Here is a 52957-nt window from a genome sequence, read left to right on the forward strand (position 1 = left end):
CCATTCCCAGCTAATGATCCCAGAACAGGCAGAGTCCTGAAACTGCACTACTGGAACGGAGATAAGAGCCCGAGCATGCCAGACCGAGAGCTGACCAAGGGAGGGAGACAGCCCTGGGAGAGGGACCACCTGGAGCGAGCTGACCCGGCAAGAGCTGACCCAGAGCCAGAAAAAGGGTCAAGCTTCTGGAGAGCCCTCACCTATGTACTGGGCATGACGTGCATGCTATGGAATAGACTGTTGGCCACTTTGGGTCTCAATCCTAAACCTAAGATCAAATCCTAGTCTAGTAATTGGAATATGATCCCTCCCAGCTTCTTCTGTACCCAGACACACTGTCACAGCAGAGAAGCTGAAAAGACCTTGACTGTCCTGGCAACAACTATAAACATCAGTATGTTATCAGCCTTCTTCTCAGCACAAATCCAAAACACAGCCTCTTGCTAGCAATTTGGAAGAAAGTTAACTCTGTCTCAGCTGAAAACAGAACACTTTGCAACCAGCAGAGAAAATTATCACACCAGCTGCAAAGTTCCTGGTAAGCTAGTGTTTCAACTATCAGGACACTGGGTTTGGCAATTTCAGTAAATTTCAGTATCTCTGTCTAATACATCACTGCCTTCTACCAAAGGATTTTGGTCAGAGTGAGTGATAAATGGTTGTAGACAGAAGAGAGATTTACATCCACTCTCCAATTAGTTTAAACCATTTTCAACAACTACAAACACAGTAACGAGGAGAGGATCACATTCATCAATATTGTGGGGATCTGCCCATGTATAAATTATTTCCCTGGGCTGAGAAAAAATGCCTCTCTTGCAGGAAACCATGCAGTTAAACCAGTTTAAGTGTACTGTAACTCGGCTAAAATGCTTTTTTTCCTCCTACTAAATGATTTGGAAACAAGTGCTGATATATTTTTTTCTTCTGACCTACTTCTTATTACATTGCATTAAACAAGATTAAGTATGCATTTGCATCAGCAACAACATTTCACAGTCAAATGCTGGATGACAGAAAGAGCTAGCTTACCTTCTCTCCAATTCCATGCCATGAATCAGTGAATTAATTTACCAGTGGATGTGGAGAGCAATGTCATCAAGCCTGTTTTATAACCAGCCATCAGTGGTGTGCAGTGAAATTCTTGTAATGAGCAAATCCATCAGACAAACAAACTGCTGTGAAATTCGAGCATTGTAGAAAGTAGAATTAAAAGTCCCAATCCCAATTCCTGAAGGACGGTACCTGCCAGGATTGACTTACATGATTTTATTTTTTTGGGACACTTCATGACCTATTATAAAAAGTTCTTTTATTCATGTGAATAGTTCTTGTGATACTCAGTAAAATAACTTACACAGATAAGAAGTACTTGCTTGAGTAAGAGCTACAGAATTGGATCCTGTGGGAATGACTTCCTCAGGGGCTCCTAAAGAGTCCATCATTCTTAGGGAAAATCTTAGACTTAGTTGATTAGAAATAGTGCAAAACCATGTACTATTTGTAAATATTTACTATCACTTAATATATATCTACCTATAGTAAGCATCATTCTCAGAGTTATTGCAATTGAGCCTGAAGCCAGAGAAAAGCTTACACCTTTCAGCTGACTGCCACAGAGGCCTTGAAGTGAATGGATAGCACAAGTCAGTCATTTAGCAAAGGCAGAGAAGTCACTGGTGCAGCTGCATGACAGAGAACGGAAAATCGGTACACACTAGAATCAAATTTTCTTTTGGAGCTGTCCAGCACCTGAGTGTGAACTAAAATACCTGATATCCAAAGTGGACTGTTGTATGGTAATACATTAAAACTAGGGGGAAAAAGAACCTCTTCACCTCAGTATTTTTTAATGTTTAAAAAAAAATTGTAATAGTATTTATCAGATAGAGCACTATAAAGAAAACCCTAAGCGTGAGCATTTGGTCAGTCTGGCAACACCAAGGGAAGGCTCACTGAGGAAGGTAACTGTGCTTAAAATAGAAATTGTCTCTGAAAAAAAAAAAAAAACTATAAACTATTTTACAAATGGATTGGGATGAACTTAATTCGTATGTGTTTATTAAACTCAAAGACCACGGCCTAGAAGTGTGAAAAGCACCTGTTGCTTGTCAAAAATCAAGACAATCTGACATCAGAACTGTTGGAGTGTGAAGCAACCTACAGGGATTGGCCCACAATAAAGATCTTCAGAAAAAGTAATGAATGCAAAGGGGCTCTGAGGGGCAGACAGGACTCTAAGATGTCATGATGGCTTAATTATCATGTCCCCACTGACTGAAATCAGTAAAAATGCTGCAAGATTTTTGCTTGTGTTTTGCAGTTTAATTGTAGTCTTTAAGCTCTGAAAGACCAATTCACAGTAGTTCCAACTATCAGAGCCAGGGAATTACCAAAACTGACAATCTGAGTACATTAGGCTGTGTACTTACCATTAGTAGCATTCATCCTTCTGTGCCTTCGTTGATGAACATATTCCTGGCTCCCAAAAGTCAGCTGCTGCTGTTACAGACAGAGCTGCAAGTGGCATTCTGTATTTCATAACCCCGAGCTCAATACCCATTATTGTTCCTTTTGGCAATTTTAAAGTTGTGCTTTATTTAAATAAGCTTTTCTTCATTGAAATAACTGTAACAGACGTTTTATGTTCTATTTGTTTTGCTATTTAATAACACTGAAGAGAGATACTAAATTAACTCCCCAAGTAGCATATTTCTAGGGTGAAACTAAACAAGAAGAAATCAAAGCATATGTCCAAGGGAAAGTCAAGCATGCATTCAAGGGACAGACAGATTGGCAGTGCTGCCTTTATTGATTCTTTACATGATGTCATTGCTTGCAACAAAATGTGTGCATCACATTCCCGAGCTTGGCAGGGCACCTGTATGCATTATCACATTGGTGATAATGGAGTTTGATTAATACTAAAAGGTATGGATAACTTATCTTCATTCTCCTGAACCACAATTCCCTGTATCCCTCTAATATTAATACATTTTTATGTATCACTGATCCTTGTCTGCTCTACAGATTAATATATATCACAATTAAAAGTGTTACTGGAGAAAGGTATTGGGTTGCAAGGCTACAATGAAATTTACTGTTCATTAGAGAACAGTAATAATTTGTTTGACAAAATGAAGAATATTTCTAAAAAATTCTTGTTAGCAATTCCTTGAAGTTGGGTCATGGAAACTTCATTACACTACACACACTTTGATAAGTATTGTTTTGATAAACAATGTTTCTTCAAAAAATAGTAATAATAAAAAGATTATATAGTTTAAAGCTTTCTGTATAGTGAGCAAATAAGCCCAAGCAGTGTACAAATTCAGTAGTGAAATATCTGTCATGATTTTTGCCTTGCTTGTCATCATTAACAGAATGATAGATCCACCCACGAGTCACTAACACCATGACAAACCGTGTTATGCCAGGATGACAATTTTTCTCATCTAAATGAAAAAAAAAAAGTCAAGAAAATATCACTGTTCCCAGACTGAAGTCTTCTGACAAAACAAAGCTAATGACACCACAACAGTCTTTCTCAACAGATACCTTTTACTGTAACTTTGATTTGGGAAGCATTTTTTGAGCACAGGAAATTCTCCAAATCATGAATAGCGTTCTCAGCACTGATTCTATTCTCTGCTTTCCAGGTCTGGATATGTGGAGTTTTTTTGATTGTATCTCCATTGGAGAACTGAACCATTTTGAACTGAACTAGTGGGGCAGAACATATTTGAGTGTGAACTTGAGAACTTGGGCTCTGTAACGATGTAGGATTCTTCTGTCTATACCACACATCTTTGTCCAGAGTACCTTGTGACCCACACATGAAAAAAAAAAAAAAAATGATGCTATTTGAACTGCTTTTAGCAAAGCTAAACACTACCTAGGTTGAATTATTTCAGCCTGGAGTAAGTTCTAACAGAGGGCTTGGTTTTTCAAACTGCTGAGATAGTGGAGTTAAAGGTGCTTGGTATCTCACACAGTTAAATTCAGAGATGTCAGAAGACAGGCTGACATGAGAAGATTGATGATGTCAGAAGATAGGCTGAATTATACCAAAAAGTGTTTGTTACGTGTATTGGGCTATTATCCTATACAAAGAGAATTTGTGTTAAAAAACCAAAAGTCAATAGAGATTGAGCCAGTGAGAAAAGGTAGGCTGAATGTTTACACTGATACCTCAGGCAGATAAAGCATGAGCTCACAGTTAGAAAAGTGGTCAGTTTGACATAGTTGACACTTCCATTCCTGCACCTTTAGGCTGAGCTGTTGCTCTGCACATAGCTGAGCCTGAGCTCCCTGTGAGGAGGATTGTGTCACTGGCACGACGAGGTCCTCTTGGTCTGCAGCGTGGTTATTCTCAGAGCTCTCAGCTCTCCATTTTGCAGAAAAGGAGCAAAAGCTCTGCAGCTTGTGCAAGGCAGTTCTGGAGATCTGTGGAAAAGATAGGATGTGCCAGGTTTCCTGCTTCCTTTCTGACCATTTGACTGTCCTTTCTCCCAGACCTGACTGGGAATGCTCATCGTATGTTGTCAAAGAAATAACTGGCAGTAGCTAGAAGATTACCAGCAATTACTGGCTAGCCTTACCAGCTGCTGTTGTTGCTTTTTGAAATCAACATAAAGCATTTTCAGATCCCTGCAGTGCACTTCCTTGGTTTCTTAGCTGTGCTAAGAGGATCCCTACAGTGTGCTTCCGTTGTTTCTTAGCTGTTCTATGAAACCCTGACAATCCATATCTCTTCTCTGCAGTGCCATCCTGCCAGTGCTGTCCTCCCAGTGCATGTATATATGCATCTCCTTCCGAGGCACAAATACACATGTGGTTCTGTTCTCTTTGCACATCTTTTTCATTCCTTCACTTAATTTATTCATGCCAGTTTGTCATCAAGTATCATATTTCTGTCCATTCATTATTTAGTGGACAGTAAGGAAATGGTATAACACAGAACAAACAGCACAGCACGAGGAAAAAGTACACCAGCAAGTTGGTGGACTGGGTGGTCATATGTGGAAGGCTAGAGGAGGTATTCCAGTTTAGGCCTTGCCTTGTCAGATACTACTGCTTATTAGGGGGCTGATTCTTCAAGCACTTTTGTGCCAAAATCCCACAGATACAGTCAGTTCGTATAATGAGGACTTGAAATTTTGGGTCTTTGGAGAACAAGGTTTCCTTTAGCTAACTGAAAAGGTGCCCCGGGCCTCTCTTCAGTCTCTGCAGATGCAGTTGTAGGTGACGGTTCTGTCAAGACACTGAATGACACTAGGCTGCAGGCCTGTAATTAGCACTGCTGATGTGAGTGAACCTGCTCACAGGTTTAAAATCAAGCATATGTACCATCATTGAGAGGATCAGGACCTGAACTGATATGCTCTGTGTATGTGTGTGTTGTGCACGCTCTCCCTCAGTGCCAAGGTAAGCACTTCTGCTTCCACCAGTGTTTTCTTTTGGCTGAAATAACACAACTGAAAAGTCCTAAATGTGTATGGGAATGTTAAAAGCTACAGTAACCTGTTAATAATTTAGAAAAGCAATATACCTCAAATTGAATTGTACCTTTAAAACATTGGAAGTTGTTTGCCACAACTTTAAAATGTCTATTTTTCATTTTTCTCCTATGTCTTACCTCCTGATGAATTGGAAAGGTGGACAAGATGGCCAGTCTCTACAACATACATGTCCGCACAGGTTGTTTCTGTAACACAGGAGCCTGCCAGATGCATTTGGATATAAGCAATGAGGACATCCAGAGGAACCTGCAGGTTAGTTTCTGAAAGAGATTACATGATATATTGCCCATGGAAAATAGCTAGATTCAATGACCCAGAAGATGTCTTTTGGCTATCAGTTCTGAATTTCCTAAGGATGGGAGGTTTGAAGGGGAAAAGAAAATCTGGCTCTGTGTCAAAAAAAAACCCTAAATAGTTAAAAGCTGAAGCAGGTGTATCATGTCCTGTGGTTTTGAGTCTTTGCCACTTTAAGAATGAAGGTAAATTTGATTTGCTTTCTCTGACTTTTCAACTCAATTGCCATGCTAAATAACTAAATGAACTGAAATTTAATTAATTGAAAATGGGGTGTTAAAACAAAATCATTTGTTGGACCCAAAGCAGTATGTGTTCCTTGTTTGTATTTCATCGGAAAATAAGAAATTTTGGCTTCTTGTTCTGATTTGGAATTGTATGAAATCCAGACTTCCTGCAGAACATAAGTTCCTGGACAATTCATCTCATGTTGTTCCTTAAGTATTCTTAATTGTACTTAATAATGTTCAAGTATTGTAAACTCATTGCTGTTGGGTGTTACAGTTTAAAAGGCATATACAAATTGGACAAGAAACAATAAATGAGACTACACAGGGAATCTCAAGAGTGTGAAGTACATTTAGATGACATCTGCCTAGATTACTGGTGTGTTAGATTATTAAAACATGAATGTAAAGACTGTTTTCTAGATGACTAATATTTTTCATAAATTGTCATTAAAAGATGTGCAGCAGCATGTATTACAATGAAGTGGGGGAGGCTTCATGTCTGCGTATTTGTCAGTTTGAAATTACAGTAAATACAGAACAATCTGAAATTTTCTTAATGGTATTATTCAATAGATAAAAAAGTATAACAGCTGTATTGATATTGTAGCTCCCTTATTTCACAGAGACATTTAGATTATTTTTACAAACACATTTATATGCAAGATTGATAGCACAACTTCTTAAAGGGGAAGACCTCTTTAATACCTACCTTGGCAAAATTTACCATGGAAAGCTCCACATCCATAGTCTCCTCATGCATAATCTGTCTAAGAGCAGGTGAATGATATTTGAATTTTCAAGGAGGGGCAGGTTCCCCAAGATACTCTGAGAAAGCAAAAAAAGGTCTACTCTTCTGCTGGAGTGCAAAATGCCAAATGACCAGCTGCAATGCTTTTGGATCTCTTTATATAAGCAGGATTTTGCTAAGGAGTGGGTGGACCCTTATAGGTCTGTATCATGTTAACAAAGCTGAACATTTAAATGGAGCTAGGCCAAATGAAAATTATAAAGAGACAATCTGCCGAAAGCTGTATGATGAGGTGGTGCAGTCAAGCAGTCATTATTGTGGGACGTTCTCATCAGCCCTTTGAGAAGGATCTGGATGAGTTATTGACATTACTGTGTAGAAGGCACCTTTTATCACATTGTTTGTACATATACTTTAGTTTCACCTTTTCCCAGAGTGCTGACTGTATTCTTCCTTCCCTGATGAAGATTCCCGTGTATAAAATGCCTGTGAGGGAGGACTTTCTGTCCTCAAGGGCCCCTGGAGAAGTGTGGTTAGTTTTCTTATGATGTTACATAGGAACTCATTTACTTATTTGAACCTCTCTCCTCAGTCAATCCATCAATACTTGACAGAAGGGTTGTATGTATATTAACAGATGCAACCTAATTTTGCAAATTTTGCTTCTGCTCTATTGTTAAGGATAAAAACTACATCACACTGCATTAAAATATTTACTGCTGTATTGCTTGCTTTGACAGAGGTTTTTTTTTTAAATTTCTCCTTGCATAAATGCCACCTATGTTCATTGAACTGTGACATTTCTTGCTTTAAAAAGCCCTCATGTAAATAATATATTCACATGTCCATTTTTATGTAGCAGAAGTGCGTAAATAAATGAAATTCTGAGGAAAAAAAAACAGCTGCTACACTTAGAGGAATAAAGATGCTGATTTAGGACTAAATCTTGTGTCCATTGGTGGGATAATGTTAGATGGATGAACAATGGGGGGACTCTACCTTATCTCACTGGAGGTGAGTGGCAGCATTCACTGATGCACTTACTGAAGGAAACTTCTGCTCTATAGGAGAGTTTTCCAGAGAGTGCTGTATGAAAGGCATATCAAATGTAGGTGTATATATGTGGTGGTCACTATTGGGGCATCTGAAGCATTTTTCAACAAAGATTTTTCATGAGTGGCAACCTGTGTTCTTCAAAGGAGGAAATGTTAGGGGGAAGGCTAGTTCCTTCCCTCCTGAAAGCAATGTGTTGACTGGATTACCAAGACAGATTTCCTGCATATCCCAGTGACAAGGGAAGTCACTTTGGATGTTGGAGGTCTAGATTCAAGTCTATTCTGTGCTAATATCCCAGACAAGTTCTTAGCTGTAGAGCTATCCATTGCACTATTGAACACAAGCCGTGAATAAGCCACTGATAGTATAAAATGGAACTGTTCTGACAGCAAATATCAATAAAACTGCCCCAGAAAAATCAGCAGTCTTGTCGTTTGTTCACTTATCGGAATGTAATATCCCAGTTTAAATCCCAGTGAGCTATGCAGATGAGACTGGAATATACCTGGAGACTACTCTAGCTAACAGGCCATCCTGGCATGTACAAACTTCTTCTGATTCATGACATGTTTTGGAGAAGTCTCTCTTGCTTTAGGGTACAATAGAACAAGCATCTCAGAATTGTCTTCCTTGCTTGTGTAAGTAATAAGACAGTTGGGATTTTTTTCTCTGTTTTCTCTATGTATTCATGAGTCAACTTTGTGTTTCTGAAAACAGTTTTTCAGGTTAGAATGAAAGGACTCATTAATAACTATGTAAAATTAGAGGGAAATAAAGCAAAGTTTGTCATTATAGCTCTTTGGTTTTCTTCCTATTTCAAACTAGGCTGGCCATGTCTGTGGAGATGATATAGACCTAGTTGATGGACGTCCTACTGGTTCTGTGAGAATATCCTTCGGCTACATGTCTTCTTTTGAAGATGCACAGACTTTTCTGAAATTCATCATAGCCACCAGGCTCTCCAAGTCAGACACTGAGATTCCCTTCCAGTCCTCTGTTACAAAGCTGATGACAGAGTCTGTCCCAGATGACCACCCTTCTTTTACCAATGCAGATAAATTGTATATGATACCACACATCTCAGACACACAACTCAGAAATAATTCATCTGTGACAAAGACAGCCGTCAACTGGCAGCCACCGGAGGCTGAGGCGGAAAGCGTAAGGGCAGCTCTTTCTGAGACTGCAGTACCAACATGTAGAAGAGGTGGCAAGCCCATCACTGTCACCAACATTTACATCTACCCAATCAAATCCTGCTCTGCATTTGAGGTATTTGCTTTGAAACATTCTTAAATATTCATCTCGACCTTCTTTTTTCCTTACCCCTCTTGGACATGTCAACCAGAAATAGCATAATCATGAGATATGAGGAAACAGTATGTGGGTACCCATTTTTCCTTTTCTTCAGTTTCTAGGATCAAGTCCTGCATGCTAAAGTACTTTGAAGGATTTTCAATTAGACTGAAATTGCAGGATGCTCTCCCCTCCCCCCCAACAGACAAATTTGCACATAATATGCAGTCTTGAAAAAAACAGTTGGATTTGCAAAACCTGACTAAAATATAATCAAGTAATTAGTATGCTTTTACAGAATGACATGTGATGGACTTGTAGGCATTGATGGGTAGGCAGCAACTGAGAAATAACTTGATTAAAATGTTATAATTGAGAGGAGGATGATTTACATTACAAAGAAATGTTATCGTTAAAAATACATTTGCAACAGAAATATGACATTTAAGTGTTGCTGCAGTATTTGAAAGTTCACTCTTTAAAGATTTTAATTGCTTTTTTACCAAGTTAATTGTATCGTCACCTTAGCTGTGACTTTTTTTTTTTAAATAATGCATGATGAAATAGGTGTATAGCCCACACATGATCTAGAATGTGACTCTGCTTAGTGCCATACTGGGAAGTGATTTAACGAATGTCAATATCGGCATAATTTTCCCTATGAAAACTAGCTGATGTAGATCACTGTCTCACATCTGAGTGAAAATTGGGGTCAAATCCAGTGACAAATCACCTGCATTTAAAATATGGCTTCTCAACTGATTTGATCATGTTTTGGTTTTGTTTTGTTTTATTTTGTTTTGTTTTTTTCATAATGCAAAAACAGGATGCAGAATTAAAGCAAAGACTGTAAATGTTAAATCATCTGTATTTTTAAATTTAGTTTGGCTTATGATGTCTTTAATTCAGGGGCGCAATTTTGAGCATTAAATGAGACCTGAACAAACAATTTCCATGCCTTATTAACCTCCCACTAAATCCAACTGTTTAGAAAATCAAAGTAATCCCACATTTCAAGTGAAAATGTTTTAACCTTTGTTCAAGTGTTGCCATTATTACAGCTGTATTACAGAAGCCCACTTCAGAAGCTGCTGACGTACGTTCTAGCAGTATTCGGACCCCTTTAGGGTTAAATTCTATTTTTAACATGCAGGCGGGTGTTGTGAGACACATACCACAACATTCAGTGCTAGAAAGGCTTTGAAGTGATTGTGCCTAGGAGCAGGTAAGACTTACCTCAGCATGAAAGACAGCTTATGTTTCCCCACAAGCTGAGACAGATTTCTTCTCTTCAAGCTCTGTGAGGGGAAACGACTCTAGGTGATAAATTCATACAAACCTGGTAGTCCCTGGCAGACAGAACTGCAATTTTGTATGAGATGGAAAATCCCTATTCCTCATGCATACTTCTTGTGCCAGGCATGTGTTAATGGGCCCAACATGAAAGCAGGGTTTGTCTTATTTCAATTTACCCCTCCAAAGTTAGATACTATTCTGTAAACAGTGAGAGTTGGATAACTGTTAATTCATCTTGTCGCAAAATAGGCAGCTGCAGTAGGAAAAATGAATTGTTCCTGGATATTTCTGTCTCTTTCCATTGATCACAGGAGGAATCCAAGGCAACTTGGATTACACAGCTAACACTAGCTGATTTGAATAGTTTAAAAATACAGATATTAAAACTGCAACTATATTATGAGGTTTAGTTTTGCGTGCTTATAATCAATTCTGAAGTCTAGTGTAATCTGGTTTGATATTTTTTGATAAGAAATTATCACCCTCATTAGAACTCAGTAAGCTAAGCACTGTCAGAGCCTGTATTGCCAAAGAGTAATACACAATTAAATATATACTGGCTTTCGTATATGGCATTGGAAGCAACTGGAAGTTCACTATCAGTAGCATTTAATTCTTCTCTACCTCTTCTCAAAGAGCGTTTTTTGTCCATTTCCACTTAGTTCATAGAAGCTACATGAGTACATGTGAAAGAACAGTAAAATCTGACCTAATAGATACGATGAAAAAGAAGCCAAAAGATTGATTGACTTTAATTATTTCCAGCATTGAAGTAAATCCCCAAAGAAAATATGTTTGCTTTCATTATCTTCTTCCTGTCCATCAGGCCTTCTTCAGGCTTTTGTACCCAAAGGTCTAAGTAACACTTCTGAGCTGTTGTACTTTTATAACCAGCCTGTGAAAGATCTGACAGACTCATTGTCTGCCTATAGAAGAGATGCAAATTGCAATTTACAGCCCACCATTTGTAATGAGCTTTAAAAATCAGTTAATTCCATTCTAAATCAACCACTGGCTTGGTCTCTTCCTGATGGCTAAAAGTAGAATAGAAAGCCAGTGCTGCCAAAACCCACATCATCACTAACTACGGAGTGCATCATTCTCCACAAATCTATCATGTAAGTATGCCATTACTGCAACTTGAGCCTCTATCATCTTGAAAGGGGAAAATAACCTATGCCACATGGCACTGTAGGTTGAAGCAAGACATTCTAGAGAAACCTTACCACAATGAAATGGAATCAAATCCTGAAAATAATTTTGCCTTTTAAAATATTGATTATAGCACCATTTCTAGGCTTTATGATGAAAAGATTGAATCCCATAGAAAAGTGTTCCTTTGCAAGTCTCTTGGCAGTCTTTGTCATACAGAGCTCACACTTAACATTACATTATCTCCTTACTTTAGTAAACTCATAAGCTTCTGAAGTAATACTTGTGTAGCTTGTAGTTTCCTTGGTCTTCAGTTAGAAGCCAAAAACTGAAATTCAGTTTCACATTTTAAATCTAAAATACCTTTAGATGCTTCATAGTTGTTGGAAAGTTAGAAACATATTTTCCCAACTAAAATTTTGGTCTCCTTTTTTATCAGTTATAAGATAGCTCTAAGCTTTTGATGTGGAAAGGTGAAAATGGTTTAGGTGTTGGACAACTATGAATTCACTCATCTTGTACTTGGATGCTTGAGATCAGAATCTCATAGATTTGTAATTTCAAGGCCTCCAGCTGGTATATGGTAGGTCAGACCTTTAGCATGTGTAGTAAATGGGCTTTATTGTAATTACATGATTGCTTGCATTTGCCTAAAATATTATGTGCAGTGGAAAATTCCAGATAACTGTGTGTGTAGGACCCAGCCCATCTGCTAGTGAAATCTGCCTCCTGCTGACTTACTGGTTGCAGGATAGATGACTTCATTAGAGAAGGGAGGGGGAGGACAAACTCAATGAGGGTATGAGTACAAACTCTCAGCTGTTTCATCTCCTCTTTAGAGTCACATAATCCCCTCCTCTCCTAAACTCTGATTTCTCTGCTTTATTCTAAGTGTTTTAGTATGGGAGATACTTGACCTCCAGAGAAAATGAGACTGCAGAGTGCTTTGGCAGCTGGGAGGATGAACCTTGGCATGAAGAGCATCAGCTCACTGCAGGTTGGGTAGTTCCTGCAGTGTGTGTGTTTTATAAAGTGTTCCTGGCCACGGGACATTTTCTGTTCAGTGTTGTTCCATAGGGTTTGTACACACGGCACAGGAAGCAGAAGGCAGAATATTCTAACTCAGCTTCTTAAATGCACTTTCTTTCCCCTACAATTATTTTATTAAATGGGTAGAAGCAGAGAAGAGGAGTAGCCTCTATCCCAGGTCACTTTTTTTCTTCTTTTCCAACATAAATATGTGTTTTAAACATTAACATCTATCATGTCGATGAATTTTGCATAATTACATAATGCAATGTGCCACTGAAAAAGGTTAGGATTTTAAATATTAATAACTTTATTATTCTTGCGGTAGATTTCAGAGTATAAAAATTGCATCTCAACACAGAAGACAAATTAGCTTTTAATTTAAAGTACAATGCAAATTCCTAGTGATCAGTGGATAAATTACATGTAGGATCACTAACATTTTTAAACTTGCATAATTTAAAACCTATTCAGTGAGTCCTTTAATGTGTTCAAAAATTGTGTTAGCCTTCATGATGACATTATTGTGAACTACAGAAAAATGCAGCCCAAAATGTTTTAAAGAAAATTCTGAAAAAAGCAAAAATGTGTTTTTGCAATGAATATTTTTACACTACAAGAAGGAAAATGGACTAAAGCAGATTGGGTAGTACTATGTACTGGCTGTGCTATGCAATGATCCTTTCTTAAGGATCATATCTAGAGAAAATGGTCAGAGGGCTGGAGCACCTCCCCTGTGAGGACAGGCTGAGAGAGTTGGGGTTGTTCAGCCTGGAGAAAAGAAGGCTCCAGGGGGACCTAATAGCAGCCTTCCAGTACCTGAAGGGGGCCTACAGGAGAGATGGGGAGGGACTCTTTATCAGGGAGTGTAGTGAGAGGACAAGGGGTATAAGCTGAAAGAGAGTAGATTTACACTAGACATTAGGAAGACATTTTTCACTGTGAGGGTGGTGAGGCACTGGAACAGGTTGCCCAGAGAAGCTGTGGATGCCCCATCCCTGGAGGTGTTCAAGGCCAGGCTGGATGAGGCTTTGAGCAACCTGGTCTAGTGGAGGGTGTCCCTGCCCAGGGCAGGGGGGTTGGAACTCGATGATCATTAAGGTCCTTTCCAACCCTAACCATTCTATGATGCTATGATTAGCCCACCTGCCATGCTGGGAATGAAGGTGTTTGATATCATCTATAAATAAAATCATGGTGTCCTTGATTTTTTTCTGTCCTCCCCCTTCTAATTTGTCTCAGTAGTCAGAGATGGCCAGACAACTTCAGGGGATCAAGTTAGAAGCTATGTAATACAGTATTGCTTACTGCAATGTACGCTAACCTGTTTTACTTCGCAGTAAGCTTCATTGGTTGCTTTGCTTCACTGTATTGGTTGCCTGAATATAGGGATTTAGTGACATTTGAGTGCCCTGACTGACCTGCTGCTGGTCTACCGGGATGTGGATCATCTTTGCAGCCTGTGTCATTTCTACTAGCTTTGGGCAGACTTCTGAGATGTAATCCAACCGAGCCAAATTGAACCACTCTTCTTGTATCTCAAATGAAAACAGAACAGGCAGAATTTGATTGAACTGCTCTAATTCAGTTGCTTGCAATCATTTAACAATTTCTTCAGTCTCTTTGAGATAACAGTGGGAGATGGTCTGCACAGGTTGCATGCTTAAGTACTAAGAATAGAAATGTTTGTGTTCTTCCATGCTCATTTCCAGTATCAGTATTAGCAACAAACCAACTCCGACTCTTTCACAGTCACCTGTGGCTATTTGTCCAAGGCAGGGTAGGCAGCGATTTTGTTGTTGCAACTTTATATTTATTGGAGTCCTAGCAACATATGCAGTACAATAAGTTGAAAATGGAGAGGAGGTAGGGCACTTGACAGTGCACGGGGGACTCACTGCTGGGCAGGTGTGTGTGTGATTCTTGTTACAATGGCAAATACCCAGAGGAAGGGGAAAAAATGAGCTGAGTCATGTGCTGCATCTCAGAGTGGAGCATTGAGTTACTTGCCATTATTTTGGACCTACCAGAGGTATTTTGAATTGAAGGTGTTGATTATTTCGAAATATCTGCTACCCAGTCAGCTGAGCTTTCTCCGCAATGTATATCAGCATGTAAAAATTAGCTGAAGCTCTGATTAAAGAGAGTATGTTTTGTTTTGCTCATAAAACCTCTTACCTTCAGTGAAGGGTAAGCAAACACTTAAGGTATTTCCTGAATGAGATTGCTGTCCTGAAGTGGAACCGAAACAACTGAATGCTACAATAGGGAGCTAGGAATCATTGTCTTCATGCTCTTTTTCTATTTTTCTGCTCTTTTAGTTTATTCTGCTCATTGTGTCTTGCAAATCCTGTTAAGATCTGTTGGATTCATAGGAGGATGTATTACCGATTAGTGATCTTCTGTTTTGGAAGGGAGATTTGTTAGCAGGAAATTCTCGCAGCTCTCAAATGATCACCAGCTGTTCAAATGCATTTTGTAATTTAATTATACAGGATTAAAAAAAAATACTGGCCTCTCCAAAGAATAATTTCCAGCAAGGACAAAAGTCTGTTCTTCAGCTGCTATTGTAGTCTTTGGGCTATGATTCCTCTTCTAAAATGACACAGCAAAGATTCACATCATTTAGGTGCTGACAGTTTGAGGCACTTGGACAATGTGGTTTCGGATGACATTGTCAGGCCTAAAGTTTCCATTTTTGACTGAATTTTTCATCCACACTCACTTAAAAAACTGCCAAAGAATATTATAAATCAAGTAAGTTGATAAAGTACGTTTCTTATCTTTGTATTTTCTGTATCCAGTACAGTTGATAGCACTGTGGCCAAATTATTTAGAGTTCAACTTTAATGCTTTAAGTTCTCAGTTTCACAATGCCTGCCCTCAGCTTCCACTAGTCAGGCTGTCAGTGTCAAGCGACTGCTGCAGGCTCCTATAAAACCTGGAGAAGTTCATAAGAATGCTATATTGTAGGGTTTTGGATAGAGCACATGCTAAAAAAAAAAAATGTGATTTTTAATTAATCTAACCAGTACTTCCAGCCATGCTTTTCTTCAGAGCATTAGGCTGTGCCTGGCATATCTTTTTCTCAGTACTTTTTGCTGAAGTCTTTTGCCGGTTAATTCATGTGAGCTGCGCTAAGCATCTCTACAAGAATCCAACAAAGTTCAGCTCTAGTTAACTTTTCTCTGTACTCTATTGTGACTTGAAATCTTACATGAGCTGAAGCAATATGTTTAAATGCCCTGCTTTATGTTAAAAGAATTGTATTAATATTTTAACATTCTGAAGGAGAAAGCAGTTATTAATATCACCCAAAGGCATTACTAAAATTGCTCTCTTTTTGGATTTCAAGATTACCATCTGTGTAGCATCAGTAACAGATGTTCTTTTCACCAGAAAAATGTACATGAAAGCAAGGACAATGTGCTTGTATAGGCTATTGAATGTGAAGAGTGTTATAGAAGTAATGGAAAACAGATAGCAAAGACGACAATATGTTTTGTTATAAGGGGATCTGGAGAAACTATTATGCTCCTAGCTAAACCAGAAACCTCAGTGGTGGAGGTTTTCTCAAGTGGATTCATTGATAAAGTGGTTCCAGTTTTATGAAAAATGTGGAAGTTTTTCCAGAATTTTGAATTTCACATTTTTCTTGCATTTTGTTTGCTTGGTTTTGCCTTAATTCATACAACTCCCATCAAATATCCATGTTTTGTAAATCAAAAGAAAATTGTTGGGGAAAAAGGCCCTGAAAATGGATGAGTATAAAACTGAAAGCAGTTTTCAGAGTTTCAGGGGTTGTTTATTCTCATAGCTCTCTTAAATCAAAGGGTATGATAATATGTAAAAAATTATAGTAGTGCCATTTTGTTTTGTCAGCTTTGTGCAGTGATATCTTTATCTTTGATTTGCAATTAAGGTTTCTCTTATTAAAGAGTGATACTGGCTTGCACAATTTTTCCTGATTTCAAAGTATTTCATTAATGGGTTTTTTTCCCTTTTCAGCATGAATATATTAATGCAGCTAACATTTTTGAAAACTTTGTATCCCCTCCTGATGCTTTTCCAGGTTACAGAATGGCCTGTGGGAAACCAGGGTCTGCTGTATGACCGTAACTGGATGGTTGTAAACCGGAATGGAGTCTGCATGACTCAGAAGCAGGAGCCAAGGTTGTGTCTTGTAAATCCCTCAATTGATCTGAAGAAAAAGGTTATGGTCATCCAGGCAGAAGGTTAGTAACCAATATCCTTTTCTCCCCTTTGTTATTCGTGTCGAACTTGTAGACAGAGACACCTGCATGCACCCACCAAACTGCTGGATGCTATGTATGCTTAGTGCTTCAGGGACAAATTCTGCTACCAGCTGTCAGCAAAGAAAGCCTAGACTGTAATATGTAGCGTTGGGTAGTTTCCCAGCTTGTTGTTGGGATGGGCAGAGAGCAGACAGTGACTCTCTTTGTGCAGTCATAAAGTGAATGTTCCAGGAAGGAGCAATGAATTGACAGATGTGGAAACTTACTGACTAGTCTGTCTGTCCACATCATGAAGTCCATCAGCCTGAAGGGACTGTTATTGCTGCAGAGGTAAAGGAATAGGAGTCTAACATGAAACACCCTGGCCAAAGACCTTCCCATTTTATAACTCTCCTCCACATTCCAGCTGTGGGACTAGAGGGGTAGAGTCTTCAGTGGAAATTAGTATGAATTAAAATAAGGACCAGACATTATTTAGGTCACTTAAATACTTGCATTAGCAGGCAAATATTTCATGATGTTTGGGCTTCTCTGGATTAATCAAAACCCTTTTTATTCTCTGCTGAGGAGAAAAAAAAAAAAAGAAAAAAAACCAAACCTTATGGAAGGTATTATGGAATGCCTATTGCTGCCTGGGGGTGCAAATGATTTATTTTGCTAACAGTGCTGTTAGCACTGAAGGCTGGAACAGGTTTGTATTCCACAAAAGTCATTCTTAATGACAAGTTTGCATGTTTCTGAATGTTGTTCATCGTTTCCCTGGAGTCTGATATTTACTCAGACTGTATGTCTTAACCATTAATAATATATATGTCCACATTTTCAGCAGCTAGATCAAAGCTAAGGAACCCGTATTGAGGTTTTTCACCATTTACTAGAAATCCGTATAATAGGATGTGTAACTACAGTCTTCTTTCTGTTTGTACATTACAGTTGTTGTCTTCTCCAGCTGTCTGAGCACTCTCTATAAAATTAAGTCTGACCAGTTCATTTCTTTTGTTTGGAATAGGTTTGTCAAATGTACATTTGGGTACTTCCACTAGTCTTGTGTGATTTTGTGTGTTTCAGACCCCAAACACAATCTAGTCTCTTCCCAGGTTTTCCAGACTGGCTCATTGGCACAAATGCTGCTATTTTGCACTCTGCCCTTTGTAAGCTTTCTTTGAAAAGGTAATGGCTAATTCATGTCAATTGTATGTGGAGCACCTTGCACCTCAAATTTTTGTAGTACAGTTGCCTAGACAGCCTTGTCTCACAACTTTTAAATTACTAAGTGCTTCAAAACTAATTATTTCTAGAAATTCAGTTCCTTTCCATCTCTCTTCCTTTCTACCAGTACCTCTTCACAATGTGAAGTCCTGTCCAAACCTTCTCCATTTATCCTTCACATCATCAGAGGTTCAGCTCTGTTGGGCCTTTGATTGCTTCATTCTGCTCTTCCAAGTATGTTCTTAATTTTTTCCCTTGCTAGTACCACATTGGTCAGGCAAGTGTATATCAATTAGTATGTAGGCCTGTCAATAATGTCTGCACTGCGTACTTCAGAGTCAGGAAGAAGTTTTCTCAGAAAAAAATGGCAGCAAAGGAACCAATTTCTCACTGAGATTTACAATCTTTTGCCATAGGTAGTGCCAGGGTGAAATTCACCTTTAAATCCTACATTTTACTTTGTGTAATTTTTGGAGTTTTCACTGACATCTGCCTTCCTTCCTATGAAAGTGAGAACCATTTCTATCCAGAAGTCATTGACCCAAGTCTTCAGATCGCTTTTCTGCCCCAAAGTGATGGATCAGATCTCCAGTGTGCTCTAACAGAAATATGGCTGACATTTATTTATAGCCTGCTTTGGTACAGCCAGTATGTAAGAGTGGAGTCATTTAGTTCTTTGTATAATTACTCTAATACCAATAATCTTAGCCCATAAGGTGCTCTGGGCCCTCTTTTTATAATAGTCCTGTTATTTTTCACTCTCGTAGTGTACTTGCAACCTGTGGTATTTTTTTAATGCTTGACAGTGGAGATAATGGCTCTCATTTTCTTGAGGAGACTATTCCAGTGGTTACTTGCTCATAAGATAGCACAGTGATGGGAACACATATGAATGGACAGGGTAAGACTGAGCAGATAAATCTGCAGGAAGTTGTTCCAATATTTATTCTGGTTTTTTTTCCTCTTACCTGCAGTCTAAATGCATTATTTGTTTGTTGATGTTTAATGTTTAATTTTTTCTTTTATCCCATCACATACATGGGTCATTGCTGTATCTCCCACATAACTAATTTCATGGCAGACAAATATAATTAAATAAGTTGACTTTTTCCTTGAAAATCCCACGTTAATCACTGTTGCTTTTGTCACCACTCTCTCCAGCCTGGCAGTAGTTTGTTGCTAATGTAAGACCTGAAGCTGACCGCCACGTGTGCAGCAGGAGCAGCAATCAGTGCAGTGAGGAGCAGCAGCCCTCTGATGAGCCAGGCTGGCTGTTGGGCAGTTCAGAGCCTTCACCGGCCTACGTCTGTGGCTAATGGTATTTCAGATTTGTAGCACTTAGCCTGCTGACTACAGCCGCCTCCAGGTCTCTTCCAGCTTTGTTGCTTTGCGAGTTTCTTTCTCCCACTGTATGCTTCCCACCCAAACTGCCTTTCCTCAGCTACAGTAGCATGCATCTTTCCAAGAGGAGTTTTGTTTCCTCCAAACCCCCTCTCCTCCCCCTGCCTTTACACTCCCCAGGCAGTTCCTCTTTTCTTCTCGGTGCGATGGGGACATTTCTGGTGGTGAGGAGTGGGTGAGGGAGGTGACACCAGTAAAAAAAAAGAAGAGGCAAAACCTTTGAGCTTCACTTTTTCTGTACGTCTTGCTCTGCTGAAAATGAAAACCCAGCAGCTCCCAGCTGACCAGTGACAACTGCAGTCACTAGCTGCCTTCCCCCGGCTCCTCTGCAAGGAGGCTGTAACCGCTCTGCTTTCTCTACCAGATTTTCTGCTGTTCTCTGTGCTTTTCTCATTGTGAGAGCAGGCTGTGGCAACGATCTCCATCTAGAGCTCACTTTGCTCTCTGGAGATGTCTCTCCAACAGAGAGAGCCTAAGGCAACCGTGCTGCTGGATTAGGTGCCTCTGGTAAGTGCCTAAAGCCCAGTGGGGCAAATCCCACATAGCTGAATTATGCGGCATTCTAAAAGAACATTTTGCTGTTACACTACTAGATTATGGTAGTAATGTAACTGTGCCATTTTTCAAACATAATCATTCTTTTCTCCCCCTCCAGGCATGTGCTTTCCTCTCCCTGTAGAACTTTTCATTAGTGGATAATTTGTTTATGGCTATTTTATTTCAATATGGTTTAATATTCTCTGTCGTCTCTGTCCAACAAAATAAAACTGTCAGCATGATTTAATGTGACAGTAACTACTTTGATACCTTTTGCTGAATCCTCCATGTGCTGAGGCATGGCTTCATGTTCTTTCTTTAACCCCTGCATGTAGCGTGTCTCCGTAGCCTGTCTAACAACCAGCCTTGGATGGGCAGACTCACTGTCTGACTGACTCAGCTGTGCGATCTTGCCGTCCCTGTGGGTAGCAAGGACATCAGACTGGGGCTCTAGACATGGCCAAAACTGCTTGAAGGCTTAGGAATGTTCCCTGGCATGGCTGCAAAATGAGTTGGCTTGCATGGCAGCTAGGGAGCTCCAAGTATTTCCCTGATTCCTGAGGAAGAGGGTAAGCGAGAGCAGAGGGAGAGTAAGGGCTTGTGCTTGGTCTCTCAATGGCTGTACTTTATGATAGAGGGAGTGAGATTTTAGTTTTGAGGAACTGAATTTCTGAATTTTGTCAGAATGATTTTTTTAGGCTATGTGATTGTTAATGGGCATTTCCTATTCTTTTTGACATGAAGAGTGTAACTAACCCTTGCTATCACAGGACTTGCTTTGACAAAATCAGTGTAACTTTAAATAAGCCCCTGTGGAGAAAGACAACTTCTTGTATCTCAACTGAAGCAGTTAGTAGTATGTCAACTGAAGCTGTTAGCAGTTAGGCTCCCAGTAACTTAAAGGTAGGCAGGAGCAAGTGCCTTTATTTCTAGAAGCCATATTACTTCAGTGGGAATCAAGGGAAATCTTGTTGTCCTGCTCCATCAAACACATGGGGGCACAGATTACACTGGTCTTGTTCCTGAACAACATAAAAGCTAGCCAAACAGAATTTAGCTGAGAATACATTTCTGTAGAAGCCTAATTTCTCTCTTTCCATTTTAGCTAATAAGCAGCATTACTCTGGCAAGTTGGGTATTAGTTTGCTACTGCACAGAGGGAGAAATTTTGAGTGTTGCAAAGACCCTTTAAAATATTGGAGAAGAAAGATGCTAGCAAAACTGAGCAAGTAATTACACTTTATGGAGTTTATTGTGCCTTCAAATAGTCATGTGTTACTGCCAGTAAAAATAATGGGAATTAAGTGCATACACTGATGAAAGAATATACATGAATAGTTTATATTTCAGTCTATTGAAATAACAGACCTCTAATTTTTCTCATTGACTGAAAATAGGACCTATAAAGACAAGAATATTTTTTATGTTAATACTGTGAGCACATCTGTGAATTTTATTATCAAGCAAATGACCATGGAGAATGACAGCTTTTACATTTTAGTAACTGGCAATATTCTGCTTTATTTTTTTGCCTTAAGATAGAATAAAATTGTAATTAACAATGTTTAACTGACCTAAACATCTCTGTGAAATGTGTATTGTTCAATGAAAATGTGATACACTTCCTGGTGTATAAAAGCAGGCTTTTTAAAGCCTTAAGACTCTATTTTAAGAAATTTTGTGAGTATGCCTTCCTTAGAAAGTATTTTTAAAAAATGTAAAAGCTAAGGATGCATACAGGACGAAACCTTTCAAACTATTTTTTTTCCAGAAGGAATTATGCTAATGTTCAATTTTTTCAAACTACAAGAGCATTAGTTCTATTTATAAGATTTTAACATTAGCTTCATTTTCACGTCGTTGCAGGCAAGTTTCATGCGTTTATTACTTATGTGTTTTATTTTCCTAAGTGAACCTAGCTTTTCCTCTTCTATCTTCACTTCTGAAGTGTGACATCAATAGCTAAAAAAGGAGTAGTTATCTTTCTTTATTGAAAACTTGCATGGAGCAGAGATGATAGTTGGGATATAGTGAACCTGAACTACATTCATTATTCTTCAGAAGAGAACAAAACAATTTGATTTCACCATATCACAGAGCTGGTAGAGCTTGATTCTTATTTGTACTGCAGTAATATAAACAGGAAGCAATGAGTGAAACTGAAACATGCTGATATAATGCTGAGGTACAGGAGATCAGTCTTTGCTGGTTTATGTTGCAGGATAATGGAAGAGTTGGATTCATTGCAGGCACACAGTAAAATGCTTCATTTGTCGTTTCAGATTATTGCTTTCAATTAACAGAAAGGATAATAGTACAGTTTTTCTTTTAGTTCTAGTAAGCCACAGTAGCCTTTCCATCTCTTTGGCTCATTCTGTTCAAGATAAGAAAACTATGGAATAAATTGTTAACATAGATCATTACCAAGGATTCTTCATCTAGTTTAAACTTAGGGATGGATAGATGGGAATGATTATCTCATTAGTGGTTTCCATACATTTTATCTTTAAATTATTGTAGTTTTATGACACATTCTATTTTTTTCCTTGAACAGCCTGTGCTTATTTTTTCTCCACCCCCCCACCTCCATCCTTCATCTTTCTGATCACTCCATCCCACCAGTTATGCCACTCCAAAAAAAGCACAAACCAACGGTGATTAACTTCATCTCCTAAATTGCTAAAGGGGGCACAACAGTGATAAACTCATCCTTTCGCCACAGACCATGACTGAGGCAATAATTCTGTGCCAGTTTTGTTGCCTGAGACACACTGAGAATTAAGTTACTCAAAGCTGAAATTGTATACTCCGTAATGTGGTTTGGGTAGCAAGGTCATCTGCAGCCTTTGCTCTTTGCATTATCATTTGGAGCCACCTGCAGGCAGAGAAAATATAATTCTAGCAAAAAGGAAGTTTTTTGTCACATGCTATTTGGGAGGCTGCTGTGATTGTGAACAGGTGCAAAAATAAGAACTTTTTTCGTGATCCTATGTTTCTGCATAAATGTTTTTTGAAATATGGTTTGCTCTCTGCTTATCTAGGCATGGACCCAATATCTGTGTCACTAGAAGAAAATATTGGAAAAGAGGCTGTGATCTGTGAGAGTAAGGTCTGTTCACACAGGTGAGTGAGAGCAGAGAGGAACTGAAGATGAAAATCACTGCAATAACACTCAGGACATGATGGGATGGGCACATAGGGGCAGAATTCCTTTAAAAAAAGAAAGCAAGGGTAGAAAGCAACGCATGACCTAGTGGACCAGGAGACGACAGATTTAGATAAGTAATTTTGCATGCCCAGCATATCTGGTAGAAAACACTAAAAAAATAGTAAAAATTAAAAATATGGGAAAGGACAGTACAAGAGACTGTGATGACTTGGCACTCACTTGAATAAGGGAGATCTTTGTGTTACTTGCTGCAAGGATGAGAGAAGGGAAAGTTGTCCCCAGTTACTTCCAAATGCCAACTGGGGGCCTCAGCAGGACTCTAAAATTCAGTTCCCTCATTTGACAGCAGTGATGTGGGCAAGTTTGCCCACTTCATGCTGTGTGGATTCAAAATTGCTAGAACCTGCTGAGGTTATAAACAGCTTTCTGTATTTACAATCCTTTTTAATGTTGTTTTGACCACTGATGTTGATCAGTGTCCCCTTAACAATCTTGGGAAGATTGTAGGTGAGTGTGTGAAATAATATTAATTCTAATCAAGAGACATGTCACTTCAATGAAATATAACATTATGCATAAATTAATTTCCTATCAGTGAACTTAAGTGTTTATCTGTCATGTTTTCTGAGTAATTCCCAGTCTCATTAAGTTTCCTGAGTGACAGTGTATCAAGTGCCTTCCTGAAGTACATTTGCATTATCTACTACGTTTCTTTTCACTGAGTCTCTTGATAAGTCCAACTGAAAGAGCCACTTACAGATTTATGCTGTCTTTTAACCAAGGTACCCTAATTTTTTGTAACCCTCTACATTTACATCTCTGAGGGTAACACAGCAGAAGTCTTGGGCATTTTTCCCCATGGAGCCATGCTGGAAATGATCTTCTTTTTTTTACTAGCTATTCAGATGACAGAGAGGTTTTTTTTTCTCAGAAGTGTATTTTCCTCAGGTAGTGGAATTCACCCAAGTTTCATTTGTTTTAACCATCTGTCCCCCTGCCCTTAGTGTTGACTCATCCTTAGCCTCCCCATGGTTAGCCTGTCTATTATAGGCTGTAAAATAGCCTAGGTTATCTTTCACTCTGTGTGCATATAATTGACTGCCATACTATTTATTGTAGCTTGTCTTTCATGTCACTGACTATATCATTTTTAATGTATGAAATAGGAAGTTTTCATGGGAAACTGCTTAAACTTCTGAGGAGGAAGAAAAGGATGGAATGACAAAGAAAGGAGAGATGCAAGACAAATTGCACAGAGTGGACTGTGATTAGCAAATAAACAAGGCAAGGAGTAAGGCAGAATGAGTGGACAACATTGAGGAGGCTCCCAAGCTACTCAGAGATCCAACAGCACTGTGTTTCAGCAGAGGAGCCTCCAGGGCCAAAGAAAATGGAAATAGGAGAGAAACAGTGCTTTGCAGTAGGACAGGAGGTGATTTGTGGTCTGAGGTCTTTTCTGCAAAGTGTCTAAGGTGAGCAATGGGACCAAAAGTCTTTTTTAAAAGATTTTTATTCAAAACAAACCCCTGCTGAAGGCATTTTCCACTTAGTAATTCTGCTCTCTGATGCTGTGATTTCATCCAGTTCTGTTGGCTTAGCTGGTTACTCTGAATTTACACTGAGAGAGCTGAGAAAAGCACATGATGTAGAATCTGCAAGCAGTCACATGAGGAAGTTTAATTTCACAGCAGCCGTGAAAGTTCAATGAGCCCAAGTTTCCCTTGTGAAGCAATTCATCAATGTTAGCCTTCATCTCAGCAGGGGCTGTCCATCAGCATGTGCTGCTCTCATTGGAGGGACATGGCTTTCTAGTATAATATCTAAGAGTGGACAGATGCAAGTAGAAACTAGTGATGTTAAGGTTGTTGATGTTGTAGAAGACCTTAAATGCTCAAAGTTAATGCTCTGCTGAAATAGAGACACAGCCCCCTCTTTGATAGGCTACAATATCAAAGAGATCAAAGGAAGAGTATCAGTGGTGGAAGAAGACAAAGGCATAGTTAATAATAAGGTGAACTGAGCCTGTTGTGCATAAATGTATATATTATATCCCTTGGGATTAATATTCGGACTTCAGCTGTCCTTGTTTCTTGTTCTATAAATTACCTAGCTAGAGGGACCAGCTGTAACACACTGGAGCTAAATGATATAATAAGAACATGAGTGGGGAACTCAAGTCATACAGCAAGTAAAATCTGAGAGAACTACGCCCTCCTTTATAAATTGCCTGACATGTGCCAAATGAAATGTAACACTGACAGATGTAAAGTAGTACTAAACAAAAATAAACATAAGCAGAAAATGAGTAGAATTGAGCTACAACAGAAGGACCTTGAAAAAGACCTTGAAGAGATGATGGTACTTGCTCAGAAAATTGTCTGACAATAAGGGAAAGCAATTTCAAAACATAGGAGTCTCAGAATACAAAAACAACACAATGACATTTGAAGAAATACTAAGAATGCTGTGTGTCCCTAACTCAGCCATTTTGACTCAAAATGGGAAGCAAATAAAAAAAGAGAGCAAAACTTTTATCCCGATCGGTACAGTATTAAACACCCCATCCTGTTAGAGGTAATTGGCTCAGGAGATAATTTAAATACCTCTAGGACCTCTGTTTGGGTGGAAAAATGTATTTGGGGAATTTATTCCACCTGTACTGTAATCATGGAAGATTCATGCCTTCTCATTAGCAGCCTTCTCCCTCACACTGTGACCAGCAAAGACACAAGAACTGCTCAGCTCAGACTACAGAATCTCATGTGGTGTCTCACCTTTTGGCCATTGTTTCTTGCCACAGTGCCTGCATCTCATAATACCAAGTTTCATTTCAGCTCTAGGACATCACTGGCTAGATGCAGCTGTGGTTGGCATCAGTCCAATCTCAGAGTAGGGGGAGGGATAGAGAGCTACACCACAATCAAAATGCAGAACAACTGCTGAAGAGATATCTGATCCCTGTGGGATTATGAAATCTCTTTGATTTCACTTGTCCTGGCTTTCTACCTGTGTAACTCAGCTGAACCTACAAAGCATTCCATAAAGCCAAGCCACGTCTTCCCTGAGCCCTAGGGCTTAGCATCTTTTGCTGTGAGGAGCTGTTATCTTGTTTCACAGAGCAGATGGTCTCCATGCAGATCAGCTTCTTTGGCTGCATTGGATGAAAAGGTGAGCATAGGACCACAGCTACCTCACTTTCCTTACTATAAGAATCCTGCCTAGATCAGCATGAGAATTTGCATTTCTCTTATCTGTTTATGCTATTTAAAAGTTAGATGTCAGCCAAATCTCCTTCTGTAGTCAATAAAGAGAGTTAAACGCTCCCAGAGCGAGAATCATCCCATCCTGAGGTCTAATATGGATAGGAACTACTTACCTCTTTCTGTTATCTGTGAGGGGAACCCAGATAACTAATTTAAGACTGAAGTTAAAATTGATTACTCAGGGCTGAGGAATCTAAGGGCAAACAGGATCACTTCCCAGTGGTCTGATCTGTGCCCTTCCTGAACCGGGAGAGGTGATCTCAAAATCCTTCTAGGAGAGATTATGTCCAGGTAAAAAAGGCACATCTATTGACAGCCTTGCATAACTCACTAGATGATTTGCTAGTAATGGAAGCCATCTTTAGATAGAGAGATACTTGGGCTCTTCTAGTGGAGGCATGTTTTAAAGTGGAATGTCTGTACTAATGTGAATTAAATTAGGGAATTAACATAATTGCACCTGATGGGATCATTAAAAATTACATACAGTATAGCACAGTGGGGCAATCTTAAATTCAACTGAGATTAATCCTCTTTGTTTTCGTAAAAAGCACAGACCAGAGAATAACTTTTTCATAATACTATATTGTAATATTGTGGTATACGCTATCAGTTACTGTACTTCAGAATCAGTGTCTTGGGTGTTACCATTATTTAATCCTTTATTCCACAGTAATTTTCTGTATAAAACTAAATTTGATCTCATGAGTATTAACTTCAAGATTAACTGCATAAAGTTGAAGAAATTGGGAGAAAAATTATGCAGAACTTCACATCTCTGCTTAATCGCTCATCAGAGAATACAGATTCCATGTTTTGTATTGGAAGAAGCAGAATAAACATCTTCATAATTTGTCTTCAGTTTTGCAAATTATGTTTGGGCAATCAAATTTTGCGAAGTCCCTCTTTTCTCATAATAGGGTAAAAACATATGACTGTGGAGAAGGAACTGCTGGCTGGTTCTCTTTGTTTCTTGGTCATCCATGTCGCTTGATAAGACAAAGCTCAGACATGAAAAACATGTCTCATCAAAAAAATACAAAAGGTATGTTATCATTCTTTAAAATATTTGTGATTCCTCACTTAGTAAACATCAGGCTCATGGACTTCATACTGACTATATAATTACCCTAATAAAGGGCAAAAGCATCATTCAGTATTGATCTAGTAGGTTTCAAAGGGTACATTTATACCCAAACTGTGTTTATGCTGCCCTTCTACTTCTTACGTTTGGTGAAAATGTACAGATATACCAGTCTGGGGCTTTTTTTATCATCATCACCATGATTTTGTCTGAGAACTCAATGTTAATTTTGAAAAATTATAATGAAAAATCTATAAACAATTTATTCTTAGACCAAAATTTATTATAAAAAATGATCAAATGGAAAGAGCATCAAAAATCTGTAGATATTGCTCTTGTAAATTGTTTTACAAATTTGGTAAAATCTCACCTCTATCTCAGTTTCTAAATGCATTGCATCATTATCATTTACATATTTGAGGGGATTCTTTGAATCTTTCCGTTGTGTCTGGAGCTGAATGAATATTTTTTTTAAAGAGAAGGAATCAGAGGTCAAAGGAAAGATGAGGTGAAATAAGTATTATAATCTTTCTGATTTTTAATGATCATTTTAGAATGTTGGATTCATTTTTTTAGGTCTGACATCTGCTACAAATATCTCCCTCTCTCTTGTGAATGAAGCACAATACCTCCTGATAAATGTAGCAAGCATTCTGCAGCTGAAAGAGCATATTTCTGCAAGGTAAGATTCTTCTGTCTCCAGATGTCTCTCAGTGGACTTGGATTCTAGAATCTTGCTATAAGATGCCTATATAACTATTCAATCTGGAAATCTAGAGACAGTTACTTTTAAATGTTCAACAAATATATAGGTACTAAACTGGTATAATTACTCATTCCTGTATGACTTCAGAAGATTTGGATTAAATGCTTGAACATAATCTTTCTGACAGTCATCTTTAGGAAAACTTAAACAAAATTCTTGTCAAATTATTTTTTGGCAGGAGACTATTGAGAACCAGCCAACTTCTAGTTGTGGGAACAATTAGGATAATTAGGTTTTCTCAACATAAATAATCTGGCAGGTGAAAATACAAAATCTTGCTACTTGCTGAACTATTTTTCCTATGGGAAGAATTAAGATTTATAGCAAACATTCACAACAGAAATAGTTTAAAACTACTTGCAGGACTGGATTAATTTAATTTCTTAATTGAATTTGGCTTTACTTGCACAAAACTGGGAGACAGAAGCAGCAAATGAAACATCGAGCCAGCCCACATTTCAAAGACAAGGAACCCATTACCAGCTAAATTTTCATATGCTGACAATAGAAAGTTGCTTTTGCTTGAATATAAGCAGGACAGGCTCAAATTCCACAGAAAGTCTGCCCTCAAGGCCTCCATCATAGCTGCGCATCCCACAGCCCTGGCATTTGTCTCTGAGTCCCCTTTTCCTGTCTCACCAAACTTCCCTGCCTCTGCTTGTAGTCATCTTCTCTCCTCTTAGTCACACACCAAACATCCCCCCTGCACTGAAATTCTTGTTTTGAGTAGTGGAGGAATAGATATATATACATATATGTACATATATAAGTATAGCTGTAGGAGGATACGTATATACCTTCAGGATTTGAAACCAGTGACTGAATGAAGCATCACTACAGACCACTGGAGTTTGCATTGCTTGGGGGTTTGCTTTCTTTAGGAGAAGACAGTTGGTCAATTTTAGTGTATCATGGCTGTGCTCATCTGGGAAAAATGCCTGAAAAAGGTTTAGATCAGTCCATCTCTCAGCTGTTTTGACTATCCTTTCTTAGTGATAGTGAATTCCTTATTTTGGGACTTGACTTGCTCAGTTATATCTCCTTGGGAGAGCAACACTTGCAGGCATCCCTTACTCAGATTGGGCTTTTTCTGTGGCGAGACCCAGTGAGGAATCTTCCAGACATAGGATCTGAGTGCAAAGAAGAGGAGCAAGGCACCAGAGGGAGCAGCAAGTGAGGATGTAGGAGGACAGGGAACTCTGGTAAAACATTCAATGTCAGATGATCCACTGATTTTGTACCTAGTATCTTCCAGTACAACTAGGCTTGTAACCTCCTTCTCTTCAAAGGAAACGCCAGATGTGACTGGAGAAGCATCTTTGTTCCACTCTGCAGCACAAGTTGGGAAACTCTTCCCTATTTTGCCATCCAGTGCTTTCACAAGGTGCTGGGGAAATGAATTCAGCATAGATATACAGCATCATCATTTTGCACTGTTATTAAACTGTGGTGTACAAACTTTGCAAATGCTGAACTATGCAATGTACTTTCAATAATCTGCACATATGGATCTTTATTAAATGCTTTTATTTTTTAGAAAGTATTATTATCTTCTTGGAGTCCAGAGGAGGGACATGAAGATGATCAGAGGGCTGGAGAACCTCCCCTATGACGACAGACTGAGAGAGTTGGGGTTGTTCAGCCTGGAGAAGAGAAGGTTCCAAGGAGACCTAACAGCAGCCTTCCAGTACCTGAAAGGGTCTACAGGAGAGATGGGGAGGCACTCTTTATCAGGGAGTGCAGTGATAGGATGAGGAGTAGTGTTTTTAAGCTGAAAGAGGGTAGATTTAGATTAGATATTGGGAAGAAATATTTTACTGTGAGTGTGGTGAGACACTGGAACAGGTTGCCCAGAGAAGCTGTGGATGCCCCATCCCTGGAGGTGTTCAAGGCCAGGCTGGATGAGGCTTTGAGCAACCTGGTCTAGAGGAAGGTGTCCCTGCCCACGGCAGGGGCTTGGAACTCAATGATCATTAAGGTCCTCTCCAACCCAAACCATTCTATGATTCCATGGACATGGGTTTGGTTTTGTTTAATGGAAACCTGATAAGATTTATAAAATAATCTTCAATTGAGTTTTAATAATTTCTCTTTTTTTGTATCTTCTATAAGTAAAAATTAACCTTCTAGTTTGCAGTTGGCTCTTGAGAGGTGATCTAAAACAGAAACAGCAATTTAATTAAAAATCAGAATGTAACATACTGTTGGAGAGCTATGGTGTTCCTTTACGGGTCAGCTCCATGAAAATCCTCATGGCCTGGCCTTACACTTAAATGTTCTTGCTAGAAATACACCCCTGAAGACACAAATACTCATTTGCAACTTTGCCTGTTAAACATATGTAATGCATTCTGAATTGCAGGTCCCACTACTGTGAAGAGCCCAAAGTACCCAGGCTGGCTTTGGCAAAATACACTGATTTTCACAACACATCTTCATTGAGTTGCAAGATGAAGATGCCTGTCACTCCATCCAGCATGTTTTGAGAGGGGGGGAAATGATGGACTTTTACTCATACTGCCAAGTAATTAGAAGCAGTTCTGAGGGCTGGGGATAGGTGCAGGAGAGGTAAGGTATTTTGGAAGTTAGCCTGAGCAGGCTGAAGGCAGAGAGACTAGGAGCAGGGGCATTGCAGTCTTGGAGGAACCGCAGCAAGGGATAAACCAGTAGAAACTAGAAATACTTTTCAGCAGCTGGTTCAGGAAGGTGCAGACCCAGCTCTGAGGTTACTGGACCTTATGATGCCCCCACCAGTACTGGCTGGGGTGGCAAGCACTGGTATTTCACAAAATGCATTCAAAACAAGAGGCTACAGAGCATCCAAGCTCCAAGAGCCCACTGCAAAGCTAGGAAGCACAACAGCATAACTGAACTTGTTCATTTTCCTCCCTGTCTGTCTGTTGGCACAATTTACGCTTTCTGTTGGCTCCTCTCTCCTGCAATCATTACAAATTTTGTCTCAGCCATGGGATTGCTTGTGGGATCTCAAGGGAAAACCTGGAGCCCTTCGGCTTCCCATCTCATTTTCTACCCCCAGGCTGCTGGAGCCCTTGTGAACAGTGAAGGCTCGGTGGAGCAGGGCTTGTGCAGTTTGACTGAAAGTCTGCATAGGCACTTCATCCTTATGCACATTTGTCTGCTAAAGAAGATCATCCAGACTATTTTAAATAAAATCAAGCTCTTTTTTTCACCTAACAGGCCTCTTCTGCCAAGACTGCTTAAATGTGGAGACTTTTCCCTCTGCTTTAATTTTGCATGTCTTTCCTCATTTTAATTAAAACACATTTAAACTCTATGTTCTTTTTTTTTTTTTTTTTTTTTTTTTTTTTCCCCCAAGGACAGAAACATCTCTTTTCACTGTTTACCCAGGTTTCTGCTTCTGCTGTAGGGTGTCATATCCTAAAGCTGTCAGACCACAGCTGATGGAGTATTGAAAGTTGTTCATGTCCATGATAGCTAATACAAAAAGAAATGCTCTTCCCCACTAACAACGGCACTGAGAGAACTCCCTTGCAATTTTTAGGGCTGTCTCTTTTTCTGGTACTGGTCGGGTTTTCCTTTAGAAGGAGAGTGAAGAATGACAGTTCAAAGTTACAGCCAGATTTCTGATATTTGTATGCAGTTTGCTGCTCTGTCTGTCTCATATATGTTCTCCACACTGACACAAATCTACATTCTGGCAGTTCAAATGCTTGTAAAGAGGTGGAGATATCACCACACAGAGATTATTTTTTTTCGAAACACCTACCATTTGGTGCAATCTTCTGCAAATAATAATAATATGAGGAATATGTTCACTCATAAAATGCCTTTACTGGCCTTTTTCACCTTCAGCATCTGCTGGTTTTGTCCCTTTTGCCACTGCAGCATGTGCAGAGTAAGTTTCTATTTGCCTTCTTTTTAGAAGCATTTAATGAGTCAAATGATTGCTAACTCAAAAGATCTTTTAATTTGTTACCGTGGCCTTACATATTATAACTAATAGGGAATTTTCTCGTATGCATTGTTCACAATTGCCTGTCTACATGCTTTCATACCTACTTCACTGTTCCAGGCTACACCTCTGCAGAAGCCACCTAGAGGATTACAAATTATAGTCAAAGGATTACAAATTATTGTTGAAGGCTTACAAATTATAGTTAAATACCTGGTGCCATTTTCATAGCCTTCGTAATAAAACTCCGTCCAGGTTATTCTGGAGAAACATTTGCTGAATCATATTAGCCACTAGATTCTTACAGCACAAATATCTAGTGCAAAACTAGTTAATAAACCTTATTTTTTCTTTTTGTCTGTGAACTCTGTGAAACAGATTGGCAGAGACATTGGAAATAGAGGAATTAATCCGACGTTTCCGTGCCAACATTGTCATCAGTGCACCAGAGTCCTTTGAAGAAGAAGAGTGGGCTGAGATTTCAATAGGTGCTCTGCGATTCCAGGTGTGAACTCATCTCCTTTGTCCTAGTCCCAGTCTATCACAAAGAATTTTGACCCCTGAAGACAAAGCAGTTTTTGCAAGGCTTTGACTGGAACATGGGCAGCACAGTTTATGCAGATTAAGTTTATCAAGTATGTGAACAAACCAAGCATGCTGTGACCTGTGGCGAACATGCTTCAATATAATTGAGAGGTTTTGACATATTTCTCCACACCCTTTTTTTAAATTTCGTAATTCATAAAATTTCACACCTCTGTCCAACTGAGCAGAAAAGTAATCACTGTTTTGAGGCAGTTTGCAGCAAATATTTAGCCAGCATGTCACAAGAGAATATTGGTTGCTGTTAAGCATAGTAGTCCAAATGTAACCTTGGATTGCTGCACATCAAACAACTGACTGCCAAAAGACTGGACATGCATACCAGTGTACAATCACTGTCTATTGCCCTCTGTTGTACATATTTTGTCTTAATCTCCATTCAAAACATGTTTCTAAGTCTATACTGTTAAGGTTTTTTCATATGATATACCTCGTATTGTATCTAACAACGTAATGTGCTTTGTACTGTAAGGATAATGCTGAAGAGTTAGACTTTGTTGGCAAATACATTCTTTTGAGAAAAACTTCAACAAAGGATCCATGAAAAAGCTACACATGAAACCGAAGTAAATGATGCACACGTGTTACATGTTCTGTTGGATTTGTCTGGTCTTTAAATATGAAATATGTATTTGAAAATGCATTGTCTAGGATGTGAAGGTGGCTTATTCATTGTCTTCATAGGGATGTTAGTGAAGGTGCGAATAACAGAAGGGCTAAGGTCAGATCTAGAAGCTGTGATGAAAATCACTCCCATTTCTTTCTGGGCAGCATACTGTAAGAAATTGAGAGGCCTTTTTTCAGTAAGGGTGGAAATTATGACTTATCTGCTCTCTTCTTAGGTGTACTTTGATCAGTAAGCTGTAATATGAGTTACAGAAAATGGAGGGAAAATTCCTTTAGGTAGGAGATGAGGACAGAATCCCTGGTGTATAGCTTTTTGGAGGCTGGAATTGCACTAGGAATCTCAGCTCAGGATCTTGTTGTCAAAAGATACTGTAAAAGTGCAGAACAAATGCCATTCCTGTTTCTTGCATTGAAATACTTCAGGCATGCAAGCTGAAAATGAAAAGGCTTGTGCAACTTGCATTGTCTTTTCCAGTCTCTGCTAGGTCCTTATTCAGATACTGATGTAGTAACAGTAGAAATGGTGTTAATGGTACTTGACACCAGGAAAATGGTAGAAGCAGCTGTTGAGCAAAGCAAAGCAGGGAAAATTAGTTCCTTCTCGGTCTTGTTTTCTCATTCTTTTAATAAAATATTAAAGCTATGGAAATAATATGAAAAATCTTAGCACCCTAGTTCAAACAAGAATTAACTTTAAGAACCATGTTCTGTATGATGTTATGGCAGAGGTTCTCATTCTGCCTTCTGACTATATATATACTTGTGAAAATTCACATCTTGCATCCTGATTATCAACAACTGCTATGCCTATAAGAAAGAATGGAGGATATTGTGTATTTCAGGTATACTGAAACAGTGCAAACCAAACCCTGTTAATTTAACTCTGAGAAGATCCTCCTTGGGTTAAATCCTGAGGCGCAAACTTTATTTTTATTCAGTTCCCCCTTGGGCAAGTATCCCTGCCAGCCTGTAGATGAAGTGAAGCCATTAGGAAATACAAATATGTAAATGTTTATGGTTTCTGAGATTCTGTCTCTGGGAAAGTTTTCCTGAAAAAAAAGAGAAAAGGAAAGGGAAGAAGGGAAGGGAAGGGAAGGGAAGGGAAGGGAAGGGAAGGGAAGGGAAGGGAAGGGAAGGGAAGGAAGAGGAAAGGAAAGGAAAGGAAAGGAAAGGAAAGGAAAGGAAAGGAAAGGAAAGGAAAGGAAAGGAAAGGAAAGGAAAGGGAAAAGGTGAATTAAAAAATCAGTGAGACCTTTGCAAGTAGACCCTTTGAAAATGTACCTACATTAGGTGAACAGGCCTGAGCTCCTACATAATTAATGCATGAAAGAACCCAGGAAATGTATGTGAAATATACGTTTTTAAGATATGATGATGGTCAGAAGCTTGTACTGTTCTGTGTTGTACTGCTTTGATATACAGCTGTGAACCTTTTTTAACTGAAATTTCAGGTTGTGGGTCCATGTACCCGATGTCAAATAATCTGCATTGATCAGCAGTCTGGGGAACGAAACAAAGAATTTCTGCAGTCTCTGTCTGCTTCCAGAGGTAGAAAGGTCAGTACAGTACTCCAATATAACTGTGTAGAAAGATGTAGTGACTACATTGCATGCATAGTGAAATATCTGCTGAGAGAATATTTGTGATTAAGTTGTTATGCTAATCTTTACCGTTTGTTTTTTCAGTAAGAAGAGGATGCACTTACAACCCAGATATGACATGGTTTATTTCCATAAAATGCTCAACATGTTTTTTATTTGGAAAATGACTATTATTGTGCATTATTTTTTACTGTGCTTGCTTTTATTCAGTGTGTACTGCTTTACAATGTGTTTATTTTGATCTTAAAAAACACGAGCTGATGTGCTGATGTCATTCAAGAAGAGAAATCTGCAGAAAAATCCAAAAGTGTTTGAAACAATACAGTTAGCTCATAAGACTAAACGTTATTTTTACTCTAAGAAACTACTTATCAGGAAAAAACAAAGCAGATGTGAATATAGTGAAAGTGGAGAGTAACTGATTAAGAAAGTGTCTGGAGAATAAGTGTGAAATACAGGCGTTCACTTGGAGTCCTTCTGCTTCCTAAGGTAGCATTGCTTATTGGAACTGAGAGTCCTCAGACGATGGCTAGACAGTCTGGCATCCCAAAAGCTTCACAAATCTCCTCATAAGTATTTATTTAGCTGAAAATCATTACTCTAAATTGCTTCCTGTTCGTTAGACTTCTGTTGTGAAAGTTCGTTTGCCAATCAGGGCTCGGAATACCAGCCAAACACCATAGCCTGGGCACAGCACAGAGGCAGAGCGATAAAAAATGGGTTGAAAACTGTTCACCCAAACAATACACAAACAAGTTACAAATAATGTATTCTTTGTTTGGAAAAAAATAGTAAATTGATTCGTCTCAGTGACTCATAAAGCAAACAAAGGGCTACATTTTCAACAAATGTTATCCTTGGTGAATAGCTCCACCACTGGTATGGAGTGAGACAGAGAGGGGAGAAGGCAGGAGCTGGCTGTCTGGGCACAGCTGACCTGAGATGACTTAGGTGTGCAGAGCAGGCTCTGGCATCTGGATCACCACAGAACATGTGCCTTTGTGAGATGAGCTCCTGGCCGTGGTGAGTAGCCTGAGGACAAAAGCCATTCTCAGCTAATGGTGAGCCACAGCTGGAACATCTCGGATGCTTTAGAGCATGTTCTGGCACTCTGGGCAGGGATGCAGCCCAGCTGCTGTATGGGATGTGGTATGTGGAGGACTTTTTCTGCCCATGTGGGTTTTACTGGATTAGGACTTGAATCCTTTGTAGAGAGAAAGCATTCTGTATTCAGGGATCTTTTCAAATGGCAACTAAACCTTACCCGGGACACAGATTCTCAGGAGAGGCAAAGCATCTTATGCATGTTTCCCGCAGCAAAGATGAGCTTCTCTTTCATTCTGATTAGCTCATCAATGGAAAGGTTTTCTTGATACAAGCACTCCTAGCACCAAGTAACTCATTCAAACAGAATTAAGGCAAAGAGAGCAATCCAGCCTCTTGAGAACAACCTGGCACCAGATAAAAGTGGCATGGCAAGGCGAGGCGCTGCATAGCACAGTGCTGCTATTCACAGGAGGGAAGCTCTGCTTCCCTCGGCTGCGCAACGATATTCATGCTGCAAAGAACCAGGCCTTCAGCTTTTTTCATTTTTCCCAGACTTCAGCGCTGCTGGCAGATGGGATCTTGTGAGCATGACCTGCTCTGCTTAAGGCCAAGTCCTGTGCGTTAGCTTGACAGCTGAAAGAGACAGTTTGAATTGGTAGTTTCGCTTGAACTGGTCTGAACGGACCTCGGAGCCCATCCCTCCTGCAAGTCATCTGTGGGGTGATGGTTGCCAGCTGATTGTCAGTCAGTAGCTCCCAAGGAATACGGTATCTTCAGTGTGCTAAGCAGACCTAACAGAGGACATTGATCCAAACCTTTCACAGTTCACAGTGGGGAGACAGAAAGAACATCGAGTTCATGTGACTGTGTTAAATTGCAGAGCTAATCCTTTAGTGACTCATGGCTCTAGCATGCACTTTTCTGTTGGGGAGTCAAGACTTCATGTTCTTTTTTTATCAGATACAGCTTCAGTGAAGGAATGTAGCAGTGTTTGTTCCCTCCTGTCAATAATGCGATTCAAACTACAAAAAACAAATGCAGCAAAATAAGATTTAAGCTAATTTCCCACTACAAGGGGAACCGATATGTTTGAAAGGCTGTTGTAGTTGTTCTGTTTCCAAAACGTTAAAGATACTGTACGTACAAATGGATAGCAAACCTGAATGCCTAATAAGAGAGCCAGATGTCAATATTCACTATTTTCTTTTGTTTATGCAAGAACACCAACCTGGAAAAATATATATCAAAGTTTATTAGACTGGTAGCCCAAATGGCAGCACTGACAATTAACTTCAATAATGAGCTAAGTAAAGTAAGGCTTGTAAGAGGTGGTTCAGTATATATTTCTGAAATCATATTTGTCTTGATCCCTCTGAGAACCTGGTGCTCCAGGTTGAAAGACTGAGGCTTTCCATAGATGGATTACAGCTGAAAGTCAGAACCAGCTACTGTCATTAGCCACACAAGCTATTTGCATGTTTCCTGATAAATGTAAAGCAGGGTGCTGAAGCCTAGCCAGCTACTTTTTATGAAACCTTTTATCACATTGTTTGAAATAAAATTCAAAAGCCTCTACAAAGCGAACTTGAGCTCTGCTGCCAACAGTTTGGATGAAACACTCTTTAAGGATTCCTTCTGTAATTTTTGACTGAAAAGGATAAATGAGCTATCCTTCTGTGACAGAGATCTCTCTGTTACTGTAGGAGACTACGAAAGACTAGATAACTACATTAAGCAAATAGCAGAAAAATAGCCACACACTGTTTCATATGCATCACCACCTGATGCAAAACACACATAGACAGAAAAGAGAGAACATGGAATTCTTGCCCATCTTCTGTATTTGGCAGATGCCGTTTTAACACCAACAAGAGCAAAAGCCCTGTGGGTAGATTTGCAGCAGTGCTATAAGCTGGGACTTGCTGTCAAGGTAGCAAGAGGAATAGCATTAGCAGTCTGCCCCAGCATAAAGGTATGGATAGCGGCACATCAAGGGAAATCCATTGTGTTTGCACATGCCCTCATACACTGAAAGGCTTGTGTTTTTTCCTGCAGGCTGTTGATCCTCCTTTATCTATCTCATTGTGTCTTGGGAGAGCTTCTTTCCCTGCAGAACTAGACTCTCTGCCTTTGACTGCTTACTGAAACGTTAGAAGGGTAGCAAATGACTCCTCTTATCTGATGCATCATTATCATAATTTTCATAGTAATGCAGGGCTTTACACTATGCAACACTTTTCATCCAAAGATCTGGAACATTTGCAAACAGTGATTGATGTACTTAATAGACCTCAGAAATAATAAAGTTCTCCTTTCTCCTTGGTGGCTGAACTGGGAAATGCATTTCTTTAAGGTAGAGAGCAAAGGAAAATTCGTTCTTAGTAAAACATTCTGCTGTCCCAATATTTTGAACAAAACAAGATGGGGCTTTTTGACACCAAGTTAAAATCTGCCCTTTTTTACAGTATGAAAAATCTGCATGTTGAAAGTGAGTACTTCTGCTTTCCTATTTTGTAAGGCTTTACTAATAAGTGTTGGTGAATCCAGACCTAATAAAAAATTCTTACATAAAAAAAATCTATTCGGCTTTAATAATGGTATCTCCCAAGCCTTTGTGTGGGAAGGAGTTTATGTTATTATATGAGCAAAACAAGCAGAAGTGATCAGGTGAATTTATCTGTTGAGAGCAGACAGCTGAGAGCTACATCCAGGGGCAAAATCCATAACTTATCCATCCTAAGGTAAGTTTTAGCATGCAGTATCACTTATGTGCTTGTTATGCATTTTAGCAGGGCATTTTGCCTACCAAGTGCTACTCTGAACTGATGGTTTAGGAGCTGTATCTTGAAGGCATTTCATCTCAGCCCTTGTCAGATACAGCACCTCAGATTTCTATCTTACAAAAGGAGATACTGCACCCAGGATATTTCTGTCAGTGAATATCTAAGCAGTGCATATTACTGTTGACCCTGTGAATGTACTTGAAACAACAAGCAAGAATGACACCATTTTATAGCTCCTTCTTTAAATGAGTGTGATGACTATCATATGATTCACTGTTGGCAAGAATAAGTATGTTTTATCTGTTTCTCCTAGCAGTGAAATGTTGTGCTTTTTACTGATGAACAAGCTTCTCATTTTTGTCCCTGTGAAGTTTAACAGTGAGGGGAAGAGCTCCTACTACCATCAGAAGACCGAGCGGATGCAATCACAGAAGTCACTGTCCAGTTCTTGCTGTGTATTGGGGAGGTTATATGGAGAGTAAAATGCCCTTGAAGTCAGGAACGGGTAGCAACAGCAGAGAGAAATTATGCAGCTCACTGTAGTAACTCTGCAGGCTGTACTCTCTGCCTCTGAAAGCCTCATCTCATTTTTCAACAGTGAAATGTGAGAAGGGCCAGTTTCTACATTTTCTCTTTCTCTTGAAAGAGCTGAAATGGCAGGATGCACAGTGTTTGTCATTACTTGGGGGCTTGTTATTATCAGTATTTTCTGAGTCAATATTTGTAATTACTGAAAAAAACAAGGAAATCTACTTAAAAGATATTAAATCCACTTCCGGTAATCACAAGCTAAATTGTGGTTTTAAGAACATTCACAAAAGAAAGAGGTCAGCAATTCCAAGCAGGTATTTATACTAAAAGTTGTCTACCATCAGTATATCATCACCTTGAAAACTCCTTAGGCATCACCCAGTCTCAGCACTGAAAAAAAATACAGTGTGACTTTAGATACCCAGAGCAGGGGAAAATACTAAGGACCAGTATTCAAGCAGTATTTGAGAACTCTGGAAGATGCCTTTTCTTAATTCTGAAAGGTGTAAAGATCTTCAAGAAAAAAAAACTTGCTAAATGATTCACAACAATAGAAAAATTGGTAAATTAAATTCTCCACAATGAACAATCTGCCCAGATTTATTTTGGTCTTGTTTTAAGACAAATCAAGATGTCAATACAGTAAATACAGTGTCTGTTCACACAGATGAGTTATAAAATTCCTTTCTGTGTGAAATGTGGTGTAGCATGGACCACTATTCATTTTACATTATTTGTTTTATGATTGCCTGATTTTTTAAAACAACAAAATTGTGGCAACTGTCATATTTGCATTAAGGTATAGGAAGTAAATCCAGCTTATTAACCACAAGGCTGAAAACAACATCATTTATGCCAATAGAGAAACCACAGCTTGTCAAAAAGGACTAGAAAATCAAGAATGGGGAAATAATAGTATTTACTTTAATATTTTAAATGAAACAGTTACTAACATACCATTTTATTATCATGTTTGATCCAACACAGTCACTATGCAAGTGGACTGGAATCTTAACTGTGCTGCAGTCCTTCCTCAGCATTAAATATTAGAGCACTGGCCATAATGATCTACCCCGCATCCACCAGTGTTGACACCATTATGGTCACAGGTATCCAAAAAGTGTCAGTAATATGGCAGACTTGATCAGGTCCAACTCATGCCCCATATATGTGAAATGCCAGTGAGATGAAGGAATAGCAGAAGTAGCAAAAAAAAAAAAAAGCTCTCCTTGGGAGCTCTTTTTCTTTTTAATGTTTAGGATTACAAATGAAACAGAAAGACCCAAAATCCGAGTCTGAGGCCCTGTTTGGATGGATCTTTCTTACTTGGGAATAGGTCTCAGCCTTACATCTCAGTAATTCTTCAAAGACTAAAAGCGGTTTTGTGTTATCTCATTACTGTATATTTATTTAATTATACAGTGCAAGAACAGGAGAAAACATACTGCCTTTATATTTAGTCTGTCAAATATGCTCCCTTAAATTCAGCTAATGCTAGTTTTTTATTTTATTGCAATTGCTTTTAACTGTGTGTTTTCCTAAACCTGCTGTAAATGTAATTCCCTCAGTTTCAGGATCATCGATCTGAACAGTGTCAGTAAATAAAATCAGGAAATGGAAAAGGAGAGTAGAGTTTTGTATTTAAAATTTATTTTTTCAGAAATACCAAATTAATTTCATGTGCTTATTTATTTATTTATTTTACACTTTTGAGTGATTGATAGATTTTGGCTGTAGCCTACCAAAACAAAATACTTTTTTATTGAAAACTGTAAAAAAAGACAAGAAAATTAGTGTTAGGTTTCCAAGATCCTGAGTTTGAAGAATAAAGACATTCCAAAGTCTGCAAATCAATTATCAATTTAAGATGGCCTTCTGCATTTATTTTTTATTTTATGCATTACTTTAATTAGCTATTGTCTAATCATTTGGAAAATATTATCATGAGACTGCAAATCTGTTTCTTGCACATTTCTAAATTCTCCACTGTTAGAAAACAGAACCACAAAAACATACCAGTGTCTTACCGTGATGTTTCCAGATCACACTTGGCTGTTCACTGCTACGGCTGTAACATTCAACGTGCTGTAGATCAAGACCACACATAAGAGTGCAGACACTCAGATCAGGTTTTCAGTGCCTGTTAGGATTGTACGGTCAGTGGGTGAAGTGGTTATTCTGTTCCTCTTTTCTTTATTATTCAGTATCACATGGAAACATATCTAGGTATTTTTTATATTTATGTAGGACAACTTCACATGTAATGACAGATAACAAGTGGTAGTCCTAATAAAACAAACTTTCTGAGTATTTTCTGTAAAATATACTAAAATATTAATTAAAACAAATGAAGGGAAATGCACAAAGGCAAGACAGAACAAAGCTCTGTTAACAAAGCGAATAATTTGTTGCAGAAAATGCAAGACTTTCCCTCACTGTTTGAACATACATGCATTCTCATGCTGCCTAGCCTTTATTTGTGATCATGCATTAACTGTATTTGTCAAGAAGCCAGAACAGTCATTAAATGACAAGACTGTGAGGGAGTGTAAATTACATGTATGATACTATGGAACTCATGATGACATACTATGTTATTTATCCACTTACTTAAGGTATTCTTCTTGAATAGGATGGGGTTAGCTTTTGTTTACCAGTCTATTACAGTTAATTAGTTAAAAGTGTTCTTAATTATATGGAGATTGTCCATACCTCCTTATTCTTAAAGCAATGTTGTTTTTCTAAACATATCTGGGTTGTGAGATCCTCTGTAGATCTGACTACCTTAACATCAGTTGTGTCTCAATAAATATTTTGCTTTTTTTCAGACAAACTTTGGCGTATACCTGATGAACCAGCCCTTGCACTCAGCCTTGCCAGATATTTTATCAGTTGGGTCTCAAATACTTCCAGTGCTGAAGGAGAATACAGAAATTCAGCCTCCGACATCCAGCAAAGAAAAATGTTCAGGATAGATTCCCTGGTGGAGACGAGATTTATATGCAACTACAGGGAAAAGTCAGTAGTCAGTGAATCAAAAGAAGAAAAAGCTTCCACTCATTTGCTTCTGGTTTAAGTCTTCTAATTTTCTGTTTGCTGTAAATGTTATCAGATGGCAGAACCCTTGATAATTACAGCTCGCCTACATGTTTTTGCTTGTGATTAGGTTACAGCAGCCATAACTCTGTTTTGCTCAATTGCTTCAGGATGCAACAGGTTTGATCAGGTTTTACGGGTGGATGACTCCCAAAACAAGCCCAAGAAACCCACATCTCAATGAAGGAAAGTAAACACCACAATAGACTACTTCCTTATGTTGCTTTGTTAAAACCACAATTGGGAGAGAGGATGCAGGATGTATTTTAGAAACAATGTGGGTGAGAAGGGAACAGTGGGAGAGCGGCATGAGAGTAGCAGTCCATTCAGCTTTTCAAAAACTAACTGAAGGTGACATGTAGACAGTCTGAAAGCACCAGAGAAGAGGGAACTATAATTGAGAAACCTGTGTCTCCATCTTCAGAACTGGTGTGTGAGGATGCCAAAACAGCACAAAGATCAATAAAGATTCAGTATGCTGTGCACAAAACACATTCCCTGTGCAGCAATTTCATCCATTTGTTCTGAACTTCTTTCTCTCGTTCCCATTTGCTACTTTTCCATCTGATTTATTTTTTGTGATGACTTCCCACACACTTTTTTCTTTACATTGGTTGTTTTTTCTTTACATTTTCTTTACAATGTGGCTGTTGACACATTTTTTTCTAATTAGAGGTTTTTCAACTAATACAGTCATGTTTTCAATTCAAAATTTGTTTATCCTCAGCAGTATCCAATGGCCACTTAAGGGAACTCTTGAAATTTTGTATGCTTTTCTGTCCGAAAAAGGTCAAAGTATTCTTTTTCCTTACTCTTTGTGCCTTTGATAATGTCCTTCTTAGTTCTTTACTCTCCTAAATATGACTCAGACTTTCTAGTTTCTGAGAGCAAATGTCTGAAAACTAGGACTTAGTCTGAAATATAAATTGTTGTGAAAGTTAAAATATTAAATAAAGCAAGACACACAGAAAAAAAAAAAAATCCCATGGAAAGTCAATGTAATGCAAAACTGAACACACTGAGGCCAGGTGTTTTGTGACCCCAACGTGTGTCCAGCCAGCCACAGGGCAATTTCATGCTTCCAGGAAGTCCTTCTGGAAAGGGAAATTCTCCTGGATTGGCTGCTCTATTGTCATTTGGAAAGTTAAAATTTGACCCCGTTAAAAGCACTGTCAGAACTCTCATCCAGCATGATTTAGGTCTTCCTTGGGGCAACTTTGGCTCAAACTGTGTGAAAGTGCTTCTGGCTGAAGCAATCCTTGAGTTGTTTGAGTATATCCCTGGAGGGGAGCAGGCGGCTTTGTGAAAGAACTGGTCAAATAGTCATTCTGAAAGGGGAGCTACAGAGCAGCATAAAATGGGAAAAGGGAAGAGCATTGCCCAGTGTGCGAATCAGAATTCAAGGATGGGCTTTTTTTTTTTTTAAACTGGTTTCCTCTTTTTCTGTTGCTCTTTTGAAGAACTGGTTTTACTCACTTCAGCTGAAACAGACTCTTATTAGCGTCTCAGCAGAGCTTTGTAATGGAAATGAGAAGAAACATTATCTGTTTCTTACAAGCTGCCATAAAATACATGGAAAGAGAAAGGTGTTTCGTATCTATGTAAGCTGAGGATCAGTTTTGAGAGTTGTACCTTCCACTTCAGAGCCCAAGCACTGCTCCTGGATGTCTGCTTTGAAAAGCAGGGGGTTTATCTATCTAACAGTCAATTATCTGATGTTGTAATGAGCAGCCTTTTTTGAACCTTGAAAAGCAGTTTCTTGGTATCTGAATCTCTTCACTGTTTCACTCTTTGCCTTTCTACGCAGAACATTGTTTTGTTGGATAGAAAGCCAGCAGAGCTCTGGCAAATGTAATATGAAGAGACCTGACACATGCTGACCTTCAGGTGATCTCTGGTGCTTTCCTCTGTCCTCTTCACCTCACCAGTATGTCATTTGTTTAAATGGCACAGAAGTTAGAAAAGGAAATTGAAAGCAAACCTCAGCAAGCTCTGTTTCACTTGTTATTGGAATTACTACAAAATAAGTCACTTTGGTACACAGTGGCTTGAGAAATACTGTTTGTGAATAGCCTTAATGCAATGTATGATAACTAAGGATGAGAGGATTTGAACTTTAAAAATGTCGTGCTTGGTCATTTTGACCTATTATTTACAGACAATTACACTTTCTCTCTGCTGTGGCTTAGTAATATTAAATCAAGAATAATTTTGTCATTTTACAGGAGGGGGGAAAGAATTTCTCTGATGTATGAACATACTCATTAGTATATTCTGTGCATTTCCCAGAAGGAACATCCTTGCACTACAGTGATAGGAAATGTCACAACGCTTCAGATTAATGGAAGAGACATAAGGAATCTTTCATCTCAACAAAAGATAATATTTCCCATCTAGTAAGTGGAGTGTTCCCAACAGTATTGAGATGTCTTCCCATCAATGAAGACAAATTCTCAGTGCCAATACTCTGTGGAAAATCTTGAAGTAGGAAGAGTCATTTTTAAATTACATGCACTGTAAGTTTGTAGAAAGAACATCCTCCCATAATGTGAAAAAAAAATAAAATAAAGAAAAAAAACTTGGCATAATGCAAACCCAGGTACTGTGGGGACAAAAAGGGCATAAACACTTCAAAACACTGTATATTACATAGAAAAATTAAATGTTCCATAAATTAAATGTTCCATAAGGGGGTGACTTCTCAATCTTCAGAGTATATAGAAAGAAAACAGTTTCACATGAAGGCAGACTCTTTCATCTAAGTGCGCCCATTGCTGCAAAACTAAATCTTTGGACTAATTGCAGATATATATATGTACTTTCTATGGATAAGAAATGTACTTAATATATTATTTCCAGAGTGTTGTATGTAGGAAGTAAGTCCTCTATATATTTGAATACTAAGTCTGTATTTCCTTACAATGAATTTTTCAGAGGCATTCCATTTTCTGTGGAACTTAACTCCTTCTCACATCTCAAGGCAAAAATGATTATTATTACAAGCTCTAATAATAGCCAGGAGGCTGAAATCATACAGCAGAAATCAGTATTTTTAGGAGAACTCTGAAGTGTGAACTCTGTGTTCTATGATAAGATTTAAGATATTTCAGGTACAGTTTATGATTTATACTTTCAATGGCATCCTTCAAAATATGGTCAAAATTTTAGGTGACTCTTCTGTCAAAATTATACACAAATCAAAAGGGAGGATAGCATGAAGAGCGTGATTGTTGTTCATAAATTACAGAGATTATGCTATGCATTTTTCTTCAGTCTGGTTTTTAACATCCTTGGAAATTAAACCAATGAAATATATATTGTGTTTGATGTGTCTAATGGTGATGCTTGCATTCTTGACCTTTGAGCTCATGAGATGCTAAGTTCTGCTTGGAGGCATTGCCGGACTCATGGGGAGAGTATGAGGCTCAGGACTGAAGGGATGGCTCATTGCTGCTGGGTTTCACAGGTGAGGTGTTCCTCCAGCTATTGTACTGATGGCCTCCATCTGTCTAGTCCACATGCCAAGGAGTTGAACACTCGGCTCAGGCCCAGCACAAAATGCACTAATAATCACTGGTTTCCTTTAAAACTTGTCCAGCAGCAGTCCTGTTGGAGCCATCTCTGTTATCCAGAGGTTGGAACTCTCACCAAGGGTGCTGGAGAAGAGAAGGTTCCTTTCCTTCTCCTTTGCCTGGAGGGATTCAACACCGTCTTTCTCTGCTGCCTAACACATCAGTCAGGAGGCAAGACTGGGGACTTAACTGGACTGGGTATGTGTGGGAATCACAGGGAAGGCTTGTCCCTCCCTTCTCATGAGTTTTACACAGGATCTGTGTTCCACTGGGCCAGAGGAGAGAGACATGTGCACAGCGAGGCAGCAAGGCACGTAACTCTGAGCTACTCAATCACCCTCTTCTGGATTCACTGAAGGTGGAAGGGGAAGAAGAGCGTGACTCTGTAACCCAACAGGTAGGTCACTCCTATGGAAATGAAAGATGTGGGCACATCCCTGTCCCTCTGATTATACAGCTGTCACGAGGCAGCTACTTAGACGAAACACAGACACAGCCCCCAGAGAAGGGAGGAGAACACGAGCGCTCCTCTTCTGCTGGGCGTGTGAGCCAGTGGGTGACTGATGCTTCTGTCCTTCCTCTGGCCACCAGCACTTAAGTACAAGCTGGAACTTCAGCAAGAATAGACTAGAATGCGCCAGGAGTGTTTTGGAATAGGCCATTATGGGAAATACCAGTTTGAGTCCTCAAAAGCAGAAATGGAAATGATCCCACATTTCTGACTTCTTGCTAGGTGCACCAGCTGCAGCGCCAGAGCAAAAGGAAAAAAATGTGGGAGAGGAAAAAAGTAGAAACTCCTACAGTCAAATTTTAAAAGAAAGTAGGGATATCCATGCCTTCACCACCCAGTTTGTAATTTTTTTAGGGAAAAAAGGACATAGGTATCCTCAGGCCCATAAATCAGATTCAGAGAACTCGGAGTAAGTCATCAACAGAAAGGTGCCTCTTAAGCAAGGTGCAGTTTAAGAGGCCCCCTTCCCTCCCTTTTATGTCAACTAGCTTACTTTGCTGCTCACTCAGCGTGATGGCAATTGTGGGTCCCGTCCCGTGGAAAAGAAAATAGGCAGGTGCCTTGCATAAGGAGCCAAGTGACTTGCCTAGGACCGCAGACAGGGAGAGAATTTAAGGAGGTTTGAATTTGGGGCATCCTTGAGCATCACTGTCATGTGCAGATGGACAGTGGAAACCTCTGTGTAATAATCCCAGAAATACGTGTTGCAGAACAAGTTAGCAATTTTTCTGCTTGCTCTGTGAAGTCATCCTGGAAGGGCCATATTCAAGAATTGTGTGCTGTTGGAGAACAGACAATGGGAAAGGCAGGAGATGGGAAAAGGAGACAAACCAAAAAAATGCCTGTTGTAGCGTTTGCCACTGAAAATTGCTGAGGGGTTTCTCAAATACCCACCAAGTAAGATGAAATGTGAGAAATCAGGGAATTGGATATGCAATTTCAAATACAGCAGTTTCATGGCAAATTTGAAATGACACTGATCTCAAATGCAGCGCCTCTTGCCTTGCATAGCTTATGCATAGCCTATAATTAGGTGCATTTCTGTGTTAAACCCAGTTTCTTCTGTGAGCCAATTGACGCCAGACTTGCAACCAAAACTTGTCAGCACAAATCTGGACATCAACATCAGCTTCTCCTAGATAGCCAGTATATTTTGTCTTTGAGACCGTCTCATGTTTTTTTGCTGTTTTTCAGAGGCTGGTGTCCCAACTGGATTAATGTACTCTGGCCAGGATTGGTTCCTCAGTCCAGAAGTGAAATCAGCTTTTGGTTTCTCAAAAAGCTGTGTTTTCCATGAGGCTGTGTTTGAAAAGACAGCCATGATCTAATGTCAAGTCTGTTTTTTTTCTGGTACTTATAATAGATTAATCAGATAAAGCTGTTGAAAAGTTTGTGAGTTATTATTTCCCGAAGCAAAACAAAACTAGGAGACTACAGAAAGCCCTGCACTGCTGACCCCATCTATTCACTCTCCAAATGAAGAAGAACCTCTGAGGTATCCATCATTCATGGATGTAATTCCCAGAGAGCCATATATTAGGTGTATTTCATTTCACTGGTTTAGCCAAATGCTTTGGACTGTTTGCTTATCCTCAGAGCCTTTGTATTTAGTGCCATATTCAAAAAGTTTCCTCCAGCAAACCCTTCAATACTGAAATGAAATTGAGTTTGTCTTATGTCAAATGTTTATCATTATTCTGTTTTAAGGAACAAGAATGCACAATTTCTGTGTTTGACTTGCTATCCAAAGTTCAATGTAGTGATTTAATACACTGGAAAAGAGAAGGTTCTTGTCTGAGTTGGTTTATGTGTCAGTCAGTACTTTTGAAAAGCTACAGTGTTCCTCAGCAATGTCTAGTGAATTAGAAAAAAAAAAAAAACCCAAGCTACAGGAGCTGGGCACAGCTTGCAAACACTCATTCTCTAGGAGAGTTTGCATCTACCCCTATTTATATATATATATATCTCCAAGCACAAGAATTCTAAATAGTCTGAACTATTTTATTTTTAGTCTTGGAAAATACTCAGAAAAAAACATGCACAGTTTTTCTGAGGGAAGCACGGGTTGTGGCATCTCATCTTTTGTATCAGGACCTCTTGACAACCAAATGGCTGCTGTCCCTGCAAATGGAGAATGAGTCCTCAAACATATAAAAGTGCAGGATAAAGTTTTGTAATGCAGCTTTATAGCCTCTCTCTTTCATCATACACTAAGGAGCAAGTTACAACAGATATGCTGGCTGAACTCTGAGCAGCTCCCAGGAGCACAGAGCCAAGACCGTGGCCCATGTCCCTCTCCAGACACGGTGTGACCTGGCCCCACTCTGCCCAGCTCAAAATTTGTCCCAGGGACACTTTGAAAACTGCCACTGCTGGCCCCTGCTGTAGCACACGAGTTGTACATTGTGGCCAGAGACTCTTAAAACAATTAAAAGCCAGTAGACGTTGTTCATTTAGCTTGCTAAGCTCAAAGGACTTGTTATTAACTAGTTGTGCATGGTTTTATCTGAGAGAATTACTCTGTCAGGTTCTCCTATTTTATGTTGTCTTGTACTGGCGTCATGGAGTCATTTGGTGTTCATTCAATCTCACATGCCTTTCCTGCTGTCACGGAATGGTAATTTGGAGCTATTTATGTGCAAAGTGAAGAGGATGTCAAGGAAGAGAGAATCTGATATTAAGTAGGCAACCTGAAACAGTTGGTTAAATTAGTCAAGCAAGACTGAGAGCTGTGTGTATCAGAGGCTTGCCTGAAACGTCATGAAAACTGCAAGTGGATTCCTACCAGGTCTTTTTTCTAAGTGCAAAAGCAATACAAGCGAGCAATCATGTATTTGAGAAGCTAAGTAATCATCTATTTAAGAAGCTATATATGATCTAAATGAGATTGTTGGGTATTGCAATTAACATATTTATCTGCACTTATATTAAATATGTATACTGCTTTAAATAAGAACATTTTGATTGGGAGGGTCATTCTACCACCTCTTGTATTTCTTCTGATTTCATTCATCAGCCCTGAAATACTGATGGGCAAAATATTTGTAAAAATTATGATTCCCATTTTGTAAGAGGAATTTAGCTTTGGAAAAGCCTAAACAAGACACAGCTTTCTGGGTTGAAAGACTACAAGTAAGCTGTATAATGATATTACACGATTGGTCATTTGGAAAAATGTCCGTGACATTTGTCAAAGAGAAGAAAATCCAGAGTGATTCAGCAGCTAGAGGGGAGGTATACAGTCAGGCATCATGTTATGTGTGGAAAGGAATGCTTCCTGGAAGAAAATTCCCTTAGCATATGCACACATATCTCTCCAAAACTGCCCATATGAGGAAATTTTCTTCACTAAAGCATGTGTTGTTATTTTTCTGAAGTCTCTGGTGGTAAGCCTTATGCCACATGGAATAGGTAGAGATTGAGAGGCAAAGTGGCATCAGATGGAAGTGTCAGAACACAGTGAAATAATGGAATTTTTTTTGAATGCAGTAATGGAGTATTTTTGCTTTCTACAACATTCTCTATAGGCAAAAACATTAAAACTGGGTTTAGAAAGAATATACAAATAAAAATATAAGTGAATAATGAAATTAAATAAAATAACCTAGGCCTTCTAGAATACATTAATACAAATAAAAATTCTAGGTTTGAGAAGCTCCATAATGTAGTTCATCCTACAAAGTCTTGTTATTGCAGCCCACTAACTGCTGGATCCTGGATAAAAGTCACTGAAATCATGTTATTATCAGCTTATTCTCGAAAAAAGACACTCATGCTGCATATGGACATGGTGATAAAGCTACTAATCAAAGTAGTTGCACGGCAAAGTAAACTTTAAAATCATGGACCTTAAAATCATTTCTAGAAGCAGAATTGGGACGGGGAAGCATCACAAAGGGACATGTTTTTTACCAGAAAGAAGAAACTTCTGACCTTAGTCTTGCAATGAAAAGCTGAAAAGCTTTTCAGCTGTAGCAAGACTTACTGGTTCAGAAGCATCATGTTTTTTGACCTCTTGATGCTGTCATCATGTTGATATACACTCAGCCTTTCTTAACCCGGATTTTCTGTGGAAGTAATAACTGCAACTGTCAGAAAGAGCGTGTGTGATCATGAATGGCAGAAGAGATTAAACCTCTTAAGAGGCTATCAGTAGAACAAGAGATTACAACTCTCTGGTGCCCTTAGGGCAATAGGAGCCATGAGCCCAGGAATCCAGCTGGAAATGCAGCTACAAATTAATGAATGGACTTGGCCATAGGGAAATGCTGCCTTAAAAAGTGAACTCTGCTCTCTAACTTCCACTTATTTCTCATTTCTGTCTAAAAATAAAGCTGCATGAACACCAGTGTTGTCAGACTACAATGATGTGGACTTCACTGTGATTCCTTTTTCATTGTGAATGAGTTGTTTTCTCAACTAACCAGCCAAAAAGTTCCTTGCAATGCAATGCAATAACAGAGTAGTAAGATTAAAAAAATTAGTATGATGGTTTTATGTGAATTCATTCATGAAATTTTGTTTTCTGTTCTATTAATGTTCATTAATTTCTGGATAGCCTCTTGGTTATTGAGTTGTCAATCTCAGAGTGTTTTTGAAGGGACTTCTGAAGGTCCCCTAGTTCAGCACACTTCTCCAAGCTTCAGGGCTAGATTAGGTTTCTTAGGGCTGTGTCCAGCTGAGTTTTGAGTATCCCTAACAACCGCTCCCAGCAACCTCTTCCTGTGCTTTTCCACCCTTCTGGAGAATAAATCTTTAGATCCTCCCAGAAATTCGACTTCTGACTGTTGCTTCTTATCTTTTCACTGTGCACCTTTGAGAAAAGTCTGGTTCAGGCTTCTCTCTGCCCCCCACCCACAGGTAATTGCACACCTTACCCTTAGCTTTCTCCTCTCCAGGCTGAAGAAACGCAGCACCTTCAGTCTCTCCTCATACATCATGTGCTGCAATCCTCACACCTTCCTATCCAGTGAGAAGTATGATGAGTGACTTCAGATATCCTTTCCTGAATTCTGGAAGATTTAAACCAGAGAACCAAACAAATCACCCCCTGAGCTACAGAGCTGAATGGTGTTCTCCATCCATTCTTGTGGTGAAGGACTGAGAAGGATCATGCAGTACAGGCAGGTACCATTTCTCTTGCAAGCTGGGTCAAAATATTCTATTATTATAAGAATGGATCCATCAGTTTAGAGACTTGGCTGTGGTACATCCACTTTTGATCCTCAAAGACTGGCTCTGAATTCAGTTTTAAATAAAACCTTACACTGAGTTCAGGGTATAAGTCTATTACCATTGACTTACTGGCTGATTCCCTCTTTAATTCAGTCAATTAAAAGTTTGGTTTCCTACTTTTGGGGATGAGGGTGGCATCTTTAATGCATTCTTTGAATGTGATTGAAGTCTTGGTCTGAGTTAAGTCAGAATTAAACTTCTCTCTGCTGCATAAACTCCTGTCTCCTCTACAAGGTTGGTGGTAATCAAGTATGCTTCCCTCAGTATGGTCTATATTACGATACAATATTGAAAAGCTGCTGTGTGACTGAAGCATTTCTGTATGCTCAGTTTTGGATACTTAACAAATTTTATTTTCTAGAAATATGAGCTGAACACTCAATAAAAATTGGGTTGATTGAACAGTCCAACAGTCAAACATCCATGCAGCCCAATGTCATGGTTTATAAAGCCACAGGGACAGTCTTTTGTTAAACACCTGGTGGGCTGAGGCAGGGACAGGGAGGGTTTCACTCACCACTCAGGGTCACGGGCAAGAAACGGACATGACTTGGGAAGAACAAAAAACCCAATTAAATTTATTAACTATTTACAACAAGAAGCAAGATACTGAGAGAGAGAACTACATCTTAGAAAGGCACTTCTCCCCCACCCCTCCCTTCTTCCCAAGGCCCAAAGGCTTTGTTCTGTACCTTCTCTCCCCAGGCGGCACAGGGGGCCGGGAATGGGGGGTACAGTCAGTCCCTCACTCCTTCCTCCTCAGGGGAGGCTCCTCACAGTCTTTCCCGGCTGCAGCGTGGGGTCCATTCTCATGGGAGAGTCCTTCTCCAGAACTTCTCCAGCGTGAATCCTTTTCCACATGGGGCCATAGTCCCCCCACAACTGTTCAGCTCTGGTGTGGACTTCTCCATAATTCCTACGTGGGGTCCTCCATGGCTGCATCTTCTCATGGGCTGCACCAAGGGACAAACCGTGCAAAAAATCTTCCCCATGCTGCAGGGGAAATTCTGGGGCCATTTCTCTCCTTCTTGCTTCCCTTCTCTGACAGGAGTGTCGTGTGGTCCTTCCTCACAAAATCCCGCTTCTCTCTCTGCCGCAGGTCTTCATTG

The 52957-nt window shown here is 39.2% G+C and overlaps 1 protein-coding gene across 1 annotated transcript; it reads left to right on the forward strand.

The window, feature by feature from the left end:
* Positions 1-5657: 5657 nt before the first annotated feature.
* Positions 5658-42409, forward strand: MOCOS (molybdenum cofactor sulfurase; the record flags this gene model as incomplete). The annotated part of the gene is made up of 9 exons (XM_010074133.1): positions 5658-5774; positions 8676-9122; positions 16696-16858; positions 23068-23149; positions 27379-27503; positions 28119-28224; positions 32621-32747; positions 34924-35028; positions 42263-42409. Coding segments are annotated over 9 exons (1419 nt in total), but the record flags the coding sequence as incomplete, so codon positions are not given.
* Between the last annotated feature and the right edge of the window lie 10548 nt (positions 42410-52957).

Source organism: Pterocles gutturalis, unplaced genomic scaffold (assembly GCF_000699245.1).
Source record: "Pterocles gutturalis isolate BGI_N339 unplaced genomic scaffold, ASM69924v1 scaffold7447, whole genome shotgun sequence".
Classification (NCBI taxonomy): domain Eukaryota; kingdom Metazoa; phylum Chordata; class Aves; order Pterocliformes; family Pteroclidae; genus Pterocles; species Pterocles gutturalis.